This window comes from Cornus florida, unplaced genomic scaffold, assembly GCF_030987335.1.
Source record: "Cornus florida cultivar Cherokee Brave unplaced genomic scaffold, ASM3098733v1 CherokeeBrave_3.0.0_Hap2_Chr02, whole genome shotgun sequence".
Lineage (NCBI taxonomy): Eukaryota > Viridiplantae > Streptophyta > Magnoliopsida > Cornales > Cornaceae > Cornus > Cornus florida.
This window is the reverse complement of record NW_026775572.1, coordinates 37160898-37232986: the sequence shown is the minus strand read 5'-3', so window position 1 is coordinate 37232986 and position 72089 is coordinate 37160898. Positions and strand designations below refer to the sequence as shown.

The 72089-nt window shown below is 35.3% G+C and overlaps 2 protein-coding genes and 1 long non-coding RNA gene across 5 annotated transcripts; 1 reads left to right on the top strand and 2 right to left on the bottom strand.

Annotated features, from left to right (window-relative positions):
• The first annotated feature begins 1468 nt into the window (after positions 1-1468).
• Positions 1469-14771, top strand: LOC132294710 (choline/ethanolaminephosphotransferase 1-like). 3 transcript variants are annotated; one of them, XM_059792669.1, is made up of 20 exons: positions 1469-1618; positions 2006-2171; positions 3969-3978; positions 4086-4136; positions 5119-5196; positions 6320-6395; positions 6491-6513; positions 6605-6705; positions 7369-7463; positions 7656-7724; positions 8799-8868; positions 9372-9435; positions 9512-9552; positions 9648-9732; positions 12005-12067; positions 13013-13071; positions 13209-13261; positions 13571-13643; positions 14154-14198; positions 14468-14771. In XM_059792669.1, exons 2-19 carry the CDS (start codon positions 2035-2037, stop codon positions 14173-14175), a joined length of 1170 nt encoding a protein of 389 aa, XP_059648652.1. In that variant the 5' UTR covers positions 1469-1618; positions 2006-2034; the 3' UTR covers positions 14176-14198; positions 14468-14771. The 3 variants fall into 3 exon arrangements, 2 of the variants coding, with proteins under 2 accessions (XP_059648652.1, XP_059648651.1); XR_009478171.1 differs by lacking the exons at positions 1469-1618; positions 2006-2171; positions 3969-3978 and adding an exon at positions 14279-14375 and having other exon boundaries at positions 4053-4136; XM_059792668.1 differs by lacking the exons at positions 1469-1618; positions 2006-2171; positions 3969-3978; positions 5119-5196 and having other exon boundaries at positions 4053-4136.
• Positions 14772-27572: 12801 nt separating this feature from the next.
• LOC132286546 (uncharacterized) lies at positions 27573-35830 on the bottom strand. Its single transcript, XR_009472804.1, has 4 exons — positions 35601-35830; positions 33513-33571; positions 33069-33394; positions 27573-27892 (listed from the first exon to the last, which is right to left on the bottom strand). It is a non-coding gene; the product is annotated as an uncharacterized LOC132286546 (long non-coding RNA).
• A 1229-nt stretch (positions 35831-37059) lies between these two features.
• Positions 37060-38445, bottom strand: LOC132286536 (uncharacterized). Its single transcript, XM_059788890.1, has 2 exons — positions 37993-38445; positions 37060-37894 (listed from the first exon to the last, which is right to left on the bottom strand). The coding sequence occupies exons 1-2, from the start codon at positions 38436-38438 to the stop codon at positions 37582-37584; spliced, it is 759 nt and encodes a 252-aa protein (XP_059644873.1). The 5' UTR covers positions 38439-38445; the 3' UTR covers positions 37060-37581.
• Between the last annotated feature and the right edge of the window lie 33644 nt (positions 38446-72089).

Sequence of the window (72089 nt, the reverse complement as noted above, 5' to 3'; positions counted from 1 at the left end):
GAAGGAAAAGAAACAAAGGAAGTGGAGGTTTTTTATTATTATTATTTTTTTGGTATAAAATTTTGACAAGAACAGAAAGGAGACGGAATGATTTGGAGGAAGTAATGAAAGCTTGATAAGTTGGTTTTTCTTATCTTCCTAAAAATGGGAGGAAATAGAAAAAAATATTAGCATTTTTGATAAAACTTTTTTATACTAAATTTACCCTTATATTTATAAAAGACAAAATTTATGAAAAAGAGTATGATTGTAAATTTATTAAAATATTATTATTTTTTGTTCTTTTCAAAATATGATTACAATTATTTTCTTTATTAATCAACCAAACAGACTAAATGATTAATACTATTCTCTCATTTTATTTCTTTTTACAATTAATGTTATATTTTTTTTTTCATTTTCACTCTGCCAAACATAGTATAAAGCTGAACCACCATGTGTTTATTTAATTGTCTGGAATATTCTCTTAATTTAATGGTTTGACCATGAATTGAACCAGCTTGAATAGGGTTCTACCAATTCAAGGTCAGGGTCAAAACCATGAAGGGGTCAATTAATTAATTAATATAAACATGTACAACCAAATCTTAAGATCTATATTAAAATTTAAAACACTTAATAATTATATCTGAGATATGAAAAGCACTTGAAATATTAACCATACTTCATAACTACATCTAAGATATACAAAAATTTAAAATACTAAACAACCAACATTATATAAAGAAATACGATTATCAAATACAGTATGATCAGTCAACTATCCAAACATATAGTATGAAGATATTAGACAATTGTACTAAAGAAAGGATCAAATCATAAAGGAAGAAATTAAGGTAGACCTATATTTCTAGAGGTTGCCTATCCCACTCGGGCAAAGCCATCAAATTGTCACAAAATGTAATATATAGTTGTTGCAGAGTGGTAACATGTTGAAGCCCCACAGGAAAAGATTCCAACTTTGGAACATCATGGATTTCGTTTATATTTTGGTAAAGTTATTGTAATCATTTATTGCACCACGTTATTATTACAATGATTATATTATCCTTTATTGCACCACATTACTATTATAATGGTTGCAGTGAATAATTTTTTAAGCGCACATTTTAAATAAAAATTAAAATTTTCAATATAGTTTGTTAGTGATTACAAAGATCAGACTCATTCAACAAAAACAACTCAACCTCTAGAAACTTGAACAACTGCCTTCAACATGTGCCTTGAGTTGTTCAAGCTTCATGGACCATATGCCTTGAACAACTCAACCTTTATTGGGTGCTGAACATTTGTGACAATTTTTTTTTTTGCAAATCAAAAACAATAAAGAGAAAAAAAAAAACACATTTGTTCTTTCCATATTATTATTATTATATTTTCGGAAAGTTAAATTCTTTCCATTTTCATTATTCGTTCATTTAAAAAATATACCAAAATTTTTCCCTTTTTCTTATTCGTTCATTTTAAAAATATCCCAAAAACTTTGCGTAAAAAGTTTCTTAACTCCTTTTGTTCCCAACTTTGGGGCGGGAGACAAGAAATCGCTTCACATCAGTTTTTATGTGAAGTTTGATTCATTGATCTCTCTCACTTTGTTCGATCTCTGCAATTCAGCAGGGTAAAGTTTCTATTCATATTTTCCCTTTTTTTTTAATCAATTGTCCAATACACATCTTTTTCTTTGCTTTCTTAGATCTGTTCAGTTTTTCACTTCTTTCTTGTTTTCCTGTTCTCTTTTGATACTTTTTTGTGTTCACCCAATACATATTTTATCGTAAGTTGTTCATTTTTGCTGTTCTGGTTGTTCCATACATGCATATACACACAAAAATGTTCATATGTGTGTGTATGATGTATATTGTTTTGGTGGGATGTTCTTGTATTATTAAAATGTTCATATATGTGTGTGCATGATGCATATTTTTTGGTGGGTTGTTCTTGTTCTGTTTTTAGCACCATTTTTGAATCGATTTTGATGGCTCAGTCTTGTGAATGATATGAACAGGGTATACAGAGTGATATTATTTGTATGCAATGGGATATATTGGGGCTCATGGTGTTGCTGCACTGCATAGATACAAGTACAGTGGAGTGGATAATTCTTATGTTGCTAAATATGTATTGCAACCCTTTTGGAGTCGCTTCGTTAATTTCTTCCCACTTTGGATGCCGTAAGTGTTTGATTGATTTACCATTTATATTCTAGGATAGAAAATTATGTTGGTCAGCTTTTCTTTTAATTTTTTTGGTATAAGATTTATTTATTTATTTTTGTTATACTTGCTTCTGTTTGTATTATTGTTACTTTTTGTTGCTGAAAAGTTGAAGAAAGTAAAGAAAATTTGAAATCTTACTATAGCTACTTAAATGCATCATTTTTTTAAGAAACACAAGGAAAAGAAAAAAAAAATGGAAAAAATTCTCTACATTATATAACAATTTCAATCCTGAAATGTGGAATTTGAAATTTTATGTATTGGCGGGCTAGGGTTAATTTATATATATATATTTCTGTAGAAAAGGGTCATTGAAGTAAAATTTGGTCACTTTCTTCTATAACATCTTCTTTAAAATAAGCCTGCCTTGCTCACATAATCCTTTCCTCTCCAAACCTTGTATACTTGAGAATCCACAGTGATTTAGATTCATAAGACTAGAATATTGTTATTATATAGTTAATTTTCTTATATGACTCAAAATCTGCAAGAATACAGTGTCCATATATCATACGTATTGCAAGTCTATAGTGAACTGTGTTGGTAGATCAGTTTCAAATGTATTCCCAATTTAGCGCCACTCTGTTGAATCACAAGAAATTGGTTTCAGGTTATAAAATCATATTGGTTCTTGTTAATGGACTTTGAGCTGAATCATGCAAAGCATGGAGGAGTTTGAGAACAGTCAACTGTATAATCGAGCAAATCCTTGTTTGATCCTTAACCCATTTGGCTTTGATATGGGATTATGCATTTCAACAGTTCTTCCTATTTTTCTCTAGCAACTTCTTTTTGAAAACTTTGATTTCTGCTGTGGGATACCATGTCATGGAAGGTTGGTGTCTTTAATATAAAATAGCACTATTCAAAAGTCTTCTAAGGTCTTGATCTGATTAGGTTGATGGACATTTTGGTACTGTCATTTGGCAATTCTCATTTAAAATATACTAATGCATGTAGCACCGCATATCTTTAGACGTGTCCGAGCTCTGAACGTATTCAAGCTTTGTAGCTTATAAGTAATACTCTTGCTCTGGTTGCAAAATCCATTGTAGCATAGTGGTAAAAATGACATCTAAAAGGGAGGGGAGAGATCAGGTGTTTGATTCTTGTCACTGTTAGTTTTAATTTATTTTTATTTCTATTCTTACTTGTAGATTTGACCAAACTTGGATACTATAAACTTGTTTTTTGCATTCATATTGGATCTGAGGTTAAGAATACCTTTAACTACCGCAGTATCCAATAGAGCAGCCTTATAGGGTCTGTTTGACATGCAATATGTTTTAGGCGTTATATTTTTGGTCAATACCAAAACAACCGTTTTGTTGTAGGAGTGTTTTAGGTAGAAATCGGAACCATGTTTGGTAACGAAAATTTGTTTTGGGAAATTCAGAAATTTGCTTTGGGAAATTCAGAAATTTGCTTTAGTTCCTCCGCTACAGTACCAAAACACAATATCACCAATTTGGTGATATGGGTTTGGGCCAAAAAATCTGAGATGTTATGAGCTATTCCAAACCAATATTAGCCGTCCCAAACATATCATAACACATTCCAAACAGGCCCATAGGAAGTTGGGAACAAAAAGCTCTAGGTTGTTGGCAGTATTTTTTCTGTCTGACTATTCTGTTTTGCTAATGTCTTTTATGGGATTTTTTTTTTTTTTTTTGAGCAAATCTTTTAGTTATTCACTGGAGGTCACTAACAGGTTCTTTGTTTTGTGTCTACATAATCTGGATGCTTTCCCAGACCCAATATGGTAAAATATTCTTTGATGACCATTTTTATCTTGTCATGATATGTATGTTTCATTTTAGGATTTTTTCCTTGCTTGTTTACTAATCGGCGATGCTATTTATTTTTCAGATTACACTTACAGGATTCATGTTCTTGGTCCTATCTGCATTGCTTGGCTATGTGAGTCAGGGTTTCTTTATGTTTTGTTCTTTAATTCATTCTGAATTAGGTTAATCTTAATGTACTATTCTATTTGATTATGACATCTTTACCTATGTTTGTTGCTTGTTTTAAAATTTTTATTTATTTTACTTTCTGGTTTTTATTGTCTTGTTTCGTCTTTCACTTGATTTAGCCAGAGCATTATATGTTGAAATTTGATTATACACCTAATGTAAATTTTTAGAGATCAAGAATCTCATGGAAGTTGTCTTTGCTGTTGCAAAATTTTGCTACTACGTATACTTAAGATCTATGTAGAACCTATTTTGTAAGGTTTTGGGACAATTTTTATTCAAATTATAGGCAGTCATGTCTTTACTCACTGCCCCAATCCACTTCTTTGTTGCCCTTTTCTTTTCAATGCGGAGCCTTTGATTTGAGTTGAAGTGTCAAACCTTTTCTCTTCTAGTTAAAATCCCTACTACCAAATTTAATAATATAGTTAACAGGATTAGTTCTTGCAAAGTCCCTTATATTGCTTTTAAGGTTCTTATTTTAAATATTTCCTATTTTCAGGTTGCATTATTTCATTGTTATAAGTTCATAGATAACAATGGTTAGCATTCTTTGAATTGCTTGTTTTTCTTGAGAATCTGACGTTGCATGTGGTTGTGGAATTGTGATAGTTGGAAGTTGGTGTGGTTTTGAAAACCGTATTAGTGACCTGAATCTTGCAGTAGCAGCGGTATTCAACTCCGTGCATATAAGAAGCATGACATATATAATTTTGTTGATGAGTTATGTTATGCGTTTGGCAAGTAATCCCGTCACTGAGCTAAGTTCATGTTTGAAGGTGTCCCTGTTGATGACATGGCAAATTTTGCTTGCAACTTCATTGGAATTGCTTGAATTTTAGCGTAGTTTAGAAATTTTCAAGTCATAGTTTGTCCATGATAAGTTTTTGTTCCTGGAGTTTATGTTACAAGCGGATTTGTTTCAGATATATTCACCTCATTTGGATTCGGCTCCACCAAGATGGGTTCATTTGGCACATGGATTACTTCTCTTCTTATATCAGGTTCGCTTAAGTTTCTGCAAGCAGTTTCATGTTCTTCTGATCTGCTATGGTATGGTTGCATTTCATGTGTTTGTACTTTAGTGTGCATGTTTGCTCAACGTGACAGCTTGTAAGGTTTTATGGATTATATATTTTGGGTTTTTTTGGTCTTGTCTATTTGATTTTATCAGGCATTGTTTAAGGTGATGGTTCTACAACTCTGTTGTTTGCTTTTTTAGGTCTATATTGTGGTATTTCCATATTTGGTGTTGAATGCTAACAGAATTAGGATACATAGTTACATCATTTGACCACATGTGGATTTGTGTTCTTGAAGGCTTAAACCTGGAAACAAAAATATATATTTTGATACTTCAGCTATTTATTTTGGTATAGCATAGAAAATTGAAACCACAATAACAAGTCTTTTACGCGATTTCTATCCAGTAGGTGGCATTTTTCAACCATTCTCCTGGTATTTTGAGTTAAGATCTGGATCTTGAATATTTATTTGTTTATATGTATGTGTGTGTGTTAGAGGGTGCTTGTCCACATTGGATCTGGATGGGAAGGACCTTGGGATTATAAGGGTGGGAATGCAACACCACCCAACAACTTGAGCTTTTGGGTTGGATGGCAAATGCCCGGCCTGTTACAACTGGTATCAAAGCAAGCAGGCCTAGTGTCACGCCAAATGTCCACTTGGGTGGTGTCTCGGTGCGCATCATTATTGGGTCCTCTCGCCGTTAGGGGGGGATATGTAGATAGGGTGGTCTGACAACAATGAAGATGTTTCAAGTTTGGTGAGGGAGAATGTTGAAGAGTGTTCTTGTCTCACATTGGATCCGAATGGGGAGGATTTTGGGCTTATAAGGGCGGGTCTGCAGCACCACCCAACAACTTAAGCTTTTGGGTCAGATGTTAAGCGCTCGGCCTGTTACAGTGCGTGTGTATACGTATCTAGTTCAAAATACCTGGTGTGTCTACCTGAATCCATAGTACACGTGTAGCCGTGGTGGCATACTTTACCCTGGCACATGGTGCTGAGATGGCAGCCTGTGTGGTATTTTCACCTCTTGTTTATAACTTTATAATGGGATTTTAATCTTAGTAATTTTTGTTTTAACCTTCAAATGCATGCCAGACTTTTGATGCTGTTGACGGGAAGCAAGCAAGACGAACAAATTCATCTAGTCCATTGGGGGAGCTTTTTGATCATGGTAATTTTTCTTTCTCATGTGGTTCTCTTTCATTTTTTATGTGACTGCTGAATATATTAATTAAATATGTTTCTTGGCATTGACAAATACTGCAGGATGTGATGCTCTTGCATGTGCGGTATGTACTTCAATACTTCTATTGTTTATTTGTCATTTTTGTGGCCATAGAAAGTGTACGTCCTAAATATTTTGTTAATGACATTTATCAGTTTGAGGCCATGGCCTTTGGGAGCACTGCCATGTGTGGAAGAAGTACTTTCTGGTTTTGGGTGATCTCAGCTGTTCCATTTTTTGGTGCAACATGGGAACAGTAAGTGGGTTTAAGTAATACCTATTCTTTGCATTTTAAGTCATTCTTAAAATTATCATTTGGAAAATTAATATGGGGAACAGTTAGTAATAATGGGTGGGGGAGGTGGTGAAGAATGGCATTGATTATTATTTTTCCTCTCTTTGATGCCCAATAAATAGTGTTTAGGTAAACTGGAGCCTTTTTTCATGCATAAAGGAATTCCTAGTAAGATGGAACTTGCCTATTTGTTGGTTCTTAACTGTTCCTTGGTATATGGAGACCGTGATTATGGTAGGAGGAACAGCTTGAAGAATGGACGATGTCTTTTTCTTTTATTTTTTCTTTCCTTTTTATTTTCTTTCCTTTTTATTTTTTATCTTTTGAGATTGCTATACCATATATGTTACCTCAATGATCTTTCCTTGATTCTGCAGTTAAGTGGCAGTGTTAGACTCTGAAAAATCTAAGATAAATTTCTTTAATAGGGATCTTTAAATTTTATTTATTCTTTATAAGTTATTTTGTAATTCTCTATATGTTTTCTGTATGGAATCATATTGGTGGATCTGCTCTGAATCTCATTGAGTTTTCTGGGTGCAAATCACCTTCTTGTTGATTCCTATGGATTAGACTTAAAATTGATAATTACGGTTGCTAATTTGTTGCACTCCCTTTGTGCAGTTATTTCACCAATACCCTTATACTTCCAGCGGTAAATGGACCTACAGAGGGCCTCATGCTGATATACATGGCACATTTCTTCACTGCTATAGTTGGTAAGTTACACACACACATATTATATCTGATGATGCATTTTTTGTTCTGCTTTGCCATTCATACACCCTTTGACATTCATTATTTACACAAGTATGTATCTATTTAATAAATTCCATCTACCTCATGATGTATTTTTCCCCATGTTTTGCTATATTTCACTTTAATATTAATCAAGTCCATGTCTCTTATAGGTGCTGAGTGGTGGGCTCAAAATTTTGGAAAGTCTCTGCCCTTTTTTAGCTGGGTTCCATTTGTACATGGTAAGACTAATAGATAGAATGGGATTTCCAGGAACTGATTATTTTGGGAACAAACAATTTATATTAACTTTATTCGCATCTTTTCTCTTGCTGCCTGTGTTTATCATACTTGATTTTTTCACTGTAATTTTTGTGCTCATTTTTGTATGAGGGATGGAAAATTGGAAGGCAAGGTAAGAGGGATGGAAAGGGTATGTTCGGAAAAAGGAAGGGGATTTCCTTCCCTTTTGTTTGTTTGAGCAGAATGAAAATGAGGAAGTCGTCTTTCGGAAGAATAGGAGAGGAAAAAGTGGGCGGGAGATTCTCCCTCTTCTCTTTCTTACCCTATTCCATTTTTTTTTTTTTCACCAAATCATGGAAGTATGTCCCCCCTTCTTCTCCTTCCTCTCTTTCTTTCCTTCCACCTTCTCTCCTACCAAAAGAACCATTGGTCTCTTATAGCAGGAAGTTTTGTCTTTTAGGTTTGCTTGTGTTCTACTTTTATAATTTGTTTTATTCTACTTGTTTCATGGCCTTAGTTTTTCAACTTCCATGAAAGATTATGTTTGACAGTGTTTTTAGACTTCTATATGATTGTTTTTTATTTATTTATTTATATTATTTTATTTTATTGTTGGTCTCTGAGATGGTTTTCAGTATTCCCTCTTCTTATATGTCTGCACTAACACCAATTTTATTTTATTTTATTTATTGTTTATTTAAGATTTTTCGTTTTAAATCTCATCTGGTTTTGTTGGAATACCTAGATACCTATTCCCTGGACTGCATATATTTGTATTAGGTGTTACCTTGCTAGCATACTAGTACTACAGAATAAGACCAGCTGTACTTCACCTTCCAAGATTGACTATATTTGTCCAGGAAAAGGGTTGGAATTTCCCTTTTTGGCTCAATTTCTTCTAAAATCATGATGCACACTCTTGATCACCATTGCATTTTGCTACTTGCCTTGCTCAGTGTTTTGAAAGAACCCCCTTTTGTTATTTTTACTAGTACTTTTTGTTTTTTATTTTTATAACACGTTTAAAAATTTGGCTCAATTTTGTCTGTCTTGTTTTTTTTCTTCTTCTCTAGAAATCCCAACATTCAGAGCTGCGTTGTTTTTAATGATAGCTTTTGCTGTTATACCAACCATCTCATTCAAGTAAGTGGTTTTTTCCTATTAGTGACAGAAGTTTACTTTACTCATCTGTTTGTATGTATTGATATACATGACACTTTTCTATTTATTATGACCTTATGTCTGCGTATTCTCTGGTAGATTGAATAATGTTAATATAAATCATGTGAATTTATTATTTATTCTGTTGGACTTACACTGAAGTTGTTGATCCCACATTCTTGACATACGATAGAACTACATCATCATTGTTGTCACCGCCTACTGGGTCGTTGGTGTGGTTGTGGACTTGTTCTTGATTAAATGTCTATATCATTCAACTTTCCCCAAATATTTAGCAAGATGATCTAGAATACAGCAATCAAGATTAATCTCTCACAATTCTGGAATTGTATTAGGATGATTACATTGGTCTGAATCTTAGGAGAAAGATTGCTAATGCCAGAGCTCACATTTATGGCTTCTTATTATTTTTTCATTTCTCTGACATTTAACTTGAACTTGCTTTGCATGATACATTTGTGCAGTATTTACAACGTTTATAAGGTTGTTCAGGCAAGGAAAGGAAGCATGCTTCTTGCATTGGCAATGGTAAACATGTTTCTTGTTGTTTACTTTGTCTCTTATTTCTGGAGTTGCTTAACATATGTCTTGTTGTCCATGTCAGCTTTATCCATTTGCTGTCCTCTTGGGAGGAATCCTTGTGTGGTATATAGTTGTTTGCCCTATTCTTTTTTATTTTTTACACGTTTAGCTTTTGAGGATTATTTTTGTTTTCAGACCGGATCTTAATCTCTGTGCAGGGATTATTTGTCTCCATATGATATAACGGGGAACTATCCACATCTAGTTGTATTGGGAACAGGACTTGCATTTGGGTTCCTTGTGGTAAGATATCTGTTGTTTAATCTCTTGTATGTTAGAAATTTGACTTGCATGGGGCAAGGTTACATGTGTTTAGTTAACATTTATCACAGACCTGCAGAAATAGTATTTGGCCTTCACTCTATTGCTTACATTGCCCTGGTCATTTGCGTTTTGCTGATTTAGCGCCTAAGAATTCATAGTTATTTATCTACCTCTCATATTTACAATGGTCACCGTATGAAATGTAATTTATTCTGTAGATCCTTCAAGACCTAGGATTTCACTTGTCCATGCAGTGGTGTATTATTGGTGAAGATGATGTCTCTTGCTGAATGCTTTCTGTTGGTGCATTACATAGTTCTGGTCCTTCTGGAAACTTGTGTGCCTGCCTTGGTGTAAGCTTTAGCGGTCAACATCTTTCATTGGGTAAAAGCTGCATTATGATGAAAACAAACTAGGAATTAAGCGTGTTAGTCAGTCTTATTGTTAGGTGCTGAGTTTTGGGCGTTGAGAAAATAAATGAGAACAACACATTTATATAGCGGAAATGAGGATGCTACGGTGGATGATAGGAATGACTAGAAGAGATAAGATAAATAATGAATGTGTGTGGGAAAATCTAGTAATAATGCCTACTAATCATAAAATTTGAGAAAGTAGACTTAGGTGGTATGGCGATATACAATATAGACCAGAAGATGCCTGGTTTGAAGAGGAAGAGTTGTTTGCCTAGAAGGTAAGCAACAAAGAGGCCGACCAAAATTTACATTAGATGAAGTAATTTAAAATGATTTAAAAAAATTAAATATAAGACAGACATGGTGTAAAAAGAGAATTTATGTGGCTGACCCCATCCATATGGGATAAGGGCAAGGATGATGATGATGATGAATACTTAATATAACATATTTTGGAAATAAGTTGTGCATTTGGTTTATATTATACTTCATTGACCTACTACCTTTTCAACGGAAACCACTCTTGCATTTTTGAAACGAGTTCTGCAAGATTCTTCAGTTAACACAAGCTGGTTTCTTCCTCTAATTTTAATTATTTAGCATTCGTTCAAGGTTGCGTAATATGAAGGCGGTCCCGAATCTGTAGTAGAAGTACATTACATCATGATATGTTGGAAATTTGTGCCAAGTAACAAATTGTCTGATATTAACCTTCTCAGATGTTGTCAATCTGGTGAGACTATTTATAATATGCCTCCTTTATTATGATTGACCATGCACGACAACACTCTGATTCTCCCATTTATGGACTGAAACACATAATAATTGGGCAATGAGTTGGCAGTGGTGTATTTATTTCTGTGCATCATGACATTGCTTCTTTTACATGGTAGAACTTTCACTGCACATCATTTGTCTCTCATAAGATAGTACTCTTGTGAAGAATAGCTTCACGCATCCATCACCTATCGTTACTTTCCTCTTTGCTTAGAGTAGATAGATCAGAATAAAACTTCTCCCTTCTGTCTGTCTTCTTAACATTGCCGTTTTTGTTTGGTTCAGATCTACATAAATTTCCTCCACGTTTACCTCCTCATCTTCTCTCTCTCTCAGGTTTTTTTTTTTTTTGTATGAGATAAATTTGCATTGATTTTCATTGGTGTAGCTACCTGTGATTGTGAGGGCCTTATGTTTGACCAATTTTTCATACCTTGCTAGTGAGAGAATCATTAATTGCAGACTTTCAATGGAAGTTGTGTGTTTCATTAGCAATCTTGCATTTCCTGGAAGATGCCATCAGTTGTTTTTTCCTTTCCATTCGCTCGGATTTCTTCCGCTTCATCGATTTTTTCGGATCCCTAGTCAGTTGGTAAAGTCTCTTGGAGGTCAAGGATTAGTCTTCTGGGTTGGAACATAAAGCCAGCCGTTCTCCAATAAAACACATCAAGGATTTCAAGTGAATCCATCAACATTCTGAGATACACAAACTGTGGTTTTTATTAGACTTAAATGCTTGAAAGCCTATTAGGCCCCATATGTTTCTAATTGTAAAGTTTGCTGTCTCAATTATTGCCCATAGTGAAAAGTACTGACTTAATTTGTATACCTATATAAACTATCTTGCTTCCTGTATTTATTATAGCTTTTCTGATCACTTTTATATTTTTCTTTTTGCCATGTGTTCTGTTGGTAATTATGCTTTGTTTGTTAGGGTTCATGTTTCTTTCACTTGTATTATCATTTAGATAGCTATAACAGTGCAAAATTTGATTATTCTTCTGAATCTTCGTTCTCTTAGTCATCATATTTTTCTGAAGTTAATCCTGTTTTGACAGGGAAGGATGATTCTGGCTCACTTGTGTGATGAACCCAAGGGCTTAAAGACTAATATGTGTATGGTATGTTGCACTCCTGAAACAGATGTTGTAGTCCCAAATTCATTTCCACTCATGGTTTATGTTTTCCTTCTTTTCTTCTTGTTGGTGGCTTTAGTGGATGTTGCTTGTCAGTCTCTAATTTAACGAAGCAGAAGTCTTTTGAATAGTTTGAATCAGTACATTTTGTACAGAGAAATGTTTAGGAAGCTGAAACGTCTTTACAGTTCAACCGAATTTTCTGGAATCATAGGTACTGTTTCTCGAAAAATCATCTAAGGAGATTTCTGATCGGCCAAATAGATAAATATAGAGCAGTATTATTTAAACCTAGAACTTCTGATAATAACAACTTATGTGGACTTTATTCTCTTTAGGAGCATACTGACTACCATCTTTTAATGAATTTAAAAAGTAGCCTCCCCCCCCCTTTCCCGTTTTATTAACACATCTTTTACAACAGCAGCAATTTCTCTAGCACATTAAAAGGTTAATGTAATAGTTGAATTTTCTTAGGTTGATCAGGTTTTGGGTGCTTAATCTGCACCCGATTTTGTTGACCAAAATCCATGATGTTTGCTGGATGATCTGGCCTGAATTATTTTTTTATGGTGGATCTGGATCTATATTTATGACATCTGTTTTTTTGCAATACAAGCTCATTAGTAAGCCAAATTTGTTTCAGTGGAAATTTCGGAAAAAATGGCCTATTTTGTTAGATCAGTGGGTATATCATAGTGAGTTTGATATTCTATGCTATAAATTCAGAGTATGCTTGCTCATAGGGCTAATATGCCATGCTTGTAAAATTTATTAAATTGCTTGCTTGGCGTAGATTCAGGACAGTTTTAACTTTTCTCCCGCTTTTTTCTGTACTTGGTGAGATTTACCGAATTGTTCTATTGAACTTTTCAACATATAAGTGATAAGAGAATAACATGTTTTTAACACGTTCCTTCCATTTTGCAGTCTCTGTTGTGTCTCCCTTTTGCCATTGCAAATGCTCTCACTGCCAGACTGAATGATGGGTATGTTATATATCTATTTATCTGGCACAGGTTAATGAATGCCAAATAGTTCCCATTCGTTTCAGTAGGGAATTGGGTTATCTTTGTCCTTTACATCTATTCTGATTTACTCACAAAAATCTTTTCTTTTGTGGCAGAATTCCTGTAGTTGATGAGAGGTCGGTTCTCCTTGCTTACTGTGTATACACAGGTACGAGGACTTTGCCTTTTTTGTTCATGTATATTTCCAGTTTCTAGAAATTCCTCTCTTCATTTACAACCCCCCCCCCCCCCCCCCCCCCCCCCCGCCCCCCCCCTTCTCCTTTTTTTGAATTGGAAGTTTATTGAATATGAAAACTTGTAAGTGCTTGATGTTGTGTTTAGTGCTTTGAGCTTTGTTAGACTTCTGTTTTTGGAATTCAGTTCCTCTAATAACATAAAACGATATTTAGTCTTCAATTGTATAATTGATGTTATTGGTCATGTTCTGTGGCCTACAATTCTTTTTGGCTGAACCCAGGGGGACTATATCTGCACTTTGCAACATCGGTCATTCACGAAATAACTACAGCCTTGGGAATCAACTGTTTCAGGTGAGAAATGTGGTGTTTGACCTACGTAGTATATTAATAAATTCGTTGGTATAATGTGTATCTTGTGCCAAACAGACAATGCCTTCTATTTCGTTTGAGAGGGAGGGATAGAATTTCTTGAAATCTTGAGTTTTTTCTTATAGATTCATGCTTAACATAATCAAATATGTTTTTATCAATTGGTTTATATTCCCGGTTGTCTAAATTTAAAGCTGTTTCTAACCTGTTTTGTGTCTGTGGTTAGTGTAATTATTAGTTTGTACTGGACCTAATTTTCTAATCTGGCAGAACCTTGTCGTTTTAGTTCTCTGCCAAATATTGTTATGTGCTGATGAGCTGCATCTAAGCTGTATTTTCCAAAACAAAAGTAACTTGATTTTTTATCTTTAAACTGTACGATGGAGTGGTTGATTGTGGTCAAGTAAATTTATGTTGCAGTTCGAATTTTTAGAATTGTTGTTTTCGGCATATAGTGTTGGTTTCTAAAAAATCTTCAAATTTGAATATCAGGATAACTAGGAAAGAAGCTTGAGATGTGCTAACGTTGTATTCCGGGTATGTTTTTTTTTTTTTTCGGTTTTTGTGTTGTACATATTGAAGGTTTACCTCCTTTATTTTTTCTTATCATGTTTAAGGTCTCAAGTTTGTTGTGTTTGGAAGCATGAAATCGCCGCCTTGGAAGTGGAGAAAAATTAGTAAATTAAACTAATTTATTCCATTTTCAATGTCAAGGTGTTGTTTCCATGCTCACCAACATATAAAGTTTTATTCTAATTAATTGTTCCATTCACAATAATTTTTCTCTCTTTTTTGATATTCTCCAGTTGGCAAGGCAGGAACAGTGCTACAACATTTTGGTCTCTCTTGGCTACATATATATATATATATATATATATATAGTCAAAGCATAAATTTAAAAGTTAATACCTGGGTCTAGTGCACAAGAGCCAGTTCAAATTTTCATTGTTGTAATTCATCGCATGGCTTTAAACATTGTAGGAGGTGATCTGAGATGTCACTTCTCCAATTTTTAATATTAGTAATTTATTATCTTGCTGATGTGTTAGAGAGGAGATATACTTGAATTGTTAACTTTATATATATATATATATTATATAGGATTTGATATGCGTATTCTTGATAAACCAGGGTTTATATACAGATGTAGAATCGTCTGTTTGGGAAGTAAGACGCTCCTTTGACTGTTTTTATGGATGGAATTGGTCAGATGCAATTGCTCTGCAACAACCAACCATCAATATCTATGAGTAAAGGCCTCCGTATAAAAGCAGGAAATTAAGTGCGTGCGAATTCAAATGCACAAGGAAAGTAGAGTTTAAGAAAAATTGGATAACAAACACACATTTTATTAACAAATGGAAAACACAATGGGGACTAAAAATATCACAGAATAAAAAAAAAAATGGAATTTATTAATTATTAGTGGTAGTAATTATTTTCCTACGATCAAAGATAAACTATCCACATGATTTGCGATATCAACACTAACAGGCCAACAAGAAGGTACCTCCCCCAATATAATAGGCATGGAAGCCTTGTAATTCATGTGATCCCAATAAACAAAATTAAAAGTGCAGCTTCTTCATATGCAACTCAGGATTTGACAACATTAAGGTGAAAAGTATTTCGTACTCTTGTGGAGCCACAACAGTCTTCTGAACCCACTTCTGGTGACAATTCTCCTCTAATAACCATATTTCTGTGGTACTGGCATCACGATCCATACGGTTCAATAAAGCCAAACGCCCTTCAATTTTTGTCAAATTATATTTGGTACGGACAGTATGAGGAGGAAGTGGTAACGATGGGAACATTTTGGTCAAACTATACTTGGGACAGACACCATGAGGAGGAAGTGGCAACCATCGGAACTTTTCGTTACCAACATCAAAAACCACCAGAATTTCTTCATCACTTGGAGTCGAAGCCTTGGAGCAGATCCAATGTATGGCGCCATTGACACAAACACCTTCTTCTTTAAAGCCATAATGTGGGTAAATCGTCACACCATCGACACGAATACACTGGCTTCTCGGCATACAAGGTGGTGGAACATGGGTGATTTTTCTCCAGGACCCAACATCATCATCATAATCATCATCATGTGAACACTTCACATTGCAGGTCAGATAACCTCCTGGTGCGCGTATAACGCGTACCCATTATGTGCAACACTTTGTACTCGTTGTTTGAAGGATCATATCCAAAAGAATAACTAGAATAATATTCATATCCATCTTCATCAAGTTTACAGTTATTGTAATCACTTGCAGGCGGCGGTAGGGTTATGGATCTCCGAATGCTAGGGTTGATGACATAGACATTATGGCCGTTGTAGAGAAACATACTAATCCGTTAACGCATTCGGAAACATAGCACTCGCAAGGCGAACTGCTTTCATTCTTGTTACAGCCGGGCAGCGATAGAAGATGGACCGGTGGCCCTCCTTCAACACTTACAGAGTAAAAGTAATGGTCCGAGTCCGAATCCGAGATAGACACAAGGAATTGGGGGGGACGAGTTTGTGATTGAGATTGGGTTAAGTGCAAATCCACAAAGGAAGGGTTGTGGATGGTGGCGTGCCAGCTTTTGCAGACGGATCGGAATCTCAAGAGGGACTTCACCGGGAGTCTTGAGAGTATGTCTAAGATCATATCTTCTGGAAGTGGTCCTCCTGTTGTACAAGGATTTGGGTTTTTTGAGGAGGTTTTCTTCTTCTTTTTCGGTGAATAAATATCATTTAGTGAAGATACAAATTTTGAGGAGGCATCATCACTTCTTTGGTTCTTGTTAGTCATTCTAGCTTGTTTGCTTCTTTCCTATTGCTCAGTTTCAGAACATGGTTTTCTCAGTGTTGCAAGTCACCAACTTATATATATAGAGTAGCGTTTTTCACCCTCATGTTTCTAAAATTAGAGTACGGGTTTTCTTGCCGCATTGTCCGGGTATGTTTAGGAATTGGAAGCTACTAGGGATTAGGACTCAAGTAATATAATCCGAGTTTCCTAAATCAACACACTTTTCCCTTATTTTTAAGTTTCTAAAGCAACAATAACCACCAAAAAAAGAAAAATAAAAAGTTCTATATATATATATATATTTCCAAACTCAATAATTTTGGCTCATCTACTCTCACACACACCAATTGCACGATGAGTTAATCCAAAAAAAAAAAAAAAAAAAACAAGAAGAAGAAGAAAAAGAAGGACCTTTCATGGGCTGGAGCTTTTAATGGGCTACCCCAGGTCCAATTTACAAAAAAAATAAGTTTGGCTTACTAATGGAATTTATTAATTTGCTTCTTTCCTATTGCTCAGTTTCAGAACATGGTTTTCTCAGTTTTGCAAGTCACCAACTTATATATAGATTTGCGTTTCACCATGATGTTTCTAAAATTAGAGTCTTGCCGCATTGTCCGAGTATGTTTAGGAATTGGAAGCTACTAGGGATTAGGACTCTACTGATATAATCTAAGGATCATATTGTAAACACACATGCCTCGATTGAGACTCGAGAAGTAGGAGCTTGGTACCGCTAGGTCAGTGGCCTGTTTGTTATTTTAAGTTTCCTAAATCAAAAACAAATAAGCAAACCCTTTTGCCCATATTAAATGCCCACGTTTAAAATTAGAAGTTTTTAAGAGGGCTTGCAGTTGATGTTTAATAAATTATTTAAAGAAATTAAATAAAAGTGACACTTTACAATCTTAGCTTAATAAATTATTTAAAAAATTAAATAAAAAATGACACTTTACAACCTCGTGTAAATCATTAAGATCAAAATCAACAACATATTATGAACACAGTGTATTTCCTTGGATGTTGAGTATGTGGTAAAAAAATTATGTTTACCAATGGTAAGGTAAAAACAACAAAGAGACTTATATGTGGCAATGCAAATTGTTCCCTATTCGATTTTTATTTTTAGTTAAAGGGTAAGCATTTATAGAAGAAAGAAGAATGTATAGGGAGCCCCCAATTGAGGGAGAACAGAACAAGGAACAAAAACAACAACAATAAGGGTAACCAAATGAGCCCTCCAACCGAACCCCAAAAACTTACATGGAAAAAAATCAGCAAGAACAAGCCTTATACATGAAACATGCAAGCATGAGAGCAAAGATAAAAACCCTGCAGTATCCCAAAAACCATTTCAACCCACCATATATGTGATGAGTCATTTCGAGAGAAGCCAGGGATATCCTCTAGCAAATGAACAACCTTCTAAGAACGACTTCTGGATATCCTCAATGGTTCGATCATCTCAGCTCCACTCTTCAATGACAGTGATGTAAGTCTTGCTATAATGCAGCATTTGATGAGACATGGTGTGCTGGACATTTGAGGATTCGTTCCTGAAGGCCCTAGCATTTCTTTCATGCTAAATGTAATAGACAGCAGCTGAGAGCAAGAGCTTGTGAGTGGTGAAGTGCTTCATGTGCCCATTGTTTGAACACCATAAAATGAGGTCCTTCTAACAGTTAGGTCTAATGTAGAATCCAACAACATGTTGAATGAAATCCCATATTGAGCTACTAAATTTACATTTGAAGAATATGTGATCAACTGATTAATTCCCAATCAGATAAGCACAAGTAGCATGCATTGGTGTAGTGTTTGTGCTTCTTTGGTTTGATGTCAAGAGTGTAAAGTCTCTCTTTCATTGCTAGCCAGGTAATGTGGCTATGCTTTGGGATATGATGTTTGAATCAAATGAGCTTGTGCCAAATAAATGACAATGAAGGAGGCGCTAAAATATTCCATAGTGTGCTTCTGGGAAAATCCAATGGGAGTACTTGGTAACCATTTAATCAAATCATGTAACAATGGTGGAGGTTGCAAGCTTTGAATCTGAGTAGTGAAAGAGTTAGAGAGGAAGAAAGGGATATGTTGTAGGGAAGCTGGGATTGTCCACTGAGAGTTCGAAATTAGGCTATCAACCTTGGCACTTGTGTCAAGTTGAAGAATTTTCACCCCAGAAAGACCCAGGTGTGTACATATTGGTCAATTTGGTAGCCAATAATCTATCCACATCAGAGTGTCAGTTCTAGCTCCAACTCTGTGCTTGATTACCCCTCTTGCCATGTTCCTCTGCTTTAGTAGCTTCCTCCAAAAACAAGAACTGAGTGAGGCTGGTTTAACAGTCCAAAAACTCTTAGCCTTGATGAGATACCTCTATATCCAATCCACTCAGAGGCTGCTCCTTCTAGAACATATCTTCCAAATATGCTTGAGACTTGAGACTCTATTAGCCAACTCAATACAATCAAAACCAAGAGCACCATATTTGTTCAGTATTCGTTCTTGAACTTGAAACATGTTTCCTTTACCTTACATGAAAGATTAAATAAAATAGTAAAATTTGAAATTCATGTAAATGATTATACATAGAGTACAATCGTACTTCTATATTGAATGATGTTCACTTATTGAATGATAAATTTTTTATTTTTTATTTTATTTATTTTATTTTTTTTGTTGAATTGATTCTCACTTCTTTTCTTTTCTTAATTAATTAATTTATTATTATTATTTTTTTCCCACATGCCTAGGGGCCTTAATTTTGTTCTTTGGCCTTAACACCAATAGTTTGGCATCTCACGGAAAATCCGAAAAACAACATCTAGTGTTCCTAATTCGATTTCGTTCCCGATTTCTTCTTTAAATCAATCCAATAAGATTATTATGAAATTGATTAATATTATTGTTAGGGGAGAAATCCACACGGTCCGATACCACACCGTTTTCCTGTAAAGAAGAGAGTAGAAGATCGACGAATCTTGACGGCACCGGTGTGGTGCCTGCCAAGAGCTCTCCGATGATCAAGTCAGTCACCGGAGGTATAAAAGAAAGGTTGGGATTTAATAATTTTTTTTTTGTCATACCTTTATTGACTGGTAGGATCTCATTCTTATAGTCGCTCTCTTTCAGTTCATTTGCGGGATCAAAGGAGATTCGTTTGTTGCCAGATTTGTCGGGGATATGATTTAACCCTTTTGACTTCCTCAAATTGTGCCAAGGTTATCCTTACCCTGTTGAACCACATCATCTTTCATTATCCTTGATAATGAAATATCATCATTCTTTTCCAATGGAAACATCATCGTTCGAAAGTCTAAGAGGTCTGGTGGCTAGTCAACACTTAGTTGACTCTATTGTTAGGTCAAGGTAGGTTACGTTTATTTTTCCCTATCAGTTGCCCCCCATCCCCAAGCTTGCTCATCTAGCTTTGGGAATGTGAATTTTTTTTTTTCCCCTGGGCACTGTTCCCTTGGGAATAGTGCTCGCGGGTACTGTTCACTTAAACAGTAATTTTTTTTTTTTGGTATCCTTTGGTACTCTTCCCTTGGGTAATGTTCCCTTAGGTATTCTTCCCTTGATTAATGTTCCCTTGGGTAATGTTCCATTGGGTACTCTTCCCTTGGGTAATATTCCCTTGGGTACTCTTTCCTTGGGTAATCTTCCTTTGGGCACCCTTCCCGCGGGTAATTTTTCTTTTTTTTTTGGTACCCTTGGGCACTCTTCCCTTGGGTAATTATCCCTTAGGTACTATTCCTGTGGGTACCATTCCCAATGGTGGAATAGATACTAAATCAAGCATCTGTTTTGAAAGGGCATGGATTCAAACCCATGGTCAATAACGCTTAGTGATGTAAAACTAGATTTTTCTTTTGAAAATCCAATATACTAGTTGTAAATTTTATGGGTTTCAGTCAGCCCATCCCTTTGGCAAGGGAATAAATTTTACGAGCTTCACTTAGCTCGTCACTCCTTTAAAAAGGGAACGAGCTTCACTCAGCTTGTCTCTTTAGTAAGAGAATTAGGTTTTACGAGCTTCACTCAGCTCGTCCCTTTAGTAAGGGAATTAGGTTTTACGAGCTTCACTCAGCTCGTCCCTTTAGTAAGGGAATTAGGTTTTACGAGCTTCACTCAGCTCTTACCTTTAGTAAGGGAATTATATTTTTGTCAAGCGTCGGTAATGCCAAGTCCTACTAAGCTAAGCATGCTTGATGATTACTTTCTTTCCCCTTTTAATAAGCGAAGTAGATTTGCTCGTGCGTTATGAGCTCACTCTTTAATAAAGGAGTAGTTAACCTCTCGTTTCTTTACCGAGAGAAGAAGATGAAGTTGACCCTTCGTTCCTTTATGGGAGAATGAGGTGTAGTTTGAAGGAGGGCGACCCTTTTAATACGAGAGGTAGTCGTCTTGTCTCTCTAGTAAATGAATGAAGCTTTAATTATCTTACCCTTCTGTGTAGAAGGAGTAGTCGGATTCTTGTCCTTTTAATGAGGGAAGAATGTGTTGTTGGCCATTGGTCCCTGCAATAAGAAAACCTTTAATAAAGTGTAGTCGGTCTCTCGTCCCTTTAATAAGGGAAGTAGATTAATACGAGTTTCACTCAGCTCGTCTCTTTAATAAGATAAGTAGATTACTATGAGCTTAATATTACCACATAGGTAGGTAACTGAAAACGTAATATTTTATTGCATAAAAACTGAGGGTCAACCATCTCATTGGTGATGGTGACTTTATTGGAAAATAAAATAACATGTGAGGGAGCTACCCTCCATTTAAAATGATGAACTGAGATGCCCCTAGTCTTTATTTTGAATGACTTGATAAGGCTAATTCCAGCTGCGAGATAATTGTTAGTCGGTATACTTATCTGAGTCCTTCTCACGACATGTCTTATCGCTTTGGCTGAAGAATGACCTCTTATAGTTGGTATCCTTTTCATCCCTGGTGAAAAGGGCTAACCTCTTCTTGTCCTCTCCTTCCTTTCCCTTCCGTGCATTCATGGCGTCTTCAGTATTCATGTGTTTCTACGCTCTGATCAACAACTCTACAATGCTGGTGAGAGGTTCTTTTGATAAGGCGAACAAGAATCTGGAGGTTTGGAGTCCTCCTATAAAAGCGGTCAAAGCCACTTTGTCGTCTACCTTTTCTACCTACAACATCTCTGTGTTAAATCGGGTGATATATTCCTTGATCGATTCTCTTTTCTGTTGCTTCACGGTAAGCAGGTAGGTGGCCAACCTCCTATGCCTCTGACTTGCAATGAAGTGGCTCACAAATTGCTTACTTAGTTCTTCGAAGGTGTTGATGGGTCCTAGCTTTAGCTTGTTGAAACAAACTTTTGCCGATCATTTAAGTGTAGTGGGAAAAGCTCGGCACATGATTTCATCTGGCACGGCGCATAAATGCATAAGAGCTTAAAAGGTCTCCAGGCTGATCGAGGGGATCTTTGATCCCATCGAAGCTTTAGAACGAGGGCATCTTAAACTTGCTAGGCAGGGGGCATGTAACGCCCCGGATTCTCTAAATAAAATGCTCTGATACCAATTTTGTAACGACCCGAACCCGTGGGTCCAAACCGTTAACCGGGTCCTTATCCGAACCCGAGGTCAACTAAGTTATACCATTCATTTTTTGTGTCCATGACTGTCAGACGAGTCAATCCATTGTCCAAATGCTCTAAGACACAACCTTACAAAGAGGATCAAATGCATAGGTCAAAGAGGAAGGGTCAGCTGATAGAGCATAATCGTTCAGCACATGGTCGGTCGGTTTGACATACAAGGTCGGTCGTTCTGACCTACATGGTTCAGTCATTCTGACCTAGAATGGCTCGGTCATTCTAACCTCAGATGGTTTAGCCCTCAGCCGTTCAGAAAGAAAGGTTCGGCCCTCAGCTGTTCGGAAAGGAAGGTTCAGCCTTCAGCCTTTCGGAAAGAAAGGTTCGGCCCTCAGCTGTTCGAAAAGGAAGGTTCGGCCCTCAGCCGTTTGGAAAGGAAGGTTCAGCCCTCAGCAATTCAGAAGAAAGTTTCGGCCCTTAGCTGATGGAAAGGAAGGTTCGGCCCTCGGTTGAAGGAAAGGTTTGGCCTTCGGCTGAAGGAAAGATTCAGCCCTCGACTAAAGGGCCCTCGGGTGGCTCTACGGGTCAGCTGGTTCTCAGCCGGCCGACAGGCCCTGGATAGTGGCTATCTACAGCTTAGTAGTCCAGATCCCTGGACTCTTAATGAGCTGAACTTGATAAACAACTTGATGTGCAGTCGAACCCAAATTCACGTCAATAAACATGACATGTATAAATGAAAGGCATCTATAAATGATCAAAACTTAACTCTATTACGCATTCATCATGAAATAATTACATAGTCACATTTTATACAATTGAAAAGAATTAAATACAAGGATGAGGCCTTTATGGCTGAAATTTACATAGCATTAATACAATTAAAATAAAAATAAATCCCTAGCTACATTAATGTCCATGGATGCACATTATTTACCAGCTTGTCTCTTCATTCTTGAAAAATGTTAATGATAATAAGGTGACCTCAACAGCTCAATACAAAAAGTCTAAAATACATTCTTAAAAATTCTGTGAGCCACAACCAAAGAAAAGGAGATCAGGAAAATGGATCATGGGAATACCAGCCACAACATCATACATGAATTTTCGCAAATTCTTAAACCATTTCATCACTAATCATGTAGATCATGAACAAATCATGCTTCACAACTCTACTAGATAGAACTAAACATGCTTACACCAACAAGATTTACATGTAGTGAACACATAGGAAACTGTGATACTCCTCGAATCCGAGACATGGGTTGATCAGGCCCAAGCCCAAACCCAAACCCGAGGGATACCAAACAATTAATATGTAAATGAACACAGATTTCAAAATGAAATAAGAAATAAATAATTACAGGCTGAAAGAATTCTAAATTAATAATTCTCAAAATATAATTGTTAAATCCAATAATCCGAAACTCTCAATTTATTTAACAACTCGGGAATCCATCTAGTGGACCTCTAATAAAATCACAAACTAAAAAGGAAATAATTGTAATAAAAATCCAAAGCTAAAAATAGAAAACAATCCTACGTAGTTGGAGGAGTGAGTCACTGTATCTGCTCTGCATGACCAAGCTCTAACTCTAGAACGGACGAATACCTGAAAAATAAGAGAGTGGGTCAGGCCCACATGCAAGTCCTATCCTACTACGATCCATACAGAAACCCGATACGCAGATACATCCTAGATAGCTCAACAATAACTAGAATAGTCCATATATGTATAGATACATACTATAGAACGCTCACTAGTCCAATAGGTTTGTCTCAGCCTAAGTAGAGATACCATGCAAATCGCACATAACGTGGTCATGTATACCTAGACCTACCAGGGAACAACAATTACTGTCCAGTTATCCATCCTAGGCGATATAAGCACCCTAACCATGGTCTTGAGACTCAAGTTCATACCATGATACCATAACATAAATATATAAAGTCCGTATAAGCCTAATACAAAATGTCATCCATCTGGTATAGTGGCCTGATATATGTATAATTAAACAGTATTAAATCATATTTACAAGAATCTCTAATTTCCAGTACGTAAGTTGATTAACAACCAAAGTGCAACATGTAGGATTTTTCTCTAAATTCATACTGTCCATTCCTTAATCCATTTATGAATTATTGTTTCCCTATATTTTTACAGGTATGTGACAATCATATACATCATTTAAAGCAGTTTAAATGAAGTGAAATTACCCTGTATAGTCCAAACATCGCCCTAAAAACCAACAGTACACAATTCTGGGCGAGAGCAAGCTCTCACAAATTGAGAGCCTGCTTCATTGGCATAGGAGCTGGCTCCCTAACTTTGGGAGCAGGCGTTGTGGAGCTAGGAGCGGCTCCACACTCCTTGGAGCCGGCTCCATTGATGAGGGAGCTGGCTCCCTCTTTTTGGGAGCCTGCTTTCCCATTCCCCGAAGCCGTTCTGCGTATCTGCTTCGTCTTCCTCGCCTCCGGTGATTCCCAAAGCCTCTGTAATATTTTAAACACTTGTTCTAATGTTCATTCAGTGTCCCATATTATTTTAAAGACATCGACATGTATCAACAATCTCAATTAAACAAGGCTACAAAAAACATATACAGAAGGATACAATTAAACGCTTTAAATATTTTCAAATCAGTTTAATTCAACGAAGCAAATTACAGTTTAAACATGCATCACAGATATGTTTTAGCATTAATTAAACCCCTGGAGTCTACCTATGCATGCACAGAACACAGGTTTAAGGGAAAGAGTTAGAATAAAGACTTGCCTTTGATTTTAGTTTAGAAATCTTAAGCCGTCGTATCTAGCAACTCCGGCTGCTTTAGTTGTTTTTATTGACCTCTGCTGCTCCTAGTTCAACCCATGACATGCGTCAATGATTCCTCCTTGATTCAGCCTTTGACCCTAACCAAAACCCTAACTTTTCTCTCTCTGTTCTCTCTCAAACCACCCTGCTCTTTCTCGCAGCCTCCACTGTTCATAAGTAGAGTTCTAAAAACCCTTGCAGACTATTAAACTGTTATATTTATAAACCACTTAGGTTAACCTAATTCTAATTACGTAGGGAATGAAAAACACACACAAGTCGGCAACACCGTGAATCATAAAACCCTAATTAATCCAATTAACCTACTAAAATAATTAAACAATTACAATAATTCAATTAAATACAAATAATAAATAAAAAAAATTAAATCAATTAATTCAAATAATTCAGAAAATTCAAATAATAACAATAATTCAATTAATTCAAATAATTCTAATAATTCAAATAATAACAATTAATTCAACAAAAATGTAATTAAATAATTAATTAAAATACCAGGACTATTCTTTTAAAATTAGGGGTATTACAGAAATTCACTAACATCACCAATCATGTAGATCAAGAACAAATCATGCTTCACAACTCTACTGGACAGAACTAAACATGCTCACACCAACAAGATTTACATGTAGTGAACACATAGGAAACTCACTAAAACCATAGGAATTCGCAGTTTAGACTTCCCCTACCTTAAGATAGCAACCCAAGCTCCAAGCTCCGAACTCAAATCCCACCAAAAGCCTGTAATACCGGCACCAAAATGTAGCCCTTGTAATGATCTATAATTTGCTAACTCCGACTTAAACCAAATATACTTCTAGCAAGAAGAAATTATAAAGAGAAGGAAGAGAGCAATATGGAGAGAGAAAATAGAGAGAGGAAAAACATGTCTGCCGAATGAAAGGAAAAGAAGAATGGGCTAAAATCTAGCACCCCTTTGTTCTCTAGAATGTTCTAGGCTGGTTTATTAGACTAAAATGATAAAGATGCCTCCTAAACTTCTTTACAACCTCAACAATGCCATAAAATATCACCCTCCACTTAGTAATACTAATACAACATACATACATGAATACAAACACACACACACATGTGAAATGACTATAATGCCCCTCACTCAAAATGACCAAAACATTTTTTGGGGCCCGCATGGCATGCAAAACGAGGAAATGATTAAAATAATCCAGAAAATCAATTAAATTCTAGAAAATAGAAAATAGGAAAAAATCAGTAACATTACAATCTCCCTAACTTCAAAAAATTTCGTTTCCGAAATCAACCTACCTCATAAGTGAAAGACGAAAGGATACAAAAACGGAGTACATCTCCGAGTACCCCACGCAACACTCTATACCTTAAAACCCTAACACGAAAAATCCAACGTCCCATGTCACTCGCAACCCTATGCTTGTGACCCAATGCAATCTCGACCAAACAGTGACCACAGCTATACGTAATCTCATCCCCCTTAACGCAAACTGGCATAAGGGCACACCCTATGCCGAATAAAATTCTCAACCACCACATGCATACACACGAGGCACAAGCCCCCAACCAACACTACAAGAAAATAGGTCTTTAGTGACAGTCAAATCCGTCACTAAAAGCCCTAAAACCGTCACTAAAAATCAAAATCGTCCGTCACTAGTTAGAGCGTCGCAAAAGATTTTTAGTGACGGTAAAAAATGATTGTCACCAAAAATAAGGGTCTTTAGTGACGGTATTTACTATCCTAAATAATCCCGTCAGTAAAAGTTATTAGGGACCAAAAGTACCGTCACCAAAAAGTAATGGTCTTTAGTGACGGTATTTATTGTCCCAAATAATACCATCATTAAAAGTCATTAGGGACAGAAAATACCGTCACAAAAAATAAAGGTCTTTAGTGACAGTATTTACTGTCCCAAATAATCCCGTCACGAAAAGTTATTAGGGACGGAATGTACCGTCACCAATAAGTTATATATTAGGGACAATTTTGAACTGTCACTAATACATAAACTATTCGTGACAGTATTTACCATCCCTAATAACAAGTTTTTTATTTTATTTTTTAACAATGGTGACAACTAGAAACCGTCCCTATTACTCCAAATTTTTTTTTGGTGGGGGGGGAGGGGGTACGTTCGTTTGTATGTTCCCCAGCTATGTTTGACGTTTGTATGTTTTTTTTTCTTCTCAAGTTCTTTATAAGAAAAACTCAAAACTCTTAACTGAAAACTCAAATCATGCACCATAGATGATATCAAAAGCATATGACATATAGAATATGAAAATAAACTTTAAACATCTCTAACATATATGTTCAAAAGTCAAAGCATCATTAGTTTTAAATGCCTAATAGAATTTATAGTTGAAACACAAAAAAAGCTAGATATCAACTAGTCATAAGAAAACTGTAGTTAAAAGATAAAAAGGGCTAGATATCAACTAGTCATAAGAAAGCTTCATAATTTTATACCAAAATATTTAGCTCCGGCCATCATATTCGTCATTCGATTTGTGGTTGTAGTTGTGGTTGTGGTTGTGGTGGTGGTGGTGGTGGTGGTGGTCGTGGTGGTGGTGCTCGTGGGTGGTTATGATATCACCTCCATGGTGGCGGCGGCTGCTGATATTGCCACCATGGTGGTGGCGACTATTGAAGGTGAGAGTCTGGGGGTGATGGATGCTCATACCCTCTTGGCGGGGTTGCTTCTTGTTAGGAATCTGATGAGGATTGCTGATATTGCCACCATGGCGGCGGCTGCTGTTGCTGTTGAAGCATCTTCTCAATTCTTTGCATATATTCCCGCAAACCTTTTACTTCCTCCTTCAGTTGTGCATTATTTTCCTTAGCAATTTTTGCTCTTTTACGAGAAGCCTCTTCAAAAGATGAGAATGCACGTTGATGGCTTGGAATCACGAAACCATGTCCGAACCCACGGGGATATCCTTTCCTGATACCTAGTTGGTTTTGCACTATCTCAACATCATTTCTCACTGGACTGGTACTATCAGAATTTTGACAAATTTGGGAAGCCTTACCCATCATTTCATCCTGCAATTGACATATAAGTCTTAGAATTGAGAATTGAGAATTGAGATACAAATTAAGGAAAGAAAGACTTGTACTAGAAAAATAGTAAAGGCTAAACTGATCACATTAATATAACAAAAGTTTTGTAACTAATCATTCAAAAATATAACAAGTTCCATACAAATTCATAATTTCCAACAACATAACAACACTACATGTCATCTATCTATAGACATAACAGGCACAAAATAAAAATGAAGAGAACTATTTTATCCATACATAAACCCATCAGATTGCTGCTCGGAAGGAGAAGTAGATGGAAACACTAAGAGCTGCTCTTGGGATATAAGCACATCTAAGTATGAACACACACACACACACAACACACATATATATTCATGCCAAAATTGAGCAAAACAGTAATGACCAAAACCCAATACATGCAAACATACAAAAAGACATATTACAAGAAATCTAAACCTGAATAGAAAACTTTTTAGTGCATATTTGCAGAGAGACACTAGAAATTTTTGAAACCTAAAACAGATCCACCTTGAAAAGGCTCAAAATGAGAGAGAATGAAAGCAAACTCTTAAATTTTTTTTGAACCCAAAACAGATTCACCTTCAAAAAGTTCAAAATGAGAGAGAATGAAAGCTTACCCTTAAATTTTTTTTTTTTTTACACATGTATATAAGTATAGATAAATTTATCATTTTATTTGTTTAACTTTATTTTATCCAGTAATGAAAATAATTTCCCAATTGTTTGCATTATTTGAAGTAAAGAAGTAGGGTGAAACGATCAAATATTATAAATTTTACTAACGTTGTACCGACTTCATGGAATTGGAATTAAAAAAAAAAAAAAAAAAGGCACTTTAAACTTCGAACTAAATTTTCTTCAATTATAATTCCAATGCACCAATTCATACAACCAAACATGGCATAAGAGTAATTCCCCTTTATATTTGATGACAATAGAATTGTCTAAAGAAAGGGCTCTAATGGGACCAATAAATGACCTATTTGAAGAATAAAAGAATATGCACTATAAGAGTGGTGCCATATAAGAGAATAGGCAGCAGTACGATTGTACTGCTGCTATGCTAGAAAATTGTTTCCAAGAGCTGCTCTTGGGATATAAGCACATCTGAGTATGAACACACACACACACACAACACACATATATATTCATGCCAAATTGAGCAAAACAGTAATGACCAAAACCCAATACATGCAAACATACAAAAAGACATATTACAAGAAATCTAAACCTGAATAGAAAACTTTTTAGTGCATATTTGCAGAGAGACACTGGAAATTTTTGAAACCCAAAACAGATCCACCTTGAAAAGGCTCAAAATGAGAGAGAATTAAAGCAAACCCTTAAATTTTTTTTGAACCCAAAATAGATTCACCTTCAAAAAGTTCAAAATGAGAGAGAATGAAAGCTTACCCTTAAAAAAAAAAATTTACACATGTATATAAGTATAGATAAATTTATCATTTTATTTGTTTAACTTTATTTTATCCAGTAATGAAAATAATTTCCCAATTGTTCGCATTATTTGAAGTAAAGAAGTAGGGTGAAACGATCAAATATTATAAATTTTACTAACGTTGTACCGACTTCATGGAATTGGAATTAAAAAAAAAAAAAAAAGGCACTTTAAACTTTGAACTAAATTTTCTTCAATTATAATTCTAATGCACCAATTCATGCAACCAAACATGGCATAAGAGTAATTCCCCTTTATATTTGATGACAGTAGAATTCTTTAAAGAAGGGCTCTAATGGGACCAATAAATGACCTATTTGAAGAATAAAAGAATATGCACTATAAGAGTAGTGCCATATAAGAGCATAGGTAGCAGTACAATCGTACTGCTGCTATGCTAAAAAATTGTTTACAAGAGCTACTCTTGGGATATAAGCACATCTGAGTATGAACACACACACACACACAACACACATATATATTCATGCCAAAATTCAGCAAAACAGTAATGACCAAAACCCAATACATGCAAACAATCAAAAAGACATATTTCAAGAAATCTAAACCTGAATAGAAAACTTTTTAGTGCATATTTGTAGAGAGACACTGGAAATTTTTGAAACCCAAAACAGATCCACCTTGAAAAGGCTCAAAATGAGAGAGAATGAAAACAAACCCTTAAATTTTTTTTGAACCCAAAACAGATTCACCTTCAAAAAGTTCAAAATGAGAGAGAATGAAAGCTTACCCTTAAAATTTTTTTTTTTACACATGCATATAAGTATAGATAAATTTATCATTTTATTTGTTTAACTTTATTTTATCCAGTAATGAAAATAATTTCCCAATGGTTTGCATTATTTGAAGTAAAGAAGTAGGGTGAAACGATCAAATAATATAAATTTTACTAACGCTGTACCGACCTCATGGAATTGGAATTAAAAAAAAAAAAAGTCATTTTAAACTTCGAACTAAATTTTCTTTAATTATAATTCCAATACGCCAATTCATGCAACCAAACATGGCATAAGAGTAATTCCCCTTTATATTTGATGACAGTAGAATTCTTTAAAGAAGGGCTCTAATAGGACCAATAAATTGTTGGCTTTTGCTCTGATACCACTTTGTTGGAAATAGTGGCCTAGTTACACACACAACACTATACTATTTGGAAGAGAATAGAAATGGAGGAAAATATTTCTTATTTCACTTTATATATTATTTGACTAGAGTACATGAATATATAGGCCTCACATATGTATGTGTAACCATTACATTTAAATGTCCATAACTCTCCTATCTCCCACTAACATAATCTTCAATATGCATAACTCCCACTAACATAGTATTTGTTAGGCTTAACTCTCATGACTCTTTATTTTACATAACCTTAACTCCCACTAAGACAATTTACTACCCACTAACATGCTAAATTAACACATGCATCATGGATACAAAAATACTTGAAAATACTAAATACTAAAATCAAGTTTATTTTCAACACCCCCCTTTAAACTTGATTTTGTAACTTGAAAAACCTTCTTATTAATCTTGGGGGCTTGATCAAAAGTTTGATAGTTGATCTTCAATTCCACCCCCTTCAATAGCTTCAATCTTCTTGGCCATTTCCATTGATGTGTAGGGCTTGTGAAACTTCTTCAAATGCTTGTTTGATATCTTCACATAATCATATATCATCCTCTTTATACAAGCACACCATCGATCTTTTTTCTTCTTAAATTTTTTATGGATCTTCAACTTCACATATACTTCTTCTTTAGAGTCAAAAAATAATTCCATATTCACCCAACCTGTATCAATTACAAAATTCTCCAAACTATTTTTGAAAAAATAATATGAGAATTTCTTATCATCCTGGGCTTCAATCTCATACTTCTTTGGAACAACTTTCTTTAAGAGAAGTTCATCATTCTCCACAAAATAAGCATTATTTGATGAATATGAAGAAATAAAAATTTCATCAAATAAGTCAAATATAACTTCTTTCAAGGTGGAATTTGTAACCATACCTGAAGATGTTAATTCACCAACTTGAACTTTTGCCTCTTCTTTAGCACTTCCTTCTTCTAAATCTTCTATTTTTACTTCATCCTCATTCACTTTTTCAATCTCTTCTTTAACACCTTTTCTTACCTCTTCCTTATTCACCATTTCAAATTCTCCTTCAACTTTTGAATCTCCAAAATCTTCAACTTCTTTTGCACGATACACCTCTTCATTCTCCACAGCTTTGTCTTCAAGACTTTCATAATCATCTTTCGTAAACTCATCATTCTCAAAGCATTGTACCCAATACTCCATGGGTAGTGATTTACCTCTATGATTGGAAACGATGGTCTCGAGCATCTTCCAAATACAACTTGGAGTTTTGGACTCTCCAAAATACTCCCAAATTTCTTGATGTATTGCCTTTTGCAACACTACCAATGCCTTATCTTTTTTCTTTTCATGAAGCTTGTTGGACATGCCATTCTTTGGCTCTTCTCCAACAACATCCCACAAATCGCATGCTTTGAGGTATGAAGTCATGATGATTCTCATTCTCTTGTAATTAGAGAACATCATCTTTTCACTAAGAAAATACATTTTCTCCCCTTCATCTTCATCAAGGAGAAACATGTTTTTCTCAAATGTTGAACCTTCTAGGATCAACTTCGTCTGGCCTTCAGGATCGTCTAGGCTCTGATATGAAACCTAGCTCTGATACCACTTTGTTGGCTTTTGCTCTGATACCACTTTGTTGGAAATAGTGGCCTAGTTACACACACAACACTATACTATTTGGAAGAGAATAGAAATGGAGGAAAATATTTCTTATTTCACTTTATATATTATTTGACTAGAGTACATGAATATATAGGCCTCACATATGTATGTGTAACCATTACATTTAAATGTCCATAACTCTCCTATCTCCCACTAACATAATCTTCAATATGCATAACTCCCACTAACATAGTATTTGTTAGGCTTAACTCTCATGACTCTTTATTTTACATAACCTTAACTCCCACTAAGACAATTTACTACCCACTAACATGCTAAATTAACACATGCATCATGGATACAAAAATACTTGAAAATACTAAATACTAAAATCAAGTTTATTTTCAACATAAATGACCAATTTGAAGAATAAAAGAATATGCACTATAAGAGTGGTGCCATATAAGAGAATAGGCAGCAGTACAATCGTATTGCTGCTATGCTAAAAAATTGGTGCAATGGTCCCAGCAAAAGGAAAAAGACCGGTAAGGCCTACTCAAAATATGGTGGAACTCAGCTACTTCATCTAAAAGTGATTTATGTTTTTCTTTTTCCTTTTGCTGGGACCATTGCACCAAGTAATGGCAGATCCTAGACAGATTAAGCATTGCGGGAAACTTTCCAAGTATGAGACATACTGGTTAAGTAAATAGAATTATGTATATCCCAACTAAATATAATGGAAGACCAGAAAGGAGACCATTCGAAGAAAGTGAGGTCCGTGATTGTGATATGGTTTTTATACCATATCACAATCAGCATGCTTGCACCAAAAGTTTGTTGTAGTGTTTACCATACAGCTTATACTTTAATGTATGTTAATAAAACAATGCTCAAACAAACCTTTTTTTTTTTTTTTTTTTTTTCACTAGTAGTAAAATTATCAATAATAGGCATATTTTAACTTACGTAGTTCTGCTTAGCTTTCTCATGTACCCATCCAGTTTCTTCCCTATAATGTGTCTCCTTGTATAGGCGAATAACAGGACTCTCCTAGTGACTTTCAACTTCCCCATCCACTTCACTCTGCCTTTCTTCACTTTCTTTTACCTGCAACACAAAGTAATAGTTAGCATTGGAAAATATATGGTTTAGATGGATAATAGATTGAAATTGAATAATTAGTGTTTTATATTACGTACATAACCATCATAACGTCTAACGAATGACATCCATCCTGAAACATGTGGAATGTCATTCTTCGAACGATTAGCTTTATTTCTTTCACTTATTTTCTGCATAGTAATTCAAAGAATAATAAAAGTTAACAAACCTAAATATAGCTAGTGAATCAATGTATTATAATCAATGATTTCAAATACATAGTTAAAACAAGTGGTTAACAATCCAAACCTGAAATTCTGGTGACATCCACCAATCGCACAAGTTTTTCCAAAGATCAATATGAATGCCTACATAAGGATGCAAGCATGCATTCTCAAATGGAAGATGCTTGTCAAAATGATTCTTCAATCTATATCTATATTTTCTCAAACTTTCAGAAACTCCACCGGTTACTCGCTTAAAATCAATTTCACTAGCATGTGCATCCACTGCAAAGATCTCCTTTATAATGAAAAATTAATTTAAGTTAAAAGGAGCCCAATGATTCACACAACAGACAACAGAGAAAATATGAAGAAAAAAATAAGAATATCATATAAATATCAACACACAAATGTATCATCCCTTTGCACTGGAGGCTTAGGGCTCTACCTTTAAAATAAAGCTTACACATACCTTAAAAGTTACCATTCATACCAAAAGGTCCCTATGCCAAATTGACTCACCATTGACGAAAAGAGAGATGGTTTACTATTTTTATTTTTCCTCCTTAAACTAGTGGATGTTCTGCAAGAAGGCATACCTTTAAGAATCCGTTTATAGTCATTTGTTTAATTATTTTTATTTTTTTGAGAGAGATTCAAACTCACTAATTATACTGCAATTTTGCAAATTTGTTTGTGGTATCTCTTAATTGGACCAACCCATTAAATGTTTTATACTTGTGTCTTAATTTGTATTTAGGAGAGATGTTCCAAGCTTTCTCACCAATCTCACTTACCAATTCGCAAACTATGGTGAATTGCGATGTGTATCTCAAGCGTACTAGAAAGACTTGATTTTGAGAGTTATCACAGCATACTCCCAAATACTGACCTATATCCTTTACCTTCCATTTGGAGACATTCAATTGTTAGATATCGTGATAGCACCTTGCCAGTTCCTTTTAATCTTATTCGTACACCCTTTTTTTTAAGCTTTTCATATAACAAAGAAAGGCTAAGAAACAGAGGGAAGATACCCATCAATGGGTACAGACAACCAAGATGCAACAATGGAAGCATGCTTTGAAGGTGTAGATACAGTTAGATTGTCTCTTTCCGATCTAGGACACCTTTTTTATCCTGGTGATGGTTGCACTTAGATTGATGTTGCAGCTGGTAGGAGGAGGAATAGGTTCCTGATTTTGTAAAGAACTTAATGCTAAATAAGCGACAATATGTTGAAAATCTTTAAGCTTACTAATAACTATATATTTGCTGTAAAACGTTGGTTATAGGAGAAATTAATATGATAGTTAAGAGAATTTTAGATTTCTACAAAATATTGTCATTGGCTAGTGAACTTAATGCTAAATAAGCAAATGAATATGAATCTACAGAAAGAAATAACAATCAAAGTAGAGCAACAGAAAGAAAAATGCCAAAGCAAATGGAAGTGGTTATATATAAACAAGGCTGGAGACAACTTTTAATTCTAGCATTTATTGGGTAGGGATTCATGTATAACATAGCATGTGTTGGTTTGGTAACATGGGACCTTTTAGTGCCAGTCATGGTTTTGTCTATACTCTGTAGTGAAATCAACACTAAAGTGGGTTAGACCATTTTAATTGTCAGTTTAGAAGTCAATTCATATACACAATGGAAGTATATGGACAACAAAGAAATAAAAACTAGTTTGTTACAAGCATTTAAATATCAATCTTCTGAACTTGTCTCTCTATCACCAAGTTAATTGTAAATTAAAATCAGATTCAAATAAGATTTAGCTTAATTATGAGCTCACCTAATCAACAATAGTATCAAAAGAGAAAGCACAAACATAACAAAATTTAGGCAGCATATATATTGTAGCATAGAAAAAAATTATTACATTAAAATCTTTTGAAATTCTTTTGTTTTGATAAAACTAAATCTCCATACTCCTCATAGCGATCAGACCACCAGAGCCAAATCACGTATGCCAAAGTCACTGCTTGAAATTCCACAGAAGAGCAGAGGAAAGCACAAATATAAATTGTAATCTCCGAGATCTCTACGCCTCTTAACTCCGTCAGTTTTTCAGTTATAGATGCATTTTATTTAAGATTATGCGACACTGAAAATATGAAGAAAAAAAAGTAGTTTCTTAGGTGAAAAGAAAAGAACTCATTACCTTAAAATGGTCATAGCAGACCTGTCTCTCAGATTCTGGAATATCCCTCCACGTTTTGAAATTTAGTAGTGCTTCTTTATCTCTCGTGTGGATGCCAACTTCTGCAGTCCATAATTTGCTATTTTTTCCTACGGGTTTAATATACCTCGTCCCAAACTCTACTGGAATTGGAACATCTTTTCCATAGAGTGCCTTAGCTTTTTGTAGGGCGACATTCTTCGCTTTTCCGCAGCCTTTTTGCTTTGGGCCTGAAAAATAAATTTGTCATCTTAATTAAAACATAGTAATTTTACAAAAGAGCTTATGGTTAATCAATGATAAAGCATAATTATCACCTCCGCTTGGTTGTGGCCTCGTCTGTGAATTACTACTGTCACCTTCAATACTAGACTGCTGATTTGTTGAATTACTACCACCACCTTCTCCATTCTGTTGTGCAGCAGGTAAACTTGTAGATGGTGCCTTAGTTTGAGGTAAGCTAGCAGGTAAACTTGTAGCTGGTGGCTCAGTTTGAGCCACTCGGGACCTTAATACTTTACGCATTGGAGCCTCAGAGGTGTCCATACTTATTTAACTACCATGCTTCAGAATATAAACAGAAAATGTAAATTTAGTGATCTATAATTAGTCTAATAGAAATCAAATGGCAGAAACTATAGCAACATAAAAAATGAGATCTATCTTAAGGAATCAGATTCCATGATATGTCCGGCCATCATATTCTATTAAAGGAGCAAACAAGATATGAACATTTTCTGCTAGATATGATTAGAGGATGGTTAGTTACAGCCAAAAACTTTATATAAGTTGTATATCTATTAAAGGAGTGAACAATCAAAAGAAAGGGGAACCAAAAGCTCAAGGCACAAAAGAAAAAGCCAAACTAGTTACAAACTGGAACCAGATCAAAACAAAGGAAATAAAGTCCATGCTCAACATTACGTAAGTTTCACATGTCATCCAAATCAATATCATCTTCGGACAGTAATTCTGATTCCTCATCTGAACTATAGTCAATGTCAGTTCCATCATCATTCTCGACAACCCAAAAGTCCTCATTAATTGCTGCTTCACCCGTACATGTTTGAATCATTTCAGCATCAAGAATTTCACTTTCCAAATCACCCCTGTTCAATAGGAGTGGATCCATGTCCAAGTCTGCTTCAACCACCCTATCAATGATGCTTGGTTTATTCTCTTGGTATGCTGGAGCATTGAGCATTTCATCCTCTACTCCGGTTTCGACCTCTACTTCAAGTACATCAAATGAGCTTCTATTTGTTATATCTTGAACTACCTCCCATGTTCCTTGCAATTTGTTGTCTTTGACGTAGAAACATTGTTTTGCTTGATTTGCTAACACAAATGGCTCATTTTTGTATGCTCTACTAGCTACATTTACGCTCGTGAAATAGGTATCTTTATGTATACCACTCCTAACATCAAACCAATAACCCAAAAGATATCGTAACTCAATGATATCTGTTAGAACACCATAGTAATCTTCGCTTTCTCCTTTCACTAACGCACCACTATTCTGTGTTCGTCGATTTTGCTCCCTTTCCTCAGTATGGAACCTAATCCCATTTACAATGCAAGCAGAATCTCGACTTACTCGACTTAGAGGTCCACATGCTAAAGAATATAAATCATCACTAGTTGTTTTCCTTTGATGATGACGCATTTCCTTTATCTATTGAAAAAAAATATAGTGTTAAGCAAATGAATGACATCATTTAAATTAATTAAAGAATATGATTTAATTAATTCCAATATGTACACGATGGACTTATTTGTTTTTCAAACCATCTCGAAAATTCTTTTGCATGTCTTTTAGAAACATTGCGCGGATCTTGTCTCTCAAGTTCTACCTTGTGTTTTCTAAGCAACTACATGATGTTAAGATATAATTGTGTACATGTATTTACAAATACACCATATATTCACATAATCTAACAAGGCATAACATGAAATGAGTTACTTACTCTTCGTATGACTCAACTATTCCAGAATTTTGTAACACGTACAATCGAGCCATCTCCAACTCCTCACGGGGTAATATCTCCAAATTTTGCGCCCCTAGAGGTCGAACCACTTGCTTTAGATCTAAAATAGTGGACCAATTATTGTTGCAGTCCCTCTCACTATTTCTTTCTTCTCGATTGAATCGTGTCTCAATCCCTCCGAGAAATTTTGAACAAAATGTGACGCATTCACTGTCCACGTAAGCTTCAGCAATGGACCCTTCAGGACGTGCTTTGTTACGCAGGCACAATTTGAGAGTACGCAAAAATCTACATAATCGTTTAAAGTATTACAGAATTATATATATATAACAGACCGATAAAACTTGTCATAAAAATAACGTTGGTGTACTAAAAAAATACAACACCTTTCAATGGGGTACATCCACCAATATTGTGTGGGGCCTGCGATGATGGCTTCACGCGGCAAATGCAAAGCCAAGTGGACCATAATGTCAAAAAATGACGGAGGAAATATCATCTCCAACTTGCATAGTACAATAGCAATGTCCCTTTCCATTGCCTCTAAGACATCCAGTTTAAGAGTTCGACAACATAATTCCTTAAAGAATAAACCAAGCTCTGCTACTGTGTTACAAATATCAGAATCTAAGAATCCTCGTATAGCTATGGGGAGGAGACACTGTAAGAGAACATGTGAATCATGACTTTTCAATCCAGATATCTTACAGTTATTAACATTCACACACCGACTTATGTTTGATGCATAGCCATCTGGAAACTTAACCGAATTTAGCCATTCACACAGTTGCCATTTATCATTCTTTGACATTGTGTAGCGTGCTCGTGGCATCTCAAAATTTTCACCATTATGCCTAAGGTGGAGTTCTTTTCTAATTTCATTGCTTCTAAATCCAACCAACTTTTGAACGCGTCTTTCGTTTTTCCTTTGATGTCCAATAATGTCCCCAACACATTATCGCATATGTTTTTCTCTATATGCATAACATCCAGGTTGTGCCGCAACAAAAGGGTCTGCCAATACGGTAGTTCAAAGAAAATACTCTTCTTTGTCCAGTTAAGTTCAAATTCCTCACGAGTTCGCTTCTTGTTATTTGGTCCCTTTCCAAAACTAACCTCGGGTATGAGTTTAAGTTGTTCCAGAATATCATCACCTATCAACTGCTTTGGTGGGCCTTTGTTTTGCTTTTTACCATTAAATTGCTTGCAACGCTTCCTGAAAACATGATCTAACGACAAAAACAAATGACTTCCCAAATAACATATCTTCCGTCTGTGTTTCAAATAACAAGAGCATGTTTGTTCATTACAATTCGGACATGCTAGATAACCCTTTATTATCCATCCAGATGCCATCGCATAGGCGGGAAAGTCAGTAATGGTCCAAATCATTGCTGCATGCATTTTAAAGTTACATTTATTATAAGCATCATATGTCATCACACCACCCCTCCACAATTCTTTAACTCTTTAACCAAAGGTCGCAAATAGACATCAATGTCATTACCAGGTGATGTTGGACCAGGAATAAGCAATGACATAAATGTTGGAAAACGTGCTAGTCTTAAAATTTTTTTGAGGGATTTTGATTCATAGATCTTGATTCATCACATAGAGACAAGTTTTATGCAAAAATAAAATATGATGTATCATTCAAGTAACAGATTGAATACTTACATCAAAGGTCTGAGTAAACCTTTAAATCTTTCCTCTAAAGTGAATGTTCTCACTTATTATAGATCCCTTAGCAAGATGCCTTTTCCTTGGATCTCCATCTCCTTGGTAATTGTTTTGCCTTTAGGAATCACTCATAAGCCTCCATGAATGACCTTGGAAAACTAGGCTTGTGGGAGCCTCCATTAGATGAGAACATAAACCCTAATATTCTAGAGAGAGAAAATAGGTTCCTTTTTCCTTCTACCAAAAATCATACCTAAAATATACATAGACCATGTATATTTATAGGCAACATAAAGATAAAGAAAAGGAAATAACAAATCATTCTCAATCTCTAATTCACATGTCTCAAATCTAATAGGATTCCAATATCAAGTTGGGCTATGAGTGAGAATCCTTTGGGCTTATTATTTTATTGGCTACAATGAATTAATAATTGGCCCGGTTCATGGACCCAATTCAATTAATTCATAAATTAATTTCTACTCCACTAAAAGAAATTAATTTAACTCCAATTAAATAATAAATAACCTCTAAGTCAATATTGCACTTTGACCCCTCTATGCATAATTAGTTATCGGATAAATAAAGCCATCAATCCGACTACTTAATTAATATATTTATTTTTGTACCATTGATTATTTCTGCCTCGATCACAATAAAATATTTGTTTGACAAAAATAATAATTTAAATAAATAAATATATAATAAATCATTTTGTCTAAAAACACACGAAGGCCTTCGAATTTACTTTGTGATCAACCATAATCAATACAAAATAAATACAAGTAGCAATGATGCAAATATTGAAAATATAACCCTCTAACTATTAATTACATAACTACCCAAAGTGTCGGTCTAAAGATTCCGAAGAATTCGCCGAACAAATCAAAGTAATTATTAATTAATAAAAGAGTCTATACTTTTCTCATGCTTAATAGTCAAATGCCATGACGGCGAAAGGGAGCAATTGCATACGACGGCTCTCGCAATCTATCTCAACCTAACACGGATCCAGTTCAAATCTTAATTAATTATGAGCCCATCCATAATTACCGACTATGAACCATTTATGATTACTATTTATATTCATGTATTGATCGCCATCACATACATATATAAATATCTCTTGTAATCAAGTGAACACTATCAATTCTATAATGAATATAATACATTGAATTCACCAATTGTATAAAGCATAAATATTTCAGAAACGTCAGGAACTTATGTCACATTAATCCATATAGGAATTTGCTATGCCATGGCATATAAATCACAACAGCTCCCACTTGCCCTCATAGCCAATTCAAATTGCATCTAACTCCAATGTTATCCAGATGACAATCAAAATTATTGATCAATGACACCCTTGTTAATGGATCAACAAAGTTGTGTTCCAATGCAGTGCTCCAGCCACGAGTATATTTTCTTACCGGAAAATATTATGTAGAACATGATACTTCCTCTCAGTGTATCTTGTTCCTCTATGGGACCTTGGGTCATTGGTTTGGACTGCTTCTACACTATTATCGCAATATAGCTCGATAGGTAGGGTAGTATGCTCCACAACCTCTAAATCAGTGAGATCAAACAAAAAAGGCTTCCATTGCCGCCTCTAAGGCTGTAATGTACTCCACCTGCAGGTTTAAGTCAGCAGTTGAAATTTGCTTAACAATCTACTAATTGATTTCCCTTCCATTGAGTGAACATACACTAAGTCATGAACCTCATAGTATCTACTTCTGATTGAAAATCAGAATTAGTATACCTGACTAGGACCATATCATCACATCCACAAATGAGTATGATATCATTGGTTCTCCTTAGGTACTTAATGATATTTTTCACAACAGACTTGTTATCAAGTCCAGGATTGGACTGATATCTTCTGACTATCCCTACAATGTAGCGGATGTCCTATTTAGTATAGACTATGGCATATATGAGACTCCTATATGCCAAAGCATATAGTTCCAGTCTCATTTGCTTAATCTCCTCAGCTAGTCTTGGAAAACTACTTACTAAAGAGAGCAATCCATGTCAATCAAGAAATAACTCATTCTTTGAGTTTTGCATACCAAACCTGGTCAAAACTTTATCAATGTAGGATTATTAAGATAAGCCTATTTTCCTTTTAACCTGATCTTGCAAAAGCTTGATCCTAGGAATATAGCTTACATCTTGAAAATCCTTCATTTAAAAATAATTGAACAACTACCTCTTTATCGATGACAAAACATCCACATCATTCTAAATGAGTAGGATGTCATTAATATATATAGAATCAGAAAAATAATGACATTCTCTTATACACTCATGATTTATTCACTAAGGAATCTGCTGGTATCTTTTTGTAGATTAACTTGCCTTCCATAGGTATCACCCTACTATAAAGTTCTACAAGATCCCAGAATTTATTAGAATACATAGATTCCAACTCTGATTTCATAGTAACTCGCCAAAACGATCTGTATCTATATCGGTTCACACTTCCGTGTAGCTTACTGGGTCCAATTCATGTTTAACAGGGATGTCCATAACGGTCTCACCTAAAAACATGATTCTGTCGGATTAGATGATAATCCTCCCACTACATCAATGTACCGATTAAGGAATCTGTGTATTAGATGATGCTGACGCATCAATAGGGAATTCATCTATAATTCTTAATCTCTATACTAAGTGTGTTCATATGTGGTACATCTGGTACCCATACCATATTCTCTAACACTATACTACTAGGTATGTGATTCATAATATGATTCTCTTATAGATAAACAGTGAGTGTAAACAATCAACTTTTATCATTGAGATTATAAAATAATCCGTCCTAGTGACTTTTAGAGTAGCTATCAAATCTATCATGCGTATGATCTGTTTCCAACTTACTTGTCCATATCAAGCGCACATGTGCAAAACTACCCCATATGTGCATGTGATTCAAATTAAAATTTAGTAAAAAACACAGCTCAACGGTATCCTTAAGACAGACTAAGATGGAATGCAATTCATAATGTACATTGATATTGTTAAAGCTAAACTCTAAAATGAAAGAGATAATATAGCATAACAGATCATAGATCTAACCATGTTAAGCGGAATTCTATTATTCCTATTTGACACCTAAATCCATTTAGGGTCAATTGCGGAAAACCTGGTACACCACACCCTCATTGACCATATAGTCTTTGCACTATCCCAAGAAATACTCATCTCCACGATCAGATCGGATTGTTTTGATAAGCTTACCTAATCTGTGCTCCACATCAGTCTTGACACTTTCAGAATGTACCAAAAGTTTAAGACTCGTGTCGCATCAGATAAATTTATCCAAAACGCGAGTAATCTTACTTGGATGTTCATAAGACCACACGTGTCTGTGTGTACCGACTCCAATTGTCCTTTATGTCTATTTCATTTGGCTGATTAAGCCCTTAGAGTTATCTATCCTTTAAAACATGATTCACAAGTTTGGTTTAGGCTCCTCTGCCTCACTAGGTAATAAACCTTCTTTGACCAATCTTTGAATCTCATTTTGATTGATAACAACCTAAAAATAGACATTAAAAATATAATGAGTAAGGAATAACAAATTTTCTCTTAACATTCAATCTAGAAGATGCAACATTAGTTTCTACATCATGCAAATCTTAAGAGCTTGTGATTATAGTATATTAAGCATCTTTCAATGCACCAGAAGTAATCGCATATCTATTCAATTTTATAAAACCAGTTTTACAAAATAACAATATAGTTTTATAAACCACAAGTGAAACACGAACTAGATTGCGTCTAACTTCTGTGCATAAAAATAATTCTCTAATATTAATATCGTCATACTCTCTAATTTCAGATGTAATAGTCCCACTGATTTAGCTACAACCTTGACATCAGGTCAAGTATAAATATATATCCATATTATCGAGGCTTCTGGATTCCTGAAATCCTTGCAACAATTGCAAACATGCTTAGTGGCTCCAGAATCTATCCATCAGGAATTAATAGATACAACCACATAACATGGCTCAATGATTAAATATACATTTTCTTATGCTACGTCATTGCTTAGACAGTTCGTCATTTAGTGTCTTAGTTAGCGACAAAAGAAACAGTTTTCTTCGCCCTCAACATGCACTGCCTTATTCCCTTTAACCTTTTTGAATACCCATGTTTTGTGCTAGCCTAGTCCTATTATCATCCTTCTTCTTTACTTTGCCCTTCCACTTGGGCCTAGAAGAAGATGGTATAGACTAGGTTAGATTAATAGGATCGCCTATATTTTTGATTATCCCTATATCTGTTACCAATTCTATAAGAATATCAACGAGTGTAAACTCAAACTGATTCCTTATTTAGTTCACTCTGGAAAAACCGAACCACTTTGGTAACCTGGCAATAATCATGTCAATTTGAAACTTACCATTCAAGTCAGCCTTATTGACCTCCAGTTCAATTTTTAAATAATAAACAATCATTTTTCAAAATCCGATATCAAACTGGAGTTCCTCAGGTTATCTTGATGGTATTTAAATTTGACACAGTACTTAGGCATATGCTCTATCTAATCTTACCAAAATATCTCATTGACATTTAACATAATGCTTGAAGAAAATAAAATAATGCAAATGTTAGCTTTGGAGCGTATTCGAGATAAACTCTAGAATATTACATTAAGTCCTATCATTTGCCTTATTAAGAGCATTAATGTTCTCTTGGGTATCTTAAAGTAAAAGGATTAGGTATAGGAGTATTAAATACATTTTGTACCATTACCTTGTAAATAAAATATCTAAGTTCCTTTTCCAGTCAATATAAATGAGGTCTAAATATCATAGAATATGTAAGCAAGCAGATAAAATGGATTAGATATAATAAATCTGAATATAAATACATTCACACAATATGCAAGGTGAATTATTAATACTGTCATGCATATTTAAAATTAAAATGAGTTTGTTAACCACATAATATAATAAATCTCAAATAAAAGATCATTATCATTATTGGTGAAACAATCCCTTTTAATTAATGCAGATCCCTCAACTTCGTAGCATAATAAATCACCCAATCAATATGTCAATAACTTATCCTGTTGGAGGAGTTCATTATTACTATTGTTGAGATTCATTTGCTATTAGGCGAGCACTTCCATTAAAATAGTATGTGGGTCCTTTAACCACTGCATAAAAAATCGGATAACCAATACGCCAATAACTTATTCGGTTGGCGAAGTTCATTATTACTTTTGGCGGACAAATCATATCATTTCCATATCTCTTAAGACAATGCCTTGTCTATCATATGAAATGATTCTCGATTTATGTTTAGCCTTTCTAAAATCACCTAGTGTAGACCACTCCATTGGGGAGCTAACACTATTGATTTTAGATTGAGTGTGTAACGTTATTAATGCTCAAATGAAAAATAAAACATTAAATATCTTGCAATTATAATCTAGACTCTTTAAATCATGCGTAGGGTCTTATTTTTAAAGATCTAATTACAATGAACATTTAATATTTTAATTTTCATAAGACAACCATTCTTGTAATATTAAGACTCTTCAAATCATGCGTGGGGCCTTATTTTTGAAGATCTAATTACAATGATTTTAATAACGAAGGCCATGGGGCAATGTATAAAAATCCCTACTCCCACTCAATTTTTTATCATTTATAATTAGGGTTTTCATTTTATTCATTTACATGATATAATGCATGCAAAACGTCTTGATTTTAATTTAATTAAATTTAGAAAATATTTGGACTTTAAACGATTCACTAATATTTAATTTGAGGCACACTTTAAAAATAATTTACAAAAATGATTTTTCGTTTCCCAATAAGTGCCCTCAAATTAACTAGTATTTAAATCCAATTCATTTTCATAATTTAATTAATATAAATTAAGTTATTTAAGTAAATATCATGGATCTAATGCATGAACAATAATTAATTAATAATTATTTATTCTGTGCATTACATACATCACATAAATAAATAAATGATAGACAAAAGCAAATAAAATGGCCAAAGGAATTAGCTTTAAACATTTAAATACTATTCTTGTTGTACGGGCGTCTACCAACGGCTTGTTCACACCTAAAAACAACAATTACGCGCCTGGAGAAGCCAAAACAAAGTCCCAGCATGTCCCACGCACCCCCACGCGCGTCCTACGCACCTGGAGAGTGAGCAACACATCCCCACGCGCTGGCACGCGCTAGGGGAGTGAGCAAGGAGGCCCCACGCGCTCGCACATGCTGGGGAGGTCAGTAGGCGCGTGGCACGCGCCTGCACGCAAGTCTGGAAGTGGTGGCCTTTGTCCGGCGCGTGAGGACTTGTCTGGCGCGTGTATCTCACGCGCCAGCATGAACTTTCCTACTACCAATTCTGGTGCGTGTTCCACACGCTCCAGATGCATCATTGGTGCGCTGCACCAGATCTCAGCCTCCTTCAGTACTTCTTCTCGCCGCCGATGATGCTCTGGCCACTGGAAAAACGCCGAAAAATCCCGAAAAATTAATAAAAATTTCCAGAAATTAAATTTAAGCCCAAAAAATTCCAGAAAAATTCTGAAAAATTCCGAAAAAATTCCAGAAAATTTTTGAAGCCTAATTTAACTCTCTTGGACCTTCTTGAAGCTTCATAGCATCCTTTGACGAAGATTACATAGCTTTAAAAATATTTACAATTTGAAATACAATAGAAAAAATTAAATTACATCATTGAACTTTCAAACGGCTAAATCAAAGCCTTAATTACATTCATCCAAAGATAAAATTACATTCAATAAACCTATATGCTTCATCCATGACCCAAACACACATCATCATCCATTCACAATTATACATACATCATCATGTATCAATATATTAAATTACATCAATATATATATATATATATATATATAATTTGGATCCATGATGATGATTTTCATAAAAACATGATCTCTAGTAATGAATCAAACCATACTCTGATACCACTGTTGGGAAACGTGCTAGTATTAAAAACTTTTTGAGGGATTTTGATTCATAGATTTTGATTCATCACATAGAGACAAGTTTTATGCAAAAATAAAATATGATGTATCATTCAAGTAACAGATTGAATACTTACATCAAAGGTCTGAGTAAACTTTTAAATCTTTCCTCTAAAGTGAATGTTCTCACTTATTGTAGATCCCTTAGCAAGATGCCTTTTCCTTGGATCTCCATCTCCTTGGTAATTGTTTTGCCTTTAGGAATCACTCATAAGCTTCCATGAATGACCTTGGAAAACTAGGCTTGTGGGAGCTTCCATTAGATGAGAACATAAACCTTAATATTCTAGAGAGAGAAAATAGGTTCCTTTTTCCTTCTACCAAAAATCACACCTAAAATATACATAGACCATGTATATTTATAGGCAACATAAAGATAAAGAAAAGGAAATAACAAATCATTCTCAATCTCTAATTCACATGTCTCAAATCTAATAGGATTCCAATATCAAGTTGCGCTATGAGTGAGAATCTTTTGGGCTTATTATTTTATTGGCTACAATGAATTAATAATTGGCCCGATCCATGGACCAAATTCAATTAATTCATAAATTAATTTCTACTCCACTAAAAGAAATTAATTGAACGACAATTAAATAATAAATAACCTCTAAGTCAATATTGCACTTTGACCCCTCTATGCATAATTAGTTATCGGTTAAATAAAGTCATCAATCCGACTACTTAATTAATATATTTATTTTGGTACCATTGATTATTTCTAACTCGATCACAATAAAACATTTGTTTGACAAAATAATAATTTAAATAAATAAATATATAATAAATCATTTTGTCTAAAAACACACGAAGGCCTTCGAATTTACTTTGTGATCAACCATAATCAATACAAAATAAATACAAGTAGCAATGATGCAAATATTGAAAATATAACCCTCTAACTATTAATTACATAACTACCCAAAGTGTCGGTCTAAGGATCCCGAAGAATCTGCCGAACAAATCAAAGTAATTATTAATTAATAAAAGAGTCTATACTTTTCTCATGCTTAATAGTCAAATGCCATGACGGTGAAAGGGAGCAATTGCATACGACGGCTCTCGCAATCTATCTCAACCTAACACGGATCCAGTTCAAATCTTAATTAATTATGAGTCCATCCATAATTACCGACTATGAACTATTTATGATTACTATTTATATTCATGTATTGATCGCCATCACATACATATATAAATATCTCTTGTAATCAAGTGGACTCTATCAATTCTATAATGAACATAATACATTGAATTCACCAATTGTATAAAGTATAAATATTTCAGAAACGTCAGGAACTTATGTCACATTAATCCAGATAGGAATTTGCTATGCCAGGGCATATAAATTCCAACAATAAACACATATGGTTCAGTCATACATATCCAAGGTGGCAAATTGTAAGGCACAATCATCATAGGCCACATACTATAGGCATGGCTCATGTTACCAAATGGATTGAATCCATCAGTTGCTAATCCAACACGAACATTACGAGGATCAGCAGCAAACCAGCATTGCCTATTATCAAAATCCTCCCAAGCTTTTGAATCAGCTGGATGTCTTAACTCATTTGTCTCCTTCACACGTTTCTCCTTGTGCCACCGCATGTCTAAGGCTGTATCCTTCGACATAAATAACCGTTGTAGTCTTGATTTTAAAGGAAAATGCCGAAAAACCTTTTGAGGGATTTTCTTACCCTTACCTTCGTGAGGTTTATACCTCGACTCACCACATTGTGGACAATTTTCTTTATCTGCATTCTCCTTCCAATATATAACACAATCATGTTTACATGCATGGATACACTCGTATCCGAGACCCAAATCTCGCAACAAGCTTTTAATCTCGTAATGAGATTTTGGTAACACATTGCCGTCAGGGAGCATTTCCTTATTTGCCTTAAGCATCATGTCAAATGCTTTGTTGCTCATTCGGCTTGAGACCTTCACATGGAACAACTTTAATATCGCTGAAAACTTAGAGAATTTTGAACAACCTGGCCACAATTCACATTGTGCATCTTTTAACAATTTATCAAAGCTTCCTCCTCCCACATCAATTTCAGGCGAATCTTCTTGTTGTGCATTAGCGAAGGTTCCCATTTGTACGTTATCCAACAACTCAAATACATTATCCACATTTCCATCTTCATCTTAGATAGCTTCCCCACTTACATTAGCATCATTAATAACATTATTGCTGCTTTGAGGAACCTCCCCATGATATATCCAATTGGTATACTCCCTGTCCATCCCATAACTTAAGAGATGTTGCTCAACTTCTTCAATTTGAATATACCCCATAATGTTTTTGCAACGACGACACGGACATCGAGACCTACGCTCTGACGCTGCTTGATGACTAGCCACCTTAATGAAGCTTTTTATGCCATCAAAATACTTTCGACTACCCCTAGTGTGATGATGAATCCAAGACTTATCCATGTAATTGGCTAAAAAAAAAAAAAAAAAAAAGAAAGAGAAGAGAAGAAAAAAAGAAAGAAAGAAAAAAATCAGTAGTTATAAACAAAAATCATTTGAAGCATGTGTTGAATATTTCATAACTCTTTCAACTTCTTCCATGATGGGTAGCTGGTCCTATCCTATTCAATAATGTAAATCTATATTACAATTCCAACTCACATTATTGGAGAGAAGTAGTTTCTACAATTGATCAGATAACATGTTGTTTATGTATTAAAACCATGTTCGCTCTCTCCAAAAGACTTGTTTTTCCATAAATCATGATTCAAAAATAAAAATGAAAACAACTTAATGCATAAATCCTTGAATTAATTTAAGAGAATTTACAACACATGTAACAAAAATGATGATAGATATTGAGATCCTGACACTAATTACAAATTCTAAAGAGCTTGAGTAAATATCATGGTAGAGCTTAAAAATTAAGCAAGTTAAAAGAAGACAAAAACAAAAGTTTTAGAACTTCTACCAATAAAAAATTTGAAAATCCAATAACTTGTTACGACTAAAAACAAGCAAGTTCCAACTTCTTTTCAGGAGATTACATCTTCTCATCATAGGAAAAAGAAAAAAGTGTCAGAAATGTAGACATTGTTGGTTCTTAATATAACAAAATAAAAAATTGTATACAACGCATAGGCAATTCGGTGACTTAAAAAGTATAAAGGAGTCGCTCCCAGAATGCCAAAAATTGCTCAAAAAGTTCATAGTTATACATCCCAGAATGCCAGCAAACTATAAAGCATACCAGCACCCAATTTATAAAATGGATAAACAAAGACGTGATAAAAAAGTTCAAAAAAAGTAAAATCATGCACAACATATACCAAAGTTAATGTGGAACAAAATGATAATAAATGCACACACATACATGTTTTAAGTCTATTCATTAACCATATAAACCAAAAGTTGAAATTGAAACAAAGATCAGAGAGGGTATAACAATATGATAATACAAATGCCCCCCACACGTATGTACATGGCCATAATAATCAAAAAAGCAAATATACAGATATAAGAAGGAACGGAAAAAAAAAATTAAATATAAAAAATAAAAAACACTTACAACACCAGTAGAAGAGTAAGTAGTGACACTAAACTTTTGGTTGCTCTGGTAGTCCTTGTAGAGAAGACCCGTGGCACGAAACAAACAAGCAATTAATAGAAGAGTGGTTGGTATTAGCAATCCATTCCAATGCCACCCTCCTCCTCCTCCTCATGTACTGTCGTCCAAACTTACCGAGTTGTTTTAATTATTTCTTTTGTTCCATTAAGTGGGAAATTAATGACATGGAGGACCTCTCAGAGTACACGAAGATGTGTTATTTGGCCATGTTCAACTTTATGTTGCTGGGTACCACATGTTTGAGTAAGATTCTGTGCCATGTATAATATATGTAATTTAGTACATAATGTAATTAAGAATATATCACTTTTCATATTGTAAATGATCATTATGTACACTTCTATTTGCTTATTTATTTATTTTGATAATTTTAAAGACGGACAAAGTGAGAAGGGATGTCGCAAAATCATTCATTCAATGTTACGTGATCAAAGTAAAGTATTAGAAGAGGAAACAGTAGCACATGATCAAAGTTGGTAATTCTTTCTCACTATTAAAGGCCTTACTTACACAAGGTGGTTTTGTCATTTAATTATATAGATAAAATCTACAAGTAAAGTCCTGGTGCTTGAAAGCGATGGATGAGTGAAGTTATATTTATGAGAAATCAAATTCCAAGCTTTAGCTTCTTCATGAATGAGAAGAGTGGCTGGGGTAAAAACCAAATATGCAACACAAGACAGACTATGAAGAAAGCACATAGCCCTTCCAACTCATGACAGATTGTGATGTTTTGTGAAACCAAATGATCCATCCCTTTGATTTGTCGTTTGATGTGATCCCAATGAGCAGCAAGCAAAATCCGACTACAGATGTGATCCTATCAATCACAATCAATTACATTAATCCATGCACATATGGGAAGATAGTATACAGTTGAGTTCAAACTTTAATGAGTTGACTCGACATTAAACTTAAATTAAAATTACTATGTGACATACCATTTAAAAGCTAGGCATGCCACTCATAATTTCCTGCGTGGAAATGCTTGGTGGTGGCCCAAGCAAACAAAGTGGCCAGTACTTAGGCTCATAGTTGTCAAAGGCGCCTCCAGGCGCCAGGTTAGCGCCTTGAGTGTACACAAGCCGGTTGGGTTATATAAGGCGTGCGCCTTTAGGAGCAAGGCGCCAGGCTACAGGCGCTAGAAAGGCGCGCCCGCATGAAACTGTTGTTTTTAACTTCTTTTCCTTATTTTTTTTTTGTTTTGTTTGTGACTCTGTATTGTTATATTATTTGTATTGTATTATTTTATTATTTAATTAAGTAGAAAGCTCAAAGCCAAAGCCTATTGCAAGTTTGCAACATAAAAAACAAAAAAAGAAGAGAAGCAAAGGAAAGAAGAAGACAGACTGATAGAGGCAGCGAAGTACTCACTCGGGACTCTCGGATCTGCGTCGGCTCTCTCCAGGTTAGTTCTTCTTCTTCTCTCCTTATCTTCTTCTTCTCTCCTTCTTTTCTTCTCGGATTTGCCGGATCGGTGATTCGGTCAGATTTTTTATTCTTCTTTTCTTCTCTCGAGTCTGGGCCCTGGGGCCTCTCGGCTCTTTCTTGCCAAATATTTATGTCATTTATTTCTATTTTTCTTCTTTTTTTTATTTTTTTATTTATTTATTTTTCCTCCAGTTTTATTCTTCTTTTTCTTTTTTTTTTTTTTCTTCTTTTCTTCTTCTTCTCTCGAGTCTCGGCTCTCTCCTGGTAGATTTGTTTTTTTTATTTATTTATTTATTTTTATTTTTATTTATTTATTTATATATATTTTTTCTTGAGTCTCGGCTCTCTCTTGGCAGATTTTTTTTTTCTTCTTTTTATTATTATTATTATTTCTTTCTCCAGTTTATTTATTTATTTATTTGTGTGAGGTACTTTATATTTACCTGATTTATTTGTGTGAACAGTTGTATTTGTTCCATTCTAACATGTTGTTGGTTTGAGGAAATGCATTTTTATCTAATTTTGTTAAAATGAAATAATTAGTTAAGTGTACTCTAATAATTAGTTAAGTGTACTCTAATTTTGTAAAATCTTGGTATACATTGTTGGATCGAAATTTTTGGCAGCTTTAACTTTTGTGATAATTAATATTCTCGAGTATTAAGGACCATTATGTACAAAGAAAAATCGAAGATAAAAAAGTGCTTTGCATATATACCACTTTCTTAAGGTAATGATTGAGTTAAATCCATGAACAGCTGAAATTGCTGAATAGAAAGTAACTAATATTTTTGGTGATCAGAACTCATAAGATGTGTTGATTAACTGTGGAATCAAAAAGCACAATCAATCTCAACACAGAAGTTTGGAACAAAGAGAGAATGAAAGGAAAGAAGGCACGCTAGCGAAAGTGATTGCTCTTGCCAATGAAGCTGTCACATTGTCAATACTTAATACATTACCTTACCCACCCAAAAAAACAAATGAAAAGTCAATAAATTATTCAATATCCGGATTTGCACATTCAGAGTTTACCATTTAATAATAATAATAAAATCATAGCATGCATCCAATTTGAGCTAGTGACCAAATTCTAATGAGACCTTAAAGAATAATATTCTATTTTTTGCATTCTTCCAAAGCTTTGTATTTATTTTTTTAAATTGAAATGTTAATATTGCTAATTGCTTTGAAGCTCTGTATTTATTTATTTATTTGCCAGAGTTGTTGCAGACACTGATTCCATGATGCTATTATTTTGTTATCTTGAATTTGATTGTAGTTTGTACTTTAAAAGATGCCTAGTGATGGTTCAAGAAAGGATCCAGCATGGAATTACTCACATTTGGAGAATCCGAAAGATACAAATGCCATCACTTGTAACTTTTGTGCAAAAGTTACAAAAGGAGGTATTTATCGGGCTAAACAACACTTAACTAGAGGGTATAGAAATGTGAGTGCATGCCCAAGATGCCCATCTAGTGTTAGAGAAGAAATCAAAGAGTACATGAGTAAGAAAAAGGAAGAAAAAGATCAAATGAATTTGTTACCTAGTGATGAAATTAATTTCATTGATGGAGAGGATGAGGATGACGTTATGGAAGTTAACAATTGAGGAAAAAGGGTAGCCAGTGCAGTTAGTGGCAGTGCTAGTGTCAATTCCTCAAAGATGCAAAAGCAAAAGGGACCGATTGATTTATATTTCATTCCTAGACCAGAAATTGTGGTACAAAAAAGAAAGGAGGGGCGAAAACAAACAGCCATTAATGATGCATTCAAGAAAGAGTTGAGAGGAAGAGCGTGTGCTGCTTTTGCAAGGTGGATGTATGATGCAGGAATTGCATTAAATGCTGTTAAGTATGATAGCTTTGCTGAGGTTGTTGAAGCAATTGGACAATATGGTCCTAGCATGAAACCACCTAGTTATCATGAGATGAGAGTTCCTTTGCTTAGGAAGGAATTGGATAATACCAATGCTTTGATGAATGACCATAGAGAGGAGTGGTTAAAATTTGGATGCTCATTAATGGCAGATGGGTGGACAGACAAGAGAGGGAGAACATTGCTTAATTTCCTAGTAAATAGTCCAAGGGAAACCATGTTTATTGAGTCGATAAATACTTCTTTTTCAAAGGATGGTGACAAGATGTTTGACTTAATAAATTTATGAACCGCATTGTAGTAGCAAATGTCGTCCAAGTCGTCACAGATAATGAATCAAGCAATAAGTATGCCGGTAAAAATGTTCAATGTTTATAACTTTTAGAGTTTACATTCTTTACAAATATATAATTTAAATCAATTTTGATTTACTCATTCTCTTTATATCATTTTTTCTTTTTTCCGTTTGGTTTCAAATAGGGAGGATGTTAGAGAAAGAACACCCACATTTGTATTGGACCCCATATGCTGCTCATTGCTTAGACTTGATGTTGGAAGACATTGGGAAAATACCGTCCATCTCTAGAACAATGCAGAGGGAAGTGGAGTTGAATAGTTATATTTATATGCGTCCAAAGTTGTTGAACATTATGAGAAACTTTACTCACAAAAAGGAGTTGCTTAGGCCTGCTAAGACTCGATTTGCTACATGTTTCATCACATTATCAAGTATTCACAAGTAAAAGAATAACTTGAGAAAGATGTTTACTTCAGAAGAATGGAATCGTAGTAAATGGGCGAAAGAGGAAGCCGGTAAAAGAGTTGCTTCTTATGTTTTGATGCCTTCCTTCTGGAACAACATTGTCTTTAGCCTTAAGGTTTCCGGTCCTCTTATTCCGGTTTTGAGATTAGTTGATGGCGAGAGAAAGCCTCCTATGGGATACATTTATGCGGCTATGGATAGGGCTAAAGAAGCCATTGTAAAATCATTTGGGGGAGTAGACGATAAATACTCAGATATTTTTGAAATAATTGATAAGAGATGGAATATTCAACTTCATCGCCCTTTACATGCAACAGGTTATTATTTGAACCCAGAATACTTTTATTCAAATCCGAAAATTGAAGAAGATGAAGAAATTGCAAAGGGTTTGTATGCATGTATTGCAAGGTTAGTCCCGGATGTCAAAGACCAAGACAAAATTACTGAGGAGCTGTCCTTATATTCTAAAGCTGAGGGCCTCTTTGGTAATCCCTTTGCTATTAGACAGAGAAGTACACAAGGACCAGGTAAAGTGGTAAAGTATGTTAAGTTAGTATAGCTAAGTGTTAAAATTATTTTGACAATAAAGTCGATAGAAAGATGAAGCTAAAGTTGCTAAACATCATTATTAATTTTTTTTTTTAATAGCTAATTGTTGGGAAGCTTATGGCAAGTCAACAAAACTTCTCCAAAAGTTTGCTATAAATGTTTTAAGCCTTACTTGCAGTTCTTCTGGTTGTGAACGAAATTGGAGCGTGTTTGAGCATGTAAGTATATACTATCTACTAACTAGGTTTGTAATTTAATTGTTGAAAGTTAAAATTTTAATTTTTTAGACTTACTAGTTAAAGTTGAATTTATTGCACCTTCATAACAAGAAAAGAAATAGGCTTGCTCAAACAACTTTGAATGATTTAGTGTTCATCAAATATAATAGAGCATTGAGGTGTCGATATAATATGCATGACACTCTTGATCCCATTTTACTCGATGACATTGATGAGATCAACGAGTGGTTGACGGGGAGGATGGATGATTCTGATACAGAACATGATCTAGTCTATGAAGATGATTCCTTGACATGGGGTGATGTTGCTAATTTTGCTGGTATTGGAGAGGCAAGCAGGCCGCAACGGTCTACTAAATCAAAATCTAGTTCTAGTTCATGGTTACCAATAAAGGGAGCAGGAAGTTCTTTAGTTCGACTTGTGGATGAGGTTGAGGATGATTTAAATGAGATAGAAGAGGATCCTGAGAATTATGAATCATTTAGTGACAATCAAAATGATGTTATGCTTATTGATGACGAGGATGATATTTAGATTCATTGGTGTTGTCTTCTTAGGAAGAAATGATGTTTATGTTTGTTTTAGTTTTATCTTATACTTCTCTTTAGTTGACTTTTGCATCTTTAAGTTAATATGTTTGATTATTCACTGTTTTGAACTCAAGTACTTGATTTACTTGGTTTTGACATCTTTATGTTGAATATTTAATTTAAGTAATTCATTTAGTTGACTTTTACATCTTTATATATACTATTGCATCTTTAATACTTTATTGGGTGGGTTTTGTTTTTTTTTTTTTGTTTTTTTTTTTTTTTTTCTAACGTGCGCCTTGCTTCAGTCGGGCGCGTGCCTCGCCTTGCACCTTGCGCTTTAGGCTCCAGGAGGCATTTGCGCTTTTGTGCGCCTTGAGTCTTTAACAACTATGCTTGGGCTTGACCAGTACGCACCCACTCTAAGGACTCCAAGAATGTATGTCAAGCTTTTTAATGCGTCTTCTTCTTGTATTGAGGAAACTCACATTCTATTTGTCTTCTTTTTTTCTTTATGGGGATTGAATTCACGTTTAGAGGTAAAAAAAATACCACTAAATTATATTAACATTCAGGCACTTTAAATAGATGACAATACATCTGAATGTAAAGGATAACATTTTCTGCTCTGCTAGGGTGGTTTGCCTTAGCCGCTCGCTAACATTATAATTAACTTTTTCTTCATCAAGTGTTTTCTTTTTCTTCTTCTTCTTCTTCTTCTTCTTCTTCTTCTTTTTTTTTTTTTTTGTTTTTTTTTTTTTTTTTTCACTTAAATTGAACATATATATATATATATATATATATATATATATATATATCTCTGCAAGATATACTATTTTTCTTATCATTGTTGCTGGTCCATCAATTTCAAGTCTGAGATTCAAACTCAGACGTGCAACATGTTAAGTGATATTAAAATCATATTATAACACAACCTACACCATGCTTCAAATATTATTGATAGCTTATTATTTTGCTGAAATCCCAATAGGAGTGGATCAAATTAAAGAGATAATAAAAAGAATCGACTAAAATTCTAAGTTGTAATTTGCTGGTACATATTTTAAAAGGTGGAGAGTGGGCTAATGAGCCTGTCCTCGATCTCCTCTTACACACACAGAGAGACTAAATCATAATCAATCCATGCATATGTATCAATCACAATCAATTACATCAATCCATGCATAAGTTCTTCCAAATCTGAACCGTCACTTACAATAAATCTACAATTTCACTTGCAATTTTGAAACCCTATAATACGTATTTGCATCAAAAACTCAAAACTAATAGATACATATATAGAAAGGGATAGACGAACCTTGATTTTTTGCTCCAAATTGATGTGTATAGCCGTCTGGAATTCGAAGAAATTGTGGCTCTAAATGGCCGTTTGTCGTGTCCAAACCAGAGAGAACTCGAATAGAGAAGCGAACCAGAAAGATAACTTGAATAGGGTTTTTCGTCTAAAGAGAGAGAGAGCAGAGAGAGAAAGACAGGGCTTCAACGTGCGAGAGAGAAAGCTACGGCGTATGTGTAAAGAAAGTTGGACGCATGATATATATACACCTATTGACAAAAACTTTGTCGTTTTATAATGACACATTAGTCACAGTACATTTACCGTCCCTACAGACTAATTTTTATTTAAGTTTTCTATCCAAAAAAATCATTTATGTGGCGCGAAGATTCTTGCGAGCGGCATGGAGGGGGGGAAAAAATTATTTGGGCCTTTAAAGACAGTAATTAAAGACCGTCCCTAAAAATAGGGTCTTTAGGGACAGTAATTAAAGTCCGTCCCTAAAAATAGGGTCTTTAGGGACAGTTTTTTGCATGTCCCTAAAAATGGGGTCATTAGGGACAGTAATTAAAGTTCGTCCCTAAAAATAGGGTCTTTAGGGACAGTTTTTTGTACTGTCCCTAAAGGTCTGTCACTAATAACCCTTTTTCTTGTAGTGCAACTCCGTGACTCTACTGAGTCCTGACCTCTGAGAACCAATAAGATGGTCATCCTTCTAACCATAACATACCACTAGTTGATATTAAATCCACAAACAACGACTTCAGTCAACCCTCATGACAACACGTATCACGAGAAAAATCCTTTAATCCAAGTCACCATGACACTCAACCATATACTTCCGCACGTGAGATCAAGGGAAACACTCAACCCTGGTTATAACTAAGCCGATTCATAAAATTGCACTAACGCTATCGATACGAGATATTCCACCCGAAAGCTGTTGGATTCCATACACAGTCCAACCAGCAACGCCTCATACAATCCACGCTAAATGCCCTAAGGCCCACAAAACAGTGGTTACAAAACCACTAAACGAATCAATACGCGAGCTCAACCCGCGATCCTAAAGTCACCCTTAAAACCATCTCTGACAATTACTACCTTCAATAACTACATCATAGCTGAACACCCACGACTGAAACTGAAAAAATCATCCAATCTGTCAAATATACCATTGGGTACTCGGGAAAATAACTTATCAGCATAACTCAAGGATCAACTGATCCAACAACTGAAACTCCTTCGACATATAGTCCTATACCGAGTGCACCACCATCTACAGTAAGTCACCTGAACATATACCATCAACCCTAAGTGAGACTCACTCTAAAATGGTATCCTACTACTACACGTATGCTACACACAACACCGTACTCTAACTGTCACTAAGCGTACTGAAATCAATGATCATTGACCTTTGACCCGACATTGTGTTAAGGAAAGACTGACTGAGAGAAATGGTTGGCCAGGCTATTCCCATCGTCCATTCGACCTAAACACCAATGTCATTCTTGTCCTTAGGTCCAATCCTCAAGTAGACCTACGCACCAACTTCTACATCTAACTCTAGACACACAGTTCGACCATCCTCAACACATGAGTTAAATCACAGCTACTAGGTGCCACTGCTAGCTCTAAGTCACTAAGAAAACATACACACCGGTAAACAAGTCACGTCTCACATCGCATCGGTCATAACCTCTCAGAACAATTCCTACAAAACCAAGGACTTCACCTCCTACCGTGGAGGCAAGTCAAACGATCCAGAACAAACCCTCACTCAGAATCCTCATCAAATAGAGAACTCTAAAAAGTTCTTTCACCCACGGACACGCACAACTCCTATGTGGAGATACAAAACTCACCAATGACAAAGTCCTTTCCAGGACCAACACAAGAAGAAGTGGAATCAAGTTCTTCTACCGCAATAAAACAGAACACGTACTTATCAATACCTTACAGAAGCTATGCCAAAAAAAAGGAACTGAACGGAGACGAAACAACTTGTACACTTAACATCCATGCGTATAAGAGAATAGTGTCCCTTCCCAAAACACTAGGGCTAAACAGTAAATTCTAAGACATCGTGTCTCATCCTGCCCAAAAAAGAACTTTAACAAGTGAAATTCTAAACCTTTCATTCATAGAAACAACTAGGCAATGCTAACCACTACATCAATAACCTTTAAAGTAGCATGGATAAAACCTTTCTATCATCAATTCCTCATTAAAACTAGTGCATAAAAGCTTAACTGCTCACAAAATACACATCATTATCCAATAAAACTGTCTGGAATACTTATATAGTCTTACAAATACATCATTGCCTTAATACATAACAGTTACAACTGGTACATCATTACAACTTAAGACTCATACAAAACTGCTCGATCCATATCCTGCCCCTAGGGCTCACACTAAGCATCATCAACATCACCCGGTCTGGAACCACATTACGGGATATGCCCACCATCCTGGCACAGATGAACCCAACACTGCACAAAGTGCACAGGCACTTGTCCAAACTCACGGGTAGCCCCCGTTACCAGAGCAACTGTGTGCAGGTACCTCCTGTCACACCCAAACTCGCAGGTATCCCTCGCTACAGAACTCGCAGGTATCCCCTGCTACAGAACTCGCAGGTATCCCCCGCTGCACAGTCACATGTAACCCTCGTTACTGTACCAGACTCACAGGTATCCCACGTTACGACATGACACGACTCACAGGTAGCCCTCGTTATAACATGACACGATACACTGACAACAACATGACAAGATGTACATATGATACTGCGACATAACTCCCAAATAACTATGTAACACGATTGACAAACTAACGTGTAACACGACCTGACTCACATACAACAATGCAATACGACTCACAGGTGACCATGCAACATGACATGACTCATAGGTATCCCCCGTTACAACACGACACGACTCACAGGTATCCCTCGTTACGACATATACCGGCTCACAGGTGTCCCCCGTTACAACTGGCACGACTCATAGGTATCCCCCGTTACAACACTTGTTGGCTTACAGGTGTCCCCCATTACAACTGACACGACTCACAGGTATCCCTCATTACAATACATGCCGGCTCATAGGTGTCCCCCGTTGCAACCATCACGACTCACAGGTATCCCCCCTTACAACAGTCACAGGTAACCCCTGTTACAAAACTCACAGGTAACCCTCGTTATATCCAGCACAACCGTGCATAGACAACTGCCTAATCTCACATGTATCCCCCGTTATAAAAGAATCAATCACAATAATATCTCATCTCCTCTGTAGACAATCTCTCTTTATGTGGCTCAACTAACCACACCGAAAACAAACTCTGGAACTAGGTCTATCAAGAGGACATTCCGCCTTGTGGTGCCCTGGCTACTTACAATGATAGCACACCAATTTTATCCTAAAAGGCTCTAGAGAAACACCAACAATAGGAGTAGCACATGCCATTCGTTGCCCCTGAGAAAACAATGAAACATCCCTGTGCCTCTTTCTATCCTGACTCCTGGAAAAAGTACCCGCACTCGTACCTCGTCCCTGAGAACCCACAATACCACTCATTTTTTGCCAATCTTTGGCTTCTGTTTCTGCCATCAGTACTCTCGTGACCGCTTCTGAATAATTCTTTAACCCCAAAAGTGTCACTCCTGGCATAATAGAATGGTTTAGGTCGTACACAAAACGCTATGTCTTTTCTTCCTCGTTCCCTAACACATCTAAAGCGAAACGTAAAAGAGAAGTGAACTTATTCTCATACTCTTTCACTGACATGTCACCTTATTCAAGCCCGTCAAACTGCGTCCTCAATTTTTGTCTCTTAGTCTGCGGGAAATACTTATCAAAGAAAAGACTCTTGAATGTATCCCAACTCATACTGTTAATATCACGTGCACTAGTCATGGTCTTCCACCATGCTGCCGCGTTACTAACAAACTTATATGTGGCTAAGGTGATCTTCAATTGATCATCGGGCACTGCTATTGCCCTGAAATGCTTTTCAACTTTATAAAGTCAGTCGTCCTCTACCAACGGGTCTGGGCCTCCATCAAATACTACTTTCATGAGTTTATTAAATTGAAGCAGGTACCGAAGATTCTGTTCCATCTCCGTCTCTTGCCGCTGAATAGCCGGTTGTGGTACCACTTGAGGAGCTGTGGTACTCGCTAAATTCTGAAAGGCTGAGGCTACAGCCCTTGCTACTAGAACTTCGTCCTCCGGTACTTGTGGATCATTATCCACCTCTCTATCTCGGCCTTGTCCCATTGAAACCCTAGCTGGTTGGGATGGCCCTTCACTTGCTCACTGTCCAACTTCATTCGGATCCATCACTTCACGTAGTCTTCAAACACGATTCTACAATGACAACCAAATGATCAAAACAAAGATACATAAAGTAGCTCAATCCATAAGCTACGATACTCACACCAATTGTTCGATAAGAACTAAACATTTAGAAACGTAGAAGTAATCAAGCCCCTCACTTACTTGAATCAAAACCTTCCGTAACTCAACATACAACACTGTCCTGAACACTCAAACCTGTCAACAATGAAACCAACAAGTCATGCACACATCCATTCCTTAGTGGATGAACGACCACAACATGAACCTAAGCGTCCAATTACGTCCCAAAAGAGGATCATAACTATTATGCCCAACTACTTGTAATAAGAACTTGTATAACATGCTTTTAATAATACTACATATTTAACAGTTAAGCACGTAGTCAACTAAGCATGCTTTCATCAACAGTAACAGTTAACAATTAACCACATAATGAATCAAGCATGTATCTAGTAAACTTAGTCATATAATCAGTTACACATAAACATTTAACGTCATATAATTAGGCATGCTTTAAACAAATATAACCATTTCATTAATCATACAAATAATTTCACGTAAACATTTGGCAAATAGGCATGCCTTTACATTAATCAATCAACGACTTAATAACAATAAATACCTTATCATTTAGCTTGCTTTATTTTATTCATGAGTTCGTAAATTATAAAATCAACTCGTATACAAACATATAACAATTAATCATGCTTTTGAACTAAACAAACTAAACAAACAACAACAACATAAGTGTGCAATCACGTTAAATCCAACTCTAACCTCACTAGGTCGACCCTACCTGTCGTCTTTAGGTTTTCGAACCTAAAGCTTTGATACCAATTTTGTAATGCCCCGGATTCTCTAAATAAAATGCTCTGATACCAATTTTGTAACGACCTGAACCCATGGGTCCGAATTGTTAACTGGGTCCTTACCCGAACCCGAGGTCAACTAAGTCATACCATCCATTTTCTGTGTCCATGACTGTCAGACGAGTCAATCTATTGTCCAAATGCTCTAAGACACAACCTTATAAAGAGGATCAAATGCATAAGTTAAAGAGGAAGGGTCAGTTGATAGAGCATAACCGTTTAGCATATGGTCGGTCGGTTTGACATACAAGGTCGATTTTTCTGACCTACATGGTTCGGTCGTTCTGACCTAGAATGGCTCAATCGTTCTGACCTCAGATGGTTCGGCCCTCAGCCGTTCAGAAAGAAAGGTTTGGCCCTCAGCCGTTCGAAAAGGAAGGTTCGCCCTTCAACCGTTCGGAAAGAAAGGTTCGGCCCTCAGCCATTCAGAAAGGAAGGTTCAGCCCTCAGCCATTCAGAAAGGAAGGTTCGGCCCTCAGCCATTCGGAAAGGAAGGTTCAGCCCTCAGCCGTTCAGAAAGGAAAGTTTGTCCCTCAGCCGTTCGGAAAGGAAGGTTCGGCCTTCAGTTGATGGAAAAGAAGGTTTGACCCTCGGTTGAAGGAAAAGTTCAGCCCTCAGTTGGTTTTCCCTGTCAGCCGGCTGACAGGCCCTGAATAACTGTTATCTGCAGCTTGGTAGTCCAAAACCCTGGACTCTTAATGAGCCGAACTTGATAAATAACTTGATGTGCAGCCGAACCCAAATTCACGTCAATAAACATAACATTTATAAATGAAAGACATCTACAATTGATCAAAACTTAACTCTATTACCCATTCATCATGAAATAATTACATAGTCTCATTTTATAAAATTGAAAAGAATTAAATACAAGGATGAGACCTCCATGGCCGAAATTTACATAGCATTAATACAATAAAAATAAAAATAAATCCTTAGCTACATCAATGTCCATGGATGTACATTATTTACCAGCTTGTCTTCTCATTCCTGAAAAATGTTAATGATAATAGGGTGAGCTCAACAACTTAGTAGAAAAAGCCTAAAATACATTCTTAAAAATTCCGTGAGCCATAACCAAAGAAGAGGAGATCAGGAAAAGGGATCATGGGAATACCAGCCACAACATCATACATGAATTTTCACAAATTCTCAAACCATTTCATCACCAATCATGTAGATCAAGAACAAATCATGCTTCACAACTCTACTAGACAGAACTAAACATGCTCACACCAACAAGATTTACATGTAGTGAACACATAGAAAACTCACTAAAACCATAGAAATTTGTAGTTTAGACTTCCCCTACCTCAAGATAGCAACCCAAGCTCTAAGCTCCGAACTCAAATCCCACCAAAAGCTTGTAATACTGGTACCAAAACGTAGTCCTTGCAATGATCTACAATTTGCTAACTCCGGCTTAAACCAAATATTTTTCTAGTATGAAGAAATTATAGAGAGAAGGAAGAGAGCAATATAGAGAGAGGAAAAACATGTCTGCTGAATGAAAGGAAAAGAAGAATGGGCTAAAATCAAGCACCCCTTTGGTCTTTAGAATGTTCTAGGTTGGTCCATGAGACTAAAATGACAAAGATGCCCCTTAAACTTCTTTACAACCTCAACAATGCCATAAAATATCACCTTTCACTTAGTACCACTAATACAACATACATACATGAATACAAAAACACAAACACATGTGAAATGACTACAATGCCCCTCACTTAGAATAACCAAAACGCCTTTCAGGGTCCGCGTGGCACATAAATTGAGAAAAGGATTAAAATAATCCAGAAAATTAATTAAATTTCAGAAAATAGAAAAATGGAAAAAATCGGTAACATTACAGGGCATTTCATAATGGCGGGGCTGAATGGCAAATTGGTCCTCTGCACCAGGTCATCTATGGCGGCAGGACTTTTCCCTTTTATAGCCTGGATTATATCTTCCATTTTTGTTTTGAGATCCTCGATCTATAGGTCGAAATAGGTAACTTTCTCTGTCTTTTCCTTAACACAGAAGGTTGTGCCTGTTTGAGGCTGGGGATTCCGCGGAGGCGGGGAGGGAGGTTCTTTGTGTCGGTTTTCGACTTGGCTTTATTCTGCCTTGGACTTGTGAGGAAGATCGTTTTCTCTGTCCTCTTCGTGTTATCCCTCATCATTCAGATTGGGAGGATATAGGTCGGACAATTCTTGTTGAGGTGGTGGTCCTGCTAGGATAAGATGTTACAGGATCTCTATATTTTGCTAGATCAACTGGTTCATACCTTGATTCAAAGTTTAGACTTGTAGTTTTAACGCTGCAAGCAGTTTTAACGCTGCAAGCCGTTCCTGGTCATTCGGGACGTCTGGGTGTTCACCCGACCCTTTTCTTTGACTGGATCCCTACAATGATGTTTCTTTTCTAGTTACCATATCGGACCGCAAGTGCATATACCCAATCGAGTAATTTATTGATTTAAGGGAATCGTTGTTTCCCACAGACTGCGCCAACTGTTGGGAGAGAAATCTATACGGTCCAATATGACACCGTTTTCCTGTAAAGAAGAGAGCAGAAGATCGACAAATTTTGACGGCACCGGTATGGTGCCTGCCAAGAGCTCTCCGACGATCAAGCCAATCATCGGAGGTCTAAAAGAAAGGTAGGGATTTAATAATCTTTTTTGTCGTACCTTTATTGACCGGTAAGATCTCATTCTTATAGTCGCTCTCTCTCAGTTCATTTGTGGGATCAGGGGAGATCCGTTTGTGCGAGATCAGAGGAGATCTGCTTGTGCAAGATCAAAAGAGATCTGTTTGTTGCCAGATTTGTCGGGGATATGATTTAATCCTTTTGACTTCCTCAAATTGTGCCAAGGTTATCCTTACTTTGTTGAACCACGTCATCTTTCATTATCCTTGATAATGAAATATTATCATACTTTTCCAATGGAAACATCATCGTGTGAAAGTCGAAGAAGTCTGGCGGCTAGTCAACACTTAGTTGCCTTCATCGTTAGGTCAAGGTAGGTTAGGTTTATTTTTCCCTATCAATTATGAATATATATTTTTAAACCAATCAAATGAAATTATTATGAAATTGATTTTGAGTCATGATACACAATATAGTTGATTAAGCAAATAATATAAAATGACGATTACTTAAAATCAATCTAATGAAATTATTCTGAAATTGATTAATATTATATATATATATATATCAATCAAATGAAATTATTATTAAATGGATTTTGAGTCATGATACATAATTTAGTTGATTAAGCCAACAATATAAAATGACGATTACTTAATATATTTTATATAATGCTCATAATATGATGTCATGTTTTTCTCTATTTATTATTATCTATTTTTTTTCCTCTGCCTTCCTTCATTTTATGAATTGAATTGATGGGAAACACTAAAACATTAGTTAGCATGAAACATGTATATAATTAGCTTTACCAATTATATGCCTTAATTAAATAGACAACAATATGTTAATATATAATTTCACAATATGTCATCTTCACTAGTCAAGGTTAGTTTTGATGTTATATTTTTTTAATTATTTGATTTTTGACTTTTTTTAAAAGGTCAATTAATGAAAGAGGGTGTTAGGGCAAAGTTAACCAAACATGGGCTTATTTTTATTTTATTTTATTTATTTATTTATTTTTCACTAGTTTAATCGGTGAGCAATTAGAGCATTTAACCCTAAAATTAAATATCAAATAAAAAATACCCATAACCTTCAAAGACATTAAAAAATATAATGTAAGTTTAATTTCAGCGAAATTATTCCTTTTGATTCTCCTGTTGTAGAAGGATTTGGGTTTTTTGAGGAGGGTTTCTTGACATCACTTCTTTTGTTGTTGTTGTTGTTGTTTTTAGTCTTTCTTGTTTGCTTCTTTTTCATTGCTCAATTTCAAAACATGGTTTTCTCAGTGTTGCTAAGCAGACTTGCATCACTCAAGCTCAAGAGAAGTTCAGAATTGAAGCTGATCTCTTCTCCCTCACAGCTACAGACACTCTTCTAGCAGGGCTGCTCCACATCTTGTGTACATCCCTATCCTAAGCAATGGTGATGATTGTTCATGGTTAATGCTACCATGGTTGAAGGCTAGGGAGGGTCCCTTATCTTTTGGCTGATATTGTCTTTGATGTTACGCTTTTGTTTTCCTTTGTAGTTGCAGAGGGAGTTGCTGTTCTTGGAGTTGTTCCTGGAGTTGCTGTTCCTTTTTTATTTTCCCTCCTTCGGGGTTTGTTTGTACATACCACTTTTAATTATATATACAAGCTTACCTTGTAACCAAAAAAAAAAAAAAAAAAAAAAAAAATTACACATATAGAGTCGTGTTTTATCCTAATGGTTCTCAAATTAGGGTATGGTTTTTCTTGCCGCATTATGCATATATAGTTGGAATAAATTTAGGAACTTGCAAGCTACTAGGAGTTGCAATCTTGGATACAATCTAACAAGTATCATATTGTAAACACAAATTTTCTTATTTTAAAATATCCTAAAGCAACAAAATCACCATTTTTCAATTAAAAGAAGAAGTTATATGTATAAAACTCAATTAATTGATTTATTGCACATTGTACAAGTGATTTTCTCCTTACCTAATAATATAAGCTAAGTGGAAGAATCATTTTCCATAATCATTTTTCCTTATTTGTGGTGCAATAATTATTTTCCATAATATAATGAAGCTCCACCGTTCATATTAATAAACACTCTTTTCCTTTATTTTAAGTTTCCTAAATCAACAAAATCACTCTTTTCCTATTTTAAGGAAAGTAAGGTTTAGGTTAAAATTTCTATGAATTTTCATATAACACAAGTTGGATGTATTTACAAAAGGGCACAACACTTGCATCTTTTCACGACCGCTTAAACTACGGTATTCCTGTGATTTTAAAAATTACACAAGAACCCCCCTATTAGATGCTGTAGGTTACAATAAACGCAGAAACACACACTACACGCAGATGAACACACCAATTGCAGAAACGCAATGCATGAAATTAATTATTGTGCATTCAAATGCATAAGAAATTAAACTAAAGATTAACCACACTCAACAAATGGTGAAAAATATTAAAAAAAAAAGAAAAAGAAAGGAAAAGAAAAACAGTACCTTTCTGCCAGAAGAACATCGATGAATTAGTAAGTAATTGATGACAAGAAAATTTGTACTAAATAAAAGGCCTAAAAGTCTTATTCACGTGATTGGCAAAAAATTAAATTAAAGATTAACCACACTCAACAAATGGAAAACACACAAAAATGACAACAATTTTCAGAATAAAAAAGTTGCATTATAATTCAAAATACAATTTATTAATTAGTAATTGCTTTCATCAAGATAAACAAATGAGGCTATCCACATGATTTGTGGTACTAACATTTATACCATGACAGTAAAAAGGTTTCTTACTACTATAGTAAAAAGGTTTCTCACTGATACTAATAGGCCTAGAAGCCTTATACCAGTGTTCCCAATAAAATAAATTGTTAAGGTCGTGGTTTTGGAAAGTGAGATCATACTTCTGTGGAGCCACAACAGTCTTCTGAAACCATGTCTCGTAACAATCGTCTAATACCCATATATCTGTGGCACTGCCATCACAATCACTATAGTTCAATAAAGCCAAACGCCCTCCAATTTTTCTCAATTTATGCGTCCCAGAGACACCATCAGGAAGTGGGAACGTTCGGAAAATTTCACTACGAACATAAAAAACCACCACTTCTTCCTCTGTAGCCTTACACGAAATCCAATATATCGCGCCACAGACACAAACACCTTGTTCCCGGAACAAATAAGGAAAACCATGTTCGCGGAACATATAAGGATATGGTGGGCCATAGGTGATTTTTCTCCATGACTCAATATTATTGGATTCCTTTGAACCAACCTTTATTGTGAGCACTTCACATTCCATGTTAGATAAAATGGTGATATCGGTATGATACCTAATATGGTACCTACCCATTATGTGCAACACTTTGTACTCGTTATTGGAGGGATCAAATCCGAAAGAATAACAAGAATAAAATACAGAGTGACGATCTTCCTCATAATTCTCATAATTATAATCACTTGAAGGTAGGGTTTTGAATCTCCGGTGCCGGGATTGATGATATAGACATTACTGCCATTGTAGAAACATACTAATCCGTTAAGGGATTCGGAAACATAGCACAGGCAAGGCCTTTTCTCCTTCTTACAGCCGGGCAGCGACAGAAGGCGGACCCTGGCCCTCCTTCAAGACTTGCAGAATTAAAGTAATGCTTCCTGTCAGAACCCGGGAAAGAGACATGGATTTGGGGTACTCCATTGGGCTGAGTTTGAGAATTGCTCAAGTGCAGGTCCACGAAAGAAGGGCTGTGGATGGTGGCGTGCAAGTTTTTGCCGACGGATTGGAATCTCAAGAGGGACTGCGCGGGAGTCTTGAGAGTATCTCTAATATTATATCTTCTGGAAGTGGAGGAATGTCGACAATGGAATGACTTCTTTTGTTGTCGTTAGTCTTTCTTGTTTTCTTCTTTACCATTGCTCAGTTTCAGAACATGGTTTTCTGAGTGTTGCAACTTATATATAGACTCGTGGTTTAACCTAATTTTTCTCAAATTAGGGTTTAGTTTTTCTTGCGGCATAGTTGGAGTATGTTTAGGAACTTGCAAGCTACTAGGATTACCAATCTTGGATATAAAAAACTTCTTTATTTTAAATTTTCCTAAATCAACAAAATCATTATTTTTTAATTAAAAAATAAAAGTTATATATATGTTGTAAACACAAATTTTCTTATTTTAAAATTCCTAAATCAACAAAATCACCAATTTTCAATTAAAAGAAAAAGAAAAAGAAGCTAGCCATATGTATAAAACTTAATTAATTGATTTATTGAATATTGTACAAGCTATTTTCTCCTTACCGAATAATATAATGACATGTCATATTAATAAGAAAAATGATTCTTACATCAAATAGTTGCAATGAATTGCTAGAACTAATATTTTAATTGGTCAATTATACAACAAATAAGAAAGTGGAGCCCACCGCTGAGTTGTATTTGGTATAAATAGTCAATTTAAAATTATTCGTTTGACCCATACACATGTTGAAAGTATCAACATTAGGTTTAAATAAAATTATATCAGGTCATGACATATCTATTTTATATTTTTTTTATTTATTGAAATCCATATGCAAATATATTTATTATTATTTATTCCATTAATAATATATGTAATAAATAAGCTAACTTTTCTAACTAATAGTAGTATATTTTAAAACATGTATAACTAATATATATATATATATATGTGGTACTATAGCAATGCCATTATGCATACAGTTGGGGCACAAGTGAAATTTAAGTAATTAATGTATATATTGAGTAATAGTGTAAATAATAAATACATATATAGTAATATAGGTGTATAGCAATGCTATTATGCCATATAGTTGGGACACAAGTGAAATTGAAGTAATTAATGTATATATATTGAGTAATAGTGTAAATAATAAATGCATATATGGTAATATAGGTGTATAAAGTAAATTCGTATGGAAATCACGAATTAGGAAAACAAATTGGCGAATTGAGACGGACTCCATTAATAATCACTCTTTTTCCAATTTTAAGTTTCCTAAATTAACAAAATCACTCCTAAATCAACAAAATCACTATTTTCCTTTATTTGAAGTTTCCTAAATCAACAAAATCATTATTTAATTTGAAGTTTTCTAAATCAACAAAATCACTCTTTTCCTTAAAGGAAAGTAGGTTTCAGGTTAAATTTGCTATGAATTTTCATAAAACACAAACTACTGTGCTCCTGTGATTCTAAAAATTACACAAGAACTCCCCTATCAGAGGCTGTATAGGTTACGCCATAAACTAGCGACAATACACGCAGAGACACATACAAGCAGATGGACGCACCAATTGCATAAACACAATTCTTAATGCGTTCGTTAATCAAGGAAAAAAAAAAGAGTAACTTCTTGCCACAATAACACCAGTACCCAAACACAGTTGTATTTTTTGGCTTGCTGTGAGACGAAGGCTTTACACTTTTGACTCGAAGCCAATGATCAACCAACATTATGTCAATAAGTGTTATTTGTGTTGCTCAGATTGTGAATCCATGGAACACTTGTTTTTTAACTGTCCTTATAGTACTCAAGTTTGGAGATTCATCCAGCACATTGCAGGCTTTTACATCCTCCCTAATTGTTGGTCAGACCTGGTAAAGTGGTGTTCAAACCACTGGAAATCTCAAAGTTTTTTGACACATAAGCTGCTGTTGTCTGCTGCAATCTATTTCCTTTGGCAGGAAAGAAATGCAAGGGTGTTTAGAAACGTTAGAACACCTCCACAACATATAATCTCTCAGATTAAGTCTTGCACCAGAGCAAAACTTGCTTCAATCAACCTAAGAAGGACCTCTGATCTGTCTCTCATTTCAACAGAGCAAGACCTCTATAATCTTTTCCTGCAGGCCTGTTCTACCTCCCATTCTCAAAGCTGGTTGCTAACGTGAAGTTTAAAATGCTGTTGCTGTCACTTGTCTATCTTGGGGGTGTATTGTCCACTTTGTTTGTTGTTGCTATTGATCTTGTGTTCCTATGTGTTGCTGGTTGTAATTATTAGCTGTGTTGTTTCTTGATTTAATCCCTACTATAATTGGGGCTTCTTGTACAATTCTCCATTATTTATACACAAGCTTACCTTTTAACAAAAAAAAAAAAAAAAACACCAGTACTTGATGATATGAAAATTTGTACTAAATTTCCTTCAATTTCAAAATAGGCCTAAAAGCCTTATTCATGTGATTGTTGGGTATGCAAAAGAAAACTAAAGATAAACCACAAGAACAAATGGAAAACACACAAAAATGACTACAATTTTCAGAATAAAAAAGTTGCATTATAATTCAAAATGCAATTTATTAATTAGTAATTGCATTCCTAGGATTCTCATGTGTTACAACTATCAAGCATCAAGATAAACAAACGATGCTTTCCACATGATTTGTGATACTAACATTTACACCATTATGATAGTGATAGTTAAAAGGTGCCTTACGAATATAGTAAAAAGGTTCCTCACCAATACTAATAATAGGCTTAGAAGCCTTATAACTGTGATCCCAATAAATTTTTTTGTTAGGACTCTGTTTTGGAAAGGTGAAAAGTATTTCATACTTTGGTGGAGCCGCAACGGTCTTCTGAAACCACATGTCGTGACAATCATCTAATATCCATAATTTTTTGTCACTGTAGTTGAATAAAGCCAAACGCCCTCCAATTTTTCTCAATTTATACTTCCCAGAAACACCGTCAGGAAGTGGGAACGTTCCGAAATTTTCACTACAAACATAAAAAGCCACCAGAACTTCTTCCCCTGGAGCCCTACACGAAATCCAATATATCGCGCCACCAACACAAACACCTTGTTCACGGAACAAACAAGGAAAACCTTGTTCTTTGAACATATAAGGATATGGTGGGTGTGGAGGGAAAAATCTCCCTCCAATGAGAATAATCCACATCATCATAAATATAAACTTATCCATGATGAGTTTATGAAGCCCACCTCGCTCAAACCCAAATTGAGTTTGAGGCTAGTCCAAGATCACTATTCACAAGCTCAATACTATTGTTATTTGACCTTCAGTCCTGTTGAAGCCCGAATCAATAGATTATCAGCCCAATATGGCAACATCAAACATCCGGCCTGTTATTCAAGCCCAACTGGTTCAAGGTGTATTCAGTCCAATTTTCCAAGATTGGACAAATCCTATCGGTAGAAAGATTTATCATAAAAGGAGAATTCTTTTATAGGAAGTTCTATACAAGGCAAGTTCGATGTAGGAAATATTATACAATAGAAAGAACTCTATTTGTAAAGAAAGTCATGTATGGGAAGAATTGGAGGACAAGCAACGTGAGTCCTACCTTAATTCTACCAATTTGTGTATATAAATAGAGGCCCAGACCTCCAATAAAGGATCCCAAGCAATTCAACGCTTCTCTATACACTGTTCTTATTTATTTTTACTGTTCTTGAGTGTGTTGTATTATTTTTCTCAATTATTATTGGTTGAGCGGAATTTTGCACCTACACTTTGGCGCCATCTGTGGGAATCGTGTGCAAATATATTCCCACTCTTGTTTTTTGTTTCACAGGTGAATCCTGCAACTACCATCCAGAATGTCG

Bases quoted from the DNA above. Each gene is read 5' to 3' on its own strand.
- LOC132286536 (XM_059788890.1), bottom strand. From the start codon at position 38,438: ATGCCACGAGCACGCTACACAATGTCAAAGAATGATAAATGGCAACTG. The intron at 37,895-37,992 runs GTGTTGTATTTT...ACGATTATGTAG, and splicing joins TGGATGTACCCCATTGAAAG to ATTTTTGCGTACTCTCAAAT.
- LOC132294710 (XM_059792669.1), top strand. From the start codon at position 2,035: ATGGGATATATTGGGGCTCATGGTGTTGCTGCACTGCATAGATACAAG. The intron at 5,197-6,319 runs GTTCGCTTAAGT...AATGCATGCCAG, and splicing joins TACTTCTCTTCTTATATCAG to ACTTTTGATGCTGTTGACGG. The intron at 6,514-6,604 runs GTATGTACTTCA...GACATTTATCAG, and splicing joins GTGATGCTCTTGCATGTGCG to TTTGAGGCCATGGCCTTTGG.